The sequence below is a fragment of the Megalobrama amblycephala genome, linkage group LG21 (genome assembly GCF_018812025.1).
Source record: "Megalobrama amblycephala isolate DHTTF-2021 linkage group LG21, ASM1881202v1, whole genome shotgun sequence".
Classification (NCBI taxonomy): Eukaryota; Metazoa; Chordata; class Actinopteri; order Cypriniformes; family Xenocyprididae; genus Megalobrama; species Megalobrama amblycephala.
The window spans coordinates 6,590,143-6,657,950 of NC_063064.1; the positions used below are offsets into that span (position 1 = coordinate 6,590,143).

The 67,808-nt window shown below is 40.4% G+C and overlaps 1 protein-coding gene across 2 annotated transcripts; it reads right to left on the minus strand.

Annotated features, from left to right (window-relative positions):
• Positions 1-25,951: 25,951 nt before the first annotated feature.
• On the minus strand, positions 25,952-60,483 carry LOC125256687. 2 transcript variants are annotated; one of them, XM_048172878.1, is made up of 2 exons: positions 60,374-60,483; positions 25,952-27,322 (listed from the first exon to the last, which is right to left on the minus strand). In XM_048172878.1, exon 2 carries the CDS (start codon positions 27,315-27,317, stop codon positions 26,076-26,078), a length of 1,242 nt encoding a protein of 413 aa, XP_048028835.1. In that variant the 5' UTR covers positions 27,318-27,322; positions 60,374-60,483; the 3' UTR covers positions 25,952-26,075. The 2 variants fall into 2 exon arrangements, with proteins under 2 accessions (XP_048028835.1, XP_048028834.1); XM_048172877.1 differs by lacking the exon at positions 60,374-60,483 and adding an exon at positions 46,557-46,914.
• Between the last annotated feature and the right edge of the window lie 7,325 nt (positions 60,484-67,808).

Sequence of the window (67,808 nt, forward strand, 5' to 3'; positions counted from 1 at the left end):
GTATTAGATCAAAAGGGTGCTTCTACTAAATACTGAGCAAAGGGTCTGAATACTTAGGACCATGTGATATTTCAGTTTTTCTTTTTTAATAAATCTGCAAAAATGTCAACAATTCTGTGTTTTTCTGTCAATATGGGGTGCTGTGTGTACATTAATGAGGGAAAAAAAAATGAACTTAAATGATTTTAGCAAATGGCTGCAATATAACAAAGAGTGAAAAATTAAAGGGGGTCTGAATATTTTCACTGTATATGCATAGAAATGTGTTGGTGTCATTTATTCTTCCTGCAGGGTAAAAGAAATCCAATTTAAAAATATCTATTCATGATAAAATAAATTTACTTGTGTTATGAGCATCAAATATGTTACAATATACAGTAGGTTCAAAACCTGTTTATTTATGTCCATCAACAAATTTTCCATGAAAATGAATATTTTAAGTGAAAATTATTGCACTCCCTCTACAATTTGCTCTCCATCTTGATTACATGCATTTTCAGTCATTTAAATAATTAACAATTAAAATGGTTTGTTTTTATTATTGATTTTATAATTTGTTTCCCGAAGCCCATGTTACACACAAAGAAAAAAAGGCCATTAACTTACTGTAAAATAGTCAAACTCATTTTCATAGTAACTTACACATTAGGAAATCCTCTCTTGTCTGATATTCAGGAGCACCAATGACCTGGATGGATTTCACTATGGTAGAAAAACATCTGCAGTTTAATTCTCATGAAGAATATAATATACATTTCTGAGAATAGATTAGTCTTTACCTATTCTATATGTCTTTTCTATCTCCTCACTGTAGAACTGCTGCAGTTTATCTGTGAGTTGAGATATGGATTTCACTATGTTGTCAAAAGACAGATGAGAACTGATACTGAAGCCATCTATGGATCCAGAGAGATGAACATGATCCTGTGTTTGTGAAAGCTGCTTCATCTCAGCGTCTCTCCTCCTCAGATCATTGATCTCCTGCTCCAGTCGTTCTTCAGCTCGACTCACTGCAGCTCGTTCCTGATCTCTGATCAGCTGCGTCACCTCAGAGCGACGTCTCTCAATGGAGCGGATGAGCTCAGTGAAGATCCTCTCACTGTCCTCCACTGCGGTCTGTGCAGAGCGCTGTTACACACATCACAATCACACAGTGACTTCAGTGGGACTAGAAGAGCTCCAGCACTGGGGGAAAGTCCAAACTGAGACTCAAACTTCTCTTCTTCTCCAAACTCACCTTATGAGACGCCACAGCCTCTCTCAGCTGCTGAAGATCTTTCTCTCTCTGCTGGATTCTCTGCTGGATGTTTCTCTGTATCTCCTCAAAATGTCTCTGCAGAAAACAAAACTATGATTAAATCAACACTAAAAATAAATAAATCAAAAGATTGGAGTCGGTTCGATTTTTTTATGTTTTTGAAAAAAGTATTTCATGCTCACAAAGGCTGCATTTATTTGATCAAAAATTTAGTAAAAACAGCAATATTGTGAACAGTGTTGGGTGTAATTCATTACTGTAATTTAATTACTTTTGAAAAGTGTTGAAAAGGAAAGTGCAAGTCCAGCAGAGGGCGCTAAAAGACTGTATTATCATATGACTGCCTGACTGTTCCTGTGCAGAAGTCATTTTAGTTCACTCTAAAAAAATGCTGGGTTAAATATGGACAAACCCAGGGATTGGGTTGTTTTCACCCAGCCATTTTTTTAACCAAATTTTGGATTTATTTTTTATCCAGCAATATAGTAATATAGTAAAAGGCATGTTTTTGCTCACCCCCAAATAGGGGCAAATTTGTGGGGTATTTTAAGCTGAAACTTGACCATACCAGAGACTTATATTACATCTTGTAAAAGAGGGGCATAATAGGTGCCCTTTAACCCAACCTGCTGAGTTTGTCCATATTTAACCCAACTTTGGTTGTTTTTAACCCAGCATTTTTTAGAGTGTTTGTAGTGAAGTGACAGGCAGAAGGAAATCATACGAAATTGCATACGAAAACTTAAGCAGCTGACTTGTTGCCTCGCTGTCCTATCAGGCAGTGACTTTGCAGGCAGCATTTGTGCACAAAAGCACCTCACAAAACTGATTTCGGACAGACTTCTGAGGCAGCATAATGGTTTAATGATCTACAGTAAAATAGTGCGAGCTTTGGTGATAACTAAGCAAATATTTAAGAACTACAATAGTAATTTCGAGCCAGAAATCATCACCACCTTCTTGGATTAGTAGCTCATACTCCAACCACTCTGCAAAGTCCAAAAGGTAGGGAACTCGTCTCTTTAATTGATGAAGGTATTGCCTTAAAGTTGGCTCTGATATCCTGGGGAAACTTACTGCTTTGTCTGGCCACATGCAATCCGCACTGAAGTTCAGTGAGTCCTTCCTCCTTTAGCGGTTTTCTAGCATTCCAACCAGTGCCCTAACTCTTAGTACAAATTTACAGAATCCCACAGAATCCTGTTTGGATAGTGAGTCCCTCCATCAACTCTGCAATTCTACGCAAGACCAGTTAGTGAGGCTGGTCATAGTGCTGGATGAGAGAGGCCATAGTGTCTGAGTAAGGGTACAGAGAGTTACTGTATGAGTCTGCAATTAAAAGGGTTTCTTCAAATTTGAGATGGTCCAGCAGAATTTTGTATTTGAACCTTTCAGTTTCATCTGGGGGAGGATATTTTCTAGGGATATTCGTAGTCTTTCAGATTCTCTGGGGTCATCAAACGTGAAGTCTGGGATTGAAGGCTTGGCACCCTTATACGATTTCTCCTGGTTATGTGGTTGTGCATCAGTGAAGCTGTAGTCTCTCTGAGGTGGCAATGGATGGACAACAGTAATACTAGGATTTGATCATGTTCATCATCTGGCTGTTGATATTTTGATGTGGATGGGGAAGATGACCCCTTCAGTTCTAGTTTGATAATGCATTCCTTTAGCTCTTCAAGGACATCTATGACTCAGTGATGAGGATTGGGGTGTTTTGGTCTCTCATCAGATGTCACTGGGGGAGGTGGTGGTGCCCAGTCTTCCTCCTCTTCTTCAATAGCTGATTGATGGACAGACTGAGGTACAGTTACAGCTTGATGCTTCTTTCTGACACTGAATGTTCATGTACTAATTGCAGAGAATGATGACATCCACTTCTGTTCTGATTTTGTCTATAGTGTAAATATTCAAATAATGCTGGACGGTTTGAGCAAAAATGTATTTAGATACTACTTATAGTACATTTGAACTCATAGTGTACAACAAGTGGTAACTAATTATATTTTTTAAATACAGAGATAGTATATTAAAAGCACATTTTAGTTTATATTTCATGCTGTCTCAAAATAGCACAGTTGAGTACACTTAGATGTTCTTAAGTTGATCTTAAGAAGTACTAAAGCAGAATTTTTAGTATATTAAGTACAAAATTAGTGCACACAAATAGAGCACTTTAAGTATATTATAGAAATGTACTTTTTTTTCACCTGGGATTACTTGGTCATTTCGACCACATGAGCATCTACACTATGAAACCAATCCAAATGCATTTTCAACTACCTCTGGAAGTGGTTGAAAGTGGACAAGCTCAAAACCTTTTAGATCTCATTTACACCTGTATTTAGCATTGTAATAGAAAACAATAACTATTTTTAGGCTTAGCCTTGAGGAGTTTTGTTGTGTACATAGATAGATGGCAAATACCATTCCTCAATAATTGTAATGTTTTGTAAACTTGTGTTCTGTTTATTTTTCTCTCTTAAGCCATCTCCTAGAAATGCGCAGACGAATGCAAGTTGGCAAAAAGGCACCACGGTGATTGAGTCAGTGTGTGTAAACCAGACTGATTTCTGGAACATTGTATTTCACAGTTACTGCTTTATAGTTAATTGTTTTTTTGTTTTTGTTTTTTTTGTTTTTGTTTGTTTGTTTGTTTGTTTTTGTCTGTAATGAAGCCTGTAATTAATATAATCTGAACAGAGTAAAAAAAAGGTAATAAATTCAATATAATTCAAGTTTTGAAAGTGTCACGGTTCATGGGTTCACTGACTCGCCCTCGTGTGGTGTGTAAGAGTGTGTGCGTGAGTATCAGTGTGGGCGTTACCTTGTTGACGACTGATTGTGATCTGCGTCAGCTGTGTCTTGTTTCAGCACTCTATTTAATGTGTGTGCCAACGTGTCCTGTTTGTCAGATCGTTGCAGGCTGTCCTGGGGTGTGGTCGCTCCTTTTCCCATGTGTCTTCTTGGATTTTGGATTCTCTGGACTGTTCGTGCTTTACCCTGTTTTCTGGGCTGGATTATTCTTCAGACTCTGGTACCCATTGCAGCCCTGCGTCACCCAGCCCACCACCTTCGGTTACCTGCCTGCCTAACGTTCTTTGCCTATTGTTCTGTGGAACTTGAGTTAATAAACCAGTGTTTACTCGCATTTGGATCTTCTGTATTTCTTTATCACAGAGGCTGACAGAAAGAAGACTAAATGAAATAAAATACTAATGAAAATAAAACAATAGAGCATGCATTTATTGATTTGTCTTTTATTTCATCAAACTCCTTAGAAATGTGCGCACTAATGCTGTGTGCACAAATCACGTCTGATATTTATAATGCGACTGCAGGTTATGCAACATGTATTGAACATGAAAAGTGTCTACATCGAGGTGAGTTTAAGTAAACTCAATCAAAAACTACCATTGGTTAGTTAAGGATACAGTGGAAAAGTGCAACTTTAGAATACTTTAAAGATTCTTTTAAGATTAAAAATAAATAAATAAATCATTAAATGCAAATTTCCATATAGACCTGAATAGAACCCACTGCCTCGCGGTTTCTTCCGCCCAGGGAGAGGGCTCATTGCATCAGCACTCTAGTTCTGAGGAATTAGACGTGCTGAGCGTCGAAATGGGGGAAGATGAATCGCAATCATTTTCCCCAGAGTACGAGGAGCTGGTGGATGTGCTCTCTCGTGCTGTGTCTAAATTAAACATTGATTGGCCAGCCGAGAGTTTTGGCGCTCGTCCAAAAAGCAAACTAGACAAGCGCTTTTTATCAACCAATAAAGCACTTCCACCACGGGGCCTTCCCTTTTTCCCTGATTTACATGATGAATTATCTAGAACTTGAAAAAAGCTATATTCATCACGTCTTTTCAGCCCTCATGTAAAGCATTATTCCAACATAAGGGGGCTGAAAGAATATGGTTATGGGGCGATGCCCCGGGTTGAACAGACGCTTGCGGGCTATCTGTCCCCGGGTTCAGCATCGTCCCTGAAGGCCCCCACGCTTCCCACAAAACCACTAAAAGCTACATCAGGGTTAGTGGGAAAAGCGTACACGGCAGCAGGTCAGGCTGGTGGATGCTTGCATACTATGGCTGTTTTGCAAGCATACCAAGCAGACCTGTTGAAGGATTTGGATGGCGGGGAGGGGATTGGCCCGGACGCAGTTCGAGAACTGCGTTGAGCCACAGATTTGTCTCTAAGAGCCACCAAGGACAGAGAGGCGACAGAGAGGCACCTGTGGCTCAATCTGTCTGATTTAAAAGATAAAGACAGGGCCTTTCTCCTCGACGCCCCGCTTGCACCATCTGGCCTGTTTGGCGATGCAGTCACATCTGTCGTCGACAGGTTCCAGGAATCTAAAAAGCAGGCGGAGGTGTTCAAAAAGTACCTACCACGCCGCCATCCACCTTCTGGGGCTGCTGGGCGTGAGCAGCCCCAGCCGTATAGCTCCTCGTACCGAGCGCAGCAGAAAGAGAGTGTCGCCTCTCGTGCTCCACCTCAAAGACATGGTGGGCCGGGACGGCACTCTCAGCCCAAGCCTTCCAAGCCGAAGACAGACCTGAGGTTTTGCTTCAGGCGAGGAAGGCTGGGCAGAAGAAGTCCTGACGCCAGTGGTGTCAGACTTCTGAGGGCAGCCCCACGCGGGGTGGTGCGGTACACACCTCAGTATACGGTGCCCGTTCCACCTCGTGGCCCTCAGGGGGCCGTTCTGCCAACTCCGCCACCTTTGGTGCTTCGGGGCACAGCGGTTCCCACCGAATTAGTGACGCAGTGTTCAGAACAACACGACACTGCGTCATATCCTCTGAGGAGGATAAATTTACATCAAAAATGTGCTGTGAACAAAACATCAGAGGCCAGCCTCGAGAGGCTGGTTCCCTTAGTAGATTTTCTGGTAGAGTGGAAATCTCTTTGAAATATCTCACGTTGGGTCCTGCAAATTATAGAGAAAGGTTACAAAATCCAGTTTTGGTGCCGTCCACCTCTATTCAAAGGAGTGCTGCAGACGTCAGTGCTTCCTCAGCAGGCTTTGGTGTTGGAACAAGAAATAAAAACCTTATTAGCAAAGGAGGCTATAGAGAGGGTTCCGGTTGCCGACAGGGAGTCGGGGTTTTACAGCCGGTATTTCTTGGTTCCAAAAAAGGATGGGGGGTTGCGCCCTATTTTAGATCTACGTCATCTGAATCGAGCAGTACAAAGGCTAAAATTAAAGATGCTGACGATAAGTCAAATCGTGACTCAAATCAAATCCGAGGATTGGTTTGTCACAATAGATCTCAAGAACGCATACTTCCATATCTCCATCCTTCCACAGCACAGGAAGTTCCTGAGGTTCGCTTTCGGGGGCGAAGTGTACCAATTTCGGGTTCTTCCATTCGGCCTAGCTCTCTCACCCCGCACATTCACGAAATGCGTAGATGCAGCGCTGGCCTCGCTCAGGCTGCAGGGCATACGCATCCTGAATTATATCGACGATTGGCTGATTTTAGCACAGTCAGAGGAAATGGCGGTTCGGCATCGAGATGTCGTTCTAGCACATATTCAGAAATTGGGGTTGAGACTGAATGCCAAGAAAAGTGTGCTTACTCCACAACAGAGGACCACTTTTCTTGGTGTGGTGTGGGATTTGGTGACAATGCGAGCATGTCTATCTCCAGCTCGCATCACTGCTATTCTACTAGCCATGAAAAAATTGAAGCTAGGCCAGTCATGCACTGTAAAACAGTTCCAGAGACTGTTGGGTCTGATGGCAGCAGCGTCCAACATGATACCTTTCGGCCTGCTGTACATGAGACCCTTACAGTGGTGGCTCAGGGTTTTCCCCGAGGGGCAACCCATTTCGTATGATCAAGATCACGCGGCGCTGTCTCCATGCCTTGATCGTATGGAAGAAAAATTGGTTCCTGTCCCAGGGCCCTGTGTTAGGAGCTTGATGTCGTCGTATCATTCTGACGACGGACGCTTCTCTCACAGGCTGGGGAGCGGTAATGGAAGGCCGCTCAGCTCAGGGTCTGTGGAAGAGTCATCAGCTCTCGTGGCACATAAATTGCCTGGAGATGATGGCAGTCTTCAATGCATTGAAGTTCTTCCTTCCAGACCTGAAGGGCCATCATGTGCTAGTCAGAACAGACAATACATCGGTGGTCTCGTATATAAATCGGCAGGGGGGTCTGAGGTCGCGCCCATTATACAAACTGTCGCAACAGATCCTCCTGTGGTCTCTGGGGAAGTTGCTCTCCTTGAGAGCTATCTATATTCCAGGGACTCACAATATTGGAGCAGACATTCTGTCGAGGCAGGGGCTGAGGCCAGGGGAATGGAGACTTCACCCAGGGGTGGTGAAGCTCATATGGGAGATTTATGGCCAAGCAGAAGTGGATCTGTTCGCGTCTCAGGATACGACGCACTGTCCACTTTGGTTCTCCCTCACTCATCCAGCTCCTCTGGGACTGGATGCCATGGTACAGACGTGGCCGAGGCTGCGTCTGTACACATTTCCCCAGTTGCTCTGCTCCCAGGAGTTCTGGAGAGAATTCGCCAGGAAGGGAGAAGTCTACTGCTAGTAGCACCTCACTGGCCGAGCCACATATGGTTCTCGGACCTAATAGCTCTTCTCGATGGCTCACCTTGGAAGATTCCGATCAGGAGGGACCTCCTGTTTCAGGCAGGGGGCACGATTCTTCATCCCCGTCCAGAAATGTGGAATCTGTGGGTTTGGCCTCTGAGGGGGCCAAACTTATAGAGGCTGGTCTCTCAACTGAGGTTGTAGAGACCATTCTTCAATACAGAGCTCCTTCCACGAGGAAACTATACGCCTTGAAGTGGAAACTGTTCACTTCCTGGTGACAAGAACGACAGTTGGATCCAGTCTACTGCCCGATAGGTTCAGTACTTGAGTTCCTACAGTGCCGTTTCTCATCTGGGTTAACCCCGTCTACTCTAAAAGTTTATGTTATCTGCTTACCATGCCCATGTGGATGGTACTACTGTGGGGAAGAACCCATTAGTCATTCGTTTCCTCCGTGGCACCCAGAGGCTGAGGCCTGCGGTGCACACAAGGGTCCCTGCGTGGGATTTGGCTATTCTATTAGAAGGCCTATCTACAGCTCCTTTTGAGCCTATTGAGTCAGTCTCTGATAAATTCCTGACACTTAAGACTGTCTTCCTTCTTGCCATATCATCCCTTAAAAGAGTAGGAGACCTTCAGGCCCTTTCAGTGTCCCCGACCTGTCTTGAGTTTGCTCCGGGGATGGTCAAAGCCTTCCTTTACCCCAAACCTGGATATATTCCAAAGGTTTTGACTAATGTTCCAAGGCCTATTGTGTAAGCAAGTGGATAGTCGAGGCTATTTCACTTGCTTACGAGGTCTCTGGCCAGCAGTGTCCATTAGCTGTCAGAGCACATTCGACTAGGAGTATGGCGGCCTCCAAGGCCTTAATTTCGGGGGTTTCCCTCAAAGAGATATGCGATGCGGCCGGTTGGTCCTCGCCACTCACTTTTGTGAGGTATTATAACCTTGACCTGGACGCAGCTCCAGGATCATCGGTTTTGCTGTCTTAAGTGTGCCAGAGTTTCACACAGACAGGTATTTGTGATTATGGCGTTTTGGTATATCGTTCCCAAAGTGTTCCTATCGGACGCAGCGCGAGTTCCCTCGAAAGGGAACGTCTCAGGTTACGTATGTAACCATAGTTCCCTGAGATAGGGAACGAGACGTTGCGTCGCATTGCCATACTCCCTGCATCCCTGTGATTGTTTCGCCTCGGCAGTTTTAGCTGAAGCCGGTTGCACCGGATGTGTATTTATCCTTTCCTGGTCGTGACGTCACCCGCCCGTGACGTTCACTCTCACCATTGGACTAGTTGACAGTTGTGCATCAGACGCTATCATGATGGAGGCATTCCCAAAGCGTTCCTATCGGACGCAGCGTCTCGTTCCCTATCTGAGGGAACTATGGTTACATACGTAACCTGAGACGTTATTTATTGTTTTATAAGACAATTCTCACAGAATCCTATAGGAATCCAGTCAGAATCTTTTAGGAAAAGACATAAACATCCTATAAGACAATTCCTATAAGAACGGAATCCTATAGGAACAGATCCAAAATATGATAGAAATTCTAATTGGAATCCTGTACAGGTTTCTTATTGGAATCCTTTAAGATTTTTTGACAAGGGCAAACAGGTTGTTGAAGGTGGGAAGGAGAAAGTCTGATAATGGATTGTAGCGAAATCGTACAGTTATTTAATCAATTTATGAGTGAAATATATGAATATAATAAATCATAAAGCTTTATGATTAATTATGATACATATATTGACCCAAGGGGAAATTAAACATATATTGTGAATTAACTACAACGAATTATAATCACTTACATATATAATTAGTTCTGGTTTAATAATTATTTAGAGAAACCATATCAGTTTGTCCAGCAAACCGTTAGCTTCTCACAGACAATTATAAAAAGAAAGATTCTTCTCTGGCCGTGACAAGAAACTTCCTATTCTAGCATCAAAACGTAAAGCAATTGGTGCTGGATCGAAAAAACGTTAAAGTGACCTGGTCTTTGTTGAATGAGCAAAAGAACAATCGAGCATGGATCTAATGCAGTGGCGATTTCTTTAAGACTGCAAAGGAAGCTCGGCTTCCCTTATAATGTCACAAAATTAATGGTCAAATATGTACTATTGTATTAACATTTTATTGACTAAAAATGCGTTAGAAAACGTTCATCTCAAAGACGAGTTCGTTCAGAATCAGTTACATATAGCAGGTCGGCTGACTCGATTTCCTTCTCATACATTCCCGCAGCGTCACAGTGCATTTCCCTATTGAAGCCCAGCGTCCATTGACTTCAATGGGGCTGCCTTGAACGTTTTTTTTCAGCGCTTCGAAACTAGACGGTCATTGGATAAACGCTGCGATTATGTCCCGCCCACGGACGCTCAGCGTCTCTGGGGGTGAATGGGGAGTGGGCTGGCCCGGACTCCGAGCTTCTGCATGATGATTGGAGGGTCTGTCGAAAGACTGCATCTCCTTTTGACTGACAGCGATTCTGTACTATAAGGAATCACTGAAGCTATTCGCGCTCAGTCCCATTGCGGATTTCTCAAGTTCAGTCGAAATAAAAACTGCTGCAACCTATTTCTTTGATATTTGCTTGGCGAAATTGCTTGATTTTCATCATACATTTCACACAATTATACACCACATTCCTTGTTTCAGTTTTACAGAGTTTAATTTTTTTTTTTAGATCGTTCATTCATTCATTCCTTCATTCATTCATTCATTCATTCATTCATATAACGTTAGTAGGCTAGGCTAGCGTCGTGGGTGAAACTGCGCACGATGGCAGACGGTGCTAATATTGTCGACCTGATTTTGGACGAAGCCATTTGAAAGTGTTCCTTACGAGGAAAAACTTAGAATTAAACAGCAGGGCAGATCAACACCTAAGATTGATTTAGTGCAAAAGATAGGGAAAAATAACAGGTCTTTTCAGCTCTCCTGGTATGACAAAGTTAGCTGGCTGACTGGAAGTGCTGTGACAAATAAAATGTACTGCTGGCCATGCCTCTTGATGAAACCATCTCACGGATGTGTTGTTTGGTCAAAGGTGGGGTTTGGAGATCTGTCTAACTTTGACAGGGCATATAAAAGACATGAAAAGAGCAATGAACATGTGAGTGCATGTTTAAGCAGCCTAGCTCTGCTGGCCATTGAGAGGACACTGGTCAAGTCACTTGAAAAGACTCCTAGTTGGTACGACAGGGTCACAGACCATTTTCTTGAAAAGGAACGTAGGGCAGAATTTACTTTTAAATAAATAGACAATTTTATGATGTAGGCCGAAAATGAGCTTCCCCTCTCTGACAGACCAGTAGCCGCCACTGATCTAATGTATTTAATATATGAAAACTACTACTACAGAGGTTATACATCTAAATACAGGATATACACATATATACAAGAGTGAAAGTAAAGAAAGGGAAAAAGAGAAGGAAATAGCAAAACTTACTAAAAGTCCTTGAGAGCCAGCACAGAAATCAGTTCTCTTTCAAGGGAACTCACGTTGCGTCGAGAATGACGCTGCGGGAACGCTTTGCGTGATTGCGTTGTGAAACACCTATGAAATCAGTCCAATGGCGTGACGGAAGGTGGGTGACGTCATGACCAGGAAACTATAAAGCAAACCCAGACCAAACAATGTCAGCTTCTGTGCCTTCAGCAAGCGCTCTATGTGAAATTGTCTCTGTCTATTTATTGTTGTTTGTCCACAAGCTTAAATTTATCTAGACAGGAGTATAATGGCGAGCAAACAGCAGTTTGAATCATGTGTTCCTCCCTGCACTCGCTGGGGATACACGTGATGTATGTGTTGTTTGTATGGGAGTGGAGCATGCACGTCAGCTCTCTTTTGGGCTGACAGAATTAAAAGCATTCTTAAAAGTGTAAGAAAAGCATGCACATCAGGAGTTTTTTTCAGCTCCGCTCCCGTTGGCTTTGTTCTCGAGGGAATAAAAGTCTAATGCAAGGCTCAGATCTCACGTTTGCAGAGGCAGCGCGTGGATTACGGTCTGCAATAAAGATCAATGGCTCGGATCTCGCGTTTGCCGAGGCAGCACGCAGATTTCTGGTCTGCAATAAGAATATAGTGGCTCGGATCTCGCGTTTGCTGAGGCAGCGAGCAGATTACTGGTCTGCAATGAAGAATGGCTCGGATCTCACATTGCCGAGGCAGCGCGTAGATTACTGGACTAGCAGATGCATTAAAGAGTTAGTTCACCCAAAAAATGATAAATAATGTCATTTATTACTCACCCTCATGCCGTTCCACACCCATAAGACCTTCGTTCATCTACAGAACACAAAATATTTTAGGTGAAATCCGATGGCTCCGTGAGGCCTTCATAGGGAACAATGACATTTCCTCTCTCAAGATCCATAAAGGTACTAAAAACATATTTAAATCAGTTCATGTGAGTACAGTGGTTCAATATTAATATTATAAAGTGACAAGAATATTTTTGGTGCGCCAAAAAAACAAAATAACGACTTATATAGTATGTATTCAGACACCTTGGACATTTCATTCAATAATACAGTTTATTCACTATAAAACAATGTTAATAAAATATGACAAGATCTCAGAGTTAAACTGTGTCAGAAAAAAATTAATCTTAATTATGTCAGATAACACTTAAGCAAAACATGGTCAGGTCAAAGTGTCTGAATAATTTTTGGTTCCAAATATTTATCAATTTTACTGGTGGTCCACTGTATAAAGAATTTTTGGGTATAATATGTCACAGTTTACTTTATTTTGCTATTCTCATTGGTGTACAGGACACCCCCGCAGCCCCAAATGCTGAGACGGATGTCGGACATTTGACCTAGTATCCACTCCACAATGTCCGAGCCATAAGGGGAGGCAGAGAAACTCGACAGGGTTTGCTAGGCGGGTAACTCACTGGAGCAATGAATACACGTATCCTGAGCTCGTCAGCTGCACGGTTGAGCACGCCTGGGATGTGAATGACATGAAGCAACCTCAGATGCTTCTTACTCCATAGCAAGAGATGGTGGGTGTAGACCACTGTAGCATATGCACACGTATCAGGATAATCAATAAACTTTGGAATGTTCAGAACACTTTTAGCATGCTGGACTGGGTTGTAAATCTCAGCTCGGCCCCGAAGAGACTGGAGAAGATGAGCCCACTTGACACCTTTGTTACCCTCCGAAGTAAAACAGAAAACTCCAACTTCCCGACTGTGGAGACTTCAAAAGGAGCACCCCCCCAGAGACTGTCCAGAACACATTCCAACACACACACACAAACACATACAGAAACACACAAACATACATTTTTGACTGTATATGTAAAATACGACTATGCCAAAATATACCCATCCTGTATTTTGAAGCGTATGCATGTTTCCTAGTGTTTAAATGAGTGTATTTGTGCTAGTGTTAGTTGTAACAGAGCCGGCCCGTTATATAGGCAGTATAGCAAATGCTAAGGGCGCAATCTCGCTAGGGGGGCGCCAAAGAGGCCGGATGCGTGGACAAGGGGGGTTCTACCGGGGTGGCATCTGCCCTAAGAAAAAGCTTTGCCACCCCAAAATTATCACAGAATAAAATAAGCAGTGTTTCAAGTACTGCCTTTCAGGCAGTGGCGGAGCCAGGATTTTTTCATGGGGTGGCCAAGCAGGGGCCAGCAACCAGTCCGGGGTGGCACCGAAATATCTATAATTTCAACATAAAAATGAGTCTGACTATAATGTACTGGACTGTGCCTATACAACACAACTGAATACAGTTAATTTGTACTTAATTGTAATTGAGATAGTGAATTAGATCATGGAATGCTGAGTGAATTTGACCTTTTTTTGTTGTTGTTGTAATCTTTCCTCACTTGCAGGCATACAGGGGGCTCACATTATAGCTAAATTTCAACTTGTTCAGTCAGTTCTGGTTCTCAAAACCCCCAATAGCTTGTTCTCCATTATTGCATCTCCATGGATGAGACAGATAACTACATACTGTAGTTTAAAGATTATTCAACCTTCATTGAATGCTATGTATAATCAATGAACTTCTGCGTTTGTCTATTTCAAAAAGTAACCAAAATGTAAACACTAAATGTTTAACTTTCTATATTGTCAAAATAAATAATTGCAACAGTTCTATCATACCTAAATTAAACTCAGTACAAAGAGAAAAAAAAAAGTGTTCTCTTTTGAATTTCCATTTGCTGACAAGGAAGTAGAAGTCAACAGCACATAAATGCCATAATGTAAAATTAATTGTGCATTTAAATGTGATATTTTTGTTTGTACTTTATAAATTAACAAAATTAGCATCTTCTAATGCAGTTCTCACATTTATTTATGCATTAAAAAAAATACATATCAGCTTGTGCCTTATATTGTGATCTCACATATATTAGAATATTTTAGTCCAGAGACATGTGACGCATATATATCTCAAATAGGCCTACATACATGCATGCACAGTTTTAACGCAGCTTTAATCGCCTTTTTGGTTATGTTGTGACTTAATAGACGACAGAACTACGACGTTGCATGCTCGTAGTTTCTTTTGCGCTTTATTTATAGTGAGTAATATACAGCGCGCCATCCCAGCTAACACACGACGTAACAGTTACGTAATGTATTCGTACTTTTTGGAAATGTCATGACTTACTAACTGACAACGTAACTACGACGTCGCATGCCAGTAATTTCATTACCTTCAGATTACCATCTCACAACGTCGTCAGTGTTCTCCTAACGTTATAAGATTACCAAGAACCCCATACGGTAAAAAAATATATTTTCAAATATATTTCAAAATATACAAAAATTGGCCAAAAAATATATTCGCTATAAATATATTTTCACATATAAATATATTTTCTAAAAATATATTTTTTGGCCATTTTTTGTATATTTTTAAAAAATATATTTTCAAATATATTTATATAAATATATTTCCTAAAATGTATTTTTTGGCCATTTTTTGTATATTTTTTAAAAATATATTTTTCAAAATATATTTTACAAAAGCATTTAAAAATATATTTTGCCCTACGTATATTTCAACCCAAGAAAATACATTCACATGTCACATTTGAAAAACTTTTATTTGTTGTCTATAACACATGAACATTTGAATAATAATCAGCAAGGAACATACTTTACAATGTTAAAAAAATTACAATATTCAAACAAATATAACTTTTTTGCTTTCAAGAAGTCTCAGTTTCCCCACGTCAAATCCTCAAAGCCTCTTTGGACACATTTGGAAATCTCTTCTTGACTGTGAGACAAAAATCAGTTATTTTTTTAACTTAATGTTTCTAGTAAATTTTCCTTTCACCAAGTATTGACTTACCATATATATGGCTGCCATGGTTTCCTCGTCAAGGGCACTTCTTCTGTCTCTACCACTGTACTCCTACAAAAGACAAAACACAATAACTGAACATCAGTACAGGTACAGAGGGCATGCACTTTGTCCTCTAACTAGTTTTGGATTTCCTGATATTTTTGTTTACATTGGAACTAAAACAATTACAGGTATACTGGATTTTAAAGATATTTAATGGGCATAGTTTTAGACAGTACAGTAAAGAAACTGATGATTGAGGAGAGGTCGAATTAGCCTTTCTTTACACTTCTGCATTGCATTTTCACTTTTACAAATGAAGGGATAGTGGAATATCACAAAGTCACTCAGTTAAGCTAACTTAACAAAGGGATACTTACCCTCATGCTGTTCCAGTTGATTATGACATTCTCTTTTTCTGTGGAATACAAACAGAGATATTTAGAAAAATAATCCATCTCTGTGTGTTCACGCAAGAAGGTCAAAAACCAAAGTGAACATGACGGTAATCCAAATGACCTCAGTTGATTAATCAACTTCTTCTGAAGTGAAACAATAGGTGTGTTTTTGGAAAAATACTGTTATGTTAAATTTGTTACATTACAGATTTGCCAACTGTCCAATATGGGCTCAAAGTCAACATGTTGTAATTTGTGATGTGTTTTAAAGCTTGAGGAATCATTTGGATGTACAGACTTTAAAATATTAGTATTTTTCTAACACACACCTAGTGTTTCACTTCAACTAGGGTCATGTTGACTATTTCATGTTTATTACTGTGAAGCTGTTTTGTATAAAGTGCCACAGAAATGAAGATGACTTGACTATGAACATTATCCTGTACCTGTGACTTGTGGTTCTCCAGCACAATCGTTGGGATGGTGGGGCGGACAGCAAGTGGACAAACGTCTTGACAGATGGGTTTGGACCCGCACCTGTTCCAGACAGAAACAGATATTAACACAAGTGCAGAGAACATATCAATTCATAAATTACACAAATAAAATAATATAATTTGCTTAACAGTGCTTAATTAAAAAGTGTCTCATCATTCTCACCTTGTTGCTGTTGCACAAACCGTCTCTGCTTCTGCTACTGAAAATAAAAAGTAGATTTTTTTTACAGTAACGAATGACACATGTAAACCTGTAAGTCGTGACAAATAAGCATCTTCTGTTACAAGCAACTTACTGAATCACTGGCTCAACTGGATAATCGAAAACAGCTTCATTCAGCAGAAAGTGAATAAAAATTATATTATAGTAAGGCTATATTAATAATGATAATAATAATAGTAGAAAAATTGAGCGTATGAAATGCCATTAATGCCAAACCAGCATATGCCTGAACTTTAATAACGAGCAAATAACGTGTACCTAATTAACAAGTTTAGTAAAACATTAAATTTAGCAAAAAAAAAAAAAAACACTTACGTTACAGGCCACTATCAGTGACAGGAGCATCATAGATCGACAGCAGCAGGCAGCACGGTCTCCCAAACACTCTACAGCTGAAATTTAAAAAAAAAACATTTTTTGTGTGTAACGTTAGTTTTCACTAGTGTCCAAATTAAAAACAACTAACTTTAAAACGGAAATCTGAAAATATCAAATGCGTCTCATGTGAGCAAATAAACAAACGGGGCATTAATTTGACAAATAAAGTTAAAAAAAAACTTGACAATAAAACATTATACATTCACAGTAGCAATGAACATTACATATGTGAAAAATGACGACTAAAAATAAAGTTATAACGTTAGCTCTTACCTTTTACTCCGAGAACTCCCGGTTGACTGACGACCGTTACAGTTCAAAATGACGCGCATGCGCAGTACTCCAAAAGTCCGTGAGCGCTGCTAGTGGTTTCCCATTCAAATTACGTCACAGTTAACATCGTACATCTAGCGATTTTATTAATCTATTTATTTGTATTGATGTAGATCTAAACGCTATATTACACTGACAATAAATTACAATTAAATTAATAAATAAATGAATTAATTAATAAGTAATAGACTAAAACACACATTTGTGAGGTGCCATGATCACTATTACACAGATCTGTATTTTTTGGGAAGATATGTGAACAAAGTGTCAATGTGGAAAATATGTGGAAATTCATGTTTTTCTGTAAGTGTTTAAAATTCTTCAAACATAATGGATAGTTTTGTTCGCAAGGCTTTCTTCCACGCACATTTGCATTGTCGACTGTAAGATTGGAAATGTATTTTCTTGCGCCCTGAAATATATTTTTATATATAAATATATTTTTCCTGCCCCTGAAATACATGTTTAAATATATTTTAAGTATATGAAGGTTGAAACAAAATATATTTCCAGTTTCAAAAATATATTTCATTGAACTTCACTGTTTGTTACATATATTTACCATATATTTAAAATATATTTTGGCCAGATAAAATATATTTTTTTACCGTATTCCAGATACGTCCTCTGTTCGTAATATATTGGTAATTCCATGACTTACTAGTAACGTAACTACAACGTTGGTATGCCCGTAATATTATTACCATCAAATTACCATCTCAGAACGTCGTCAGTACGTTCTCCTAACGTTATTAGAAAACCAAGGACGTTCCAGATACGTCCTCTATTCGTAATATATTGGTCATTCCATGACTTACTGGCAACGTAACAGCAACGTCATGTGCTCGTAATTTCATTACCATCATTTACACATTCTTTATATGTTATTATTACCAGAATTTGCAATTTAAAATGTGTAAAACGTCAGACACAAGACTGAAATGTCCCTTAAGAAAAATGTTTTTTTTTTCTTTTCACCAAGTCAGAGTATGGATGACTGCTTTTTATATATAGTGACGTGACATACAGTCACTAACGTGCCCACAGTATGTTGACAAGAGAGTAAAGTTAATTTTTCTGAGAGAAGAATTTATTTTTCCGAGGTGACAACGAATAAATGGCTTTTATAAAAATGTATAAAGTTAACTTTAGAAAGACGCAAAACCTTTTTTATTGTTATGTTTACGTTAGTGCAGGTGGCCGTTAGAGTTGCCATAGCAACCGGGAAAACATTCAAGCCGCTGGAGAGGACAGCGTCGACATTTCTCATATGTATATGTTCAATTCTAAACATATTTCAGACGATCAAGGAAAGATACCATATAATCACAGAGGTAAAAATATTAACAAATGTACTTAAAGTAGACTGTGGGAAATGTTACTTAACCAATCTGACGCAGTTGTTGAACTTTATTGCTATAAAACTGACGATAAACACGGAGAAATGTCGATGCGGTCCTCTCCAGCGGCTTGAATGGCCAAGCTTAGGCCAAGGGGCCACCCCCCTGGCTCCGCCCCTGTTTTTCAGGAGCGGCACTTCAATATGATGACTAAAAAAATTGCGTAACGCAAAGTAATGGCAAGAAAGCACGTCTTTCAGTAAACCAGGGGTCTCAAACTCAAATTGGCGGGGGGCCATTTCTGTGATTGACACCTCATAGGAGGGCCATATTAACATTCAAGTGCAAGAAAGGGCAACATTTAAGAAAATTTACTTTCCTTTGCATTATTTCTCATTTACTTTCATTAGGCCTACTAAAATGTTTTTATACCTATACTATAAATATTTTATTTACCATACTAAATGTAAACAGCAGTGTCTCTCTCATTGTTACAGAGTGTAATATAATTATATAATATTACTAATATAATACTACTAATATAGCCTACTAATATAATACTAATAATTGCAATAGTCTGGTGCAACTTCTCACATCCAACAAGGTGCATGGAATAAAAAAATGTGTAATTTAGGAACAAAACCAGCAAAACTTGTGGCGTGGAGGGGTCAGAAATAAACAAAAAACTGGAGCTATATATCAACTTTATTTTGCCAAAAAATAAAAGCTCTCATTGTTACATACATTATTAGTTTTTAACATTTAGTGGAAGTATTTTCCCTTACTTTATGTTAGCTTAAATAACATTAAAATCTTGCACTAAACAACACTGTACTGAACAAATACAATCCCTGAATACATTTGTACACTCCTCTGTTTCTTGACAGACACTTGGCAGCGGTTGCGCTCACACAGCTGACACACATTTGTCCAAGATGCCGTTTGAACATCTGTAACTTTTAATGGTTGCATCGGACGCGTTTCGGTGGTTTAAATCGACGCTCGTGACTTAAAGTCGAGTGCTTTTACTGTGATTAGGCAAGCGCGCTCATATAGAAGCGACGCGGTTGAGAGCGCGGCTCATGGTTGCATAGCAACGACAGACGCCACTGGAGCGAAAGCCCATTGGAAAGGAGAATGCGGCGCGGCCGCTTATGTGACGCGATATGTGAATGCCCCCATAGAACGGCGACTTTGCATATCAGTCAGGTAGCAACTAGGGAATAATAATAATTTAGCGGGCCGGATTATGTTTTATTTTTCAGATTAGTTGCGGGCCGGCAGTTTGAGACCACTGCCATAAGTGATAACAAAATAAAACAAAAGTTTCAGAATAACTCGCGGGCCGCACTAACACTAAACTTTGATGTCAGGTGGGGGGCCACAAAATATCATAGGCCCGCGGGCCGCGAGGTTGAGACCATAGACTGTAAAAAAAGATGGACGACGCGACGCCGCTTCCTTCCATTGTATTGAACTGAAGCCAAAATGGGCTGATGAATGGGCGCTGACACGTTACGCAATACGTCAAAAAAAAAAAGTTTGGAGCCTGGGCATGCGCAGAAGGAATCGTCAGTGGAGCCGGAGGCGGAGTCGCGATATCTTCCGCCCAGACGACTGCGTCATCATTCATGTATTTTAAATAGACTATAAAAATTATAGACAATTTAAAATTCTACCTATAAAATAATAGGCTATTCTGTTTCTAGAGCAATAATATTTTGAAACAGCAAATTCAGTAGATAAACTCAATATAATATGCCACTAGAAACAACTCTAAATCGTCAGAAACGGTCCTGCCATTTTAAATCAAGTTCAACTAACGTTACAGGAGATCGATTGCTGTAATTAGAGTAAGCTATCATTAGTTTTGTCCTGCTAATTATTATTTTATACCCATAAAAATAATAAGTAACTGCCAGATAACGATCACCTGCTTTTTCCCGACATGGTTAACATTAGGTGTGTTATCTTAACTAATAACATTTATTAATTAGCTTATAACGCCACATTTGATGTTACAGAAAAAAGTTCAGTGATCCGTCAGATCCTGTAGGTCGGTTAGTACAGTTTACTGCTGAACAACTCATTTTGTTGGTGTTAAATAACAAAGAAATCGAAAATTAACAGTTAGTTAATACATCTTCAATCTCCCCTCGAAGCTCCGACAGTCCTCAGACAAGCTGTCAATCAACTTCGAATCATGACGACACGCCCCGTTTTTATAGCATCAAATTGCTAGCTAAAATCTAAATCATCACAAAAACGAACAATTGAATATATCAGTGTGATAACAACTACCTTAAATGACCAAAGCCATCTTTCAGAAAGTTTTATTTGAAGCAGAATTTATTTTAAGTTTTCACTGAAGTCTCATTCGACTGCATTGAGAGGGCGGGGTTTATGACCTGTACTGCATCCAGCCTCCAGGGGGCGATCAAAGAGCCCGTGGCTTCACTTTTCAGAACGTATGAGACACACCCGGTTGAGACCCCTGCAGTAAACTGTGCATGATGGTTGCACGCAGCGCGCCCAGTGTGATTCATTAACAAATGACTCTTATGAACCGATTCTTTGAGAGTCAAAAACACAGCGCAGCCAAGTTGATTTTTTTTCCATATTTGTACGTGAATCAGAAATGACTGCTTCCCGGCTAACTCAGAAGTCCTGTGAGAAATGTAGTCCCATCCGAATATGTCTGAGATTAATTTTCGTAATTTTTGGCGAACTGATTCAGCGACCGCCCGCTCCACTTTCATCATGGATAAAGGTATTTTTGCCATCCGACGAACCAATAACATGAAATCAATACGGAGATCCGATCACAGAAACTAATAGCAGAGGTAAGAATCTATATGTATTTAGCTTTTCTCGATTGCTAACACATTAAGTGATTCAGTTGGCCCAGTTTCTCAAACCATTCCTTCAGTTATCAAAACGTTTAACAATGACAACATTAGGGAGAAAAACTGATGACACAAACCAGTAAAAATCTGAGAGAGCTGAATGAATAATTTACAGGGGTTTTAAACTTACACAGTACCAGTAGTCTACTTTAGATGAGGGACATTTCACGTTGTACACCCTCAATGTTGTGATTGTCAACTTTCTTTGTAGCCATTTGTTTTATGTATACTGTATTTTTTTTTGCAGCACTGAGAAATGATTGCCTTGGGATATAGTCTTGTGTCAGAAGACCAATACACTGCTATAGTACTGTATGTACTGTAATGAAATTTAGCCAAATGTGCAGAGAATGCTGAATTTACTTTGACAGTATACTGTATTGTGGTGCATACCAAGTTCATACTTATTTTTCTCATGCTTTTCATCTACTGCAAGATCAATTTATAATAGTAAAATGAAAAAGAGGTATTTTTGTTACAGTGTTATATGAACTGATCTCACTAGTGTTCACTGGGCAGTGCAGTAGTCTGTTTATTTGTTAAGTTTTGTGTGTCATCTGATGCCAAAGTTTGATTTTGTCAGACAAGAATACATTTTTGACTAGAACATTTTATTTTGACCTGACGTTTGAAGTTTGTGCAAGTTGGTGTATAGTTTTGATATTGTGTTTAGTTGTGAGAAAATGTTGAATTGTTTCATGAATTGTGCATTAGCAATCAAGAAAAACAATATGACTGAAAAGTTTGAAGGACAAATTTATGTTGGCTTGTCATAAACCCAACTTCAAGTCTTTGGTCAGTTAGTCCAGAATATAGATGTTCTGGTGATTGCTAAAGTGTTGCTAGGTGGTTGCTAAGAGATTCTGGGTGGTTGCTAGGCTCTTGCTATGCAGTTGCTGGGTGTTGCTAGAGTATGTGGTTGATAGGGTGTTCTGGGTGAACACACACAGACATTCCCACCTCTTTAAACAGATACTTTCTGGTAATGCAATGTTTGTGAACACAATTGTGTAAGGCTATAAATCTCCAAAAACTATGCATGAGCGCTTGTTTTGGTGTTGCCACCCCTCATAGACCTCATGCCACCCTATAAATAATTTTCTAGATTCGCCCCTTTGGATAAATTGCAATATGAGGGGGTGCCAAAAAAAAATCTTGCCTAGGGCGCCAAAGACGCTAGGGCCGGCACTGAGCTGTAATAAGGGAATTTTGTCTGTAAACCATAACTTCTTGTGTATGCCTTTCTGATCTATCGAGTTTGATCTCGTTTTAAAGCTCCGGACTCGAGCTATTCACTGAGAGATGTCACATAGCTGACAAATGCATTTTTCTATGTGTTTAATGATATTGTGAAGAAAGCACTCCATCTCGAAATCCGATCTGATAGTCGTAAAGTATGCAAATTCATCTAGGAGACCAAACAAAGAAAGAGCTTGCCCGCCAACTTTGCATCAATGTCATTGGCCATTCCACCTCAAGGAGGTGTGTCTGTCATAAAAAGGAACACCAGGATTCTCCTGTGTGTTCTCCGATTGTCTCACGAGCATCTCGTGCACGTCTCTCTCGGACGTCTCCGGTGACCACGCGCTGCCATCGCGCTCAGCTTCGGGACTGCCATCTTCCAGCGAAACTCACTCTCAAGTCCTCAATTCAAACCTTCCCGCGGAACGGAGGAAGCCAACGAACTGCACCAGCGCTAAACTGAAATTCGACACGCACAACCAATGCAAGTATACTGCCGTTTCTCAATCTTAGATGATGAAACTGATTTCCGTGCTGGCTTAGGACTGTTTGTCAGTTTGCTACTTGCCTTCTCTCTTTCCTTTGTACAATATATGATATAGGCAGAGGGTGGTGGGGGCCCACATCAATATTTTTTCAGGGGGCCCCAAATCCTCGAGCTACAGCTCTGCTTAGGACTGTTTGTAAGTTTGCTACTTGCCTTCTTCTCTTTCCTTCTCTACTTCCACTCTTGTAAATATGTGTGTATATTCTTGTATATATATTCAGACATATAACCTCTGTATTCGTAGTTTGCATATATTAAACACTTAATTCATGCTTGATTGTTCTGTTTGTTCTTTCAACTGAAGACCAAGTCACTTTAACGTTTTCGATCGTTTTATGCTTTTATAATATTCTGTGAGGGGCTTAGTTTGCTGGACAAACGAACGTTTCTCTAAATAATTATTAAACCAGAACTAATCATATGTAATTGATTATAATTCGTTGTAATTGATTCACAATATATGTTTAATTCCCCGTTATATGAAATAATAATATTATTCATAAAGCTTTATGAATTATTATATTCATATTTCATCCATAAATTGATTAATAACTGTACAAACCGCCACATCGTTACATTTACACTGTCTGAATTGTTCGCTATCCCCATATAGTGCATTATGTGCAATTCACCGTGTAGAAAATAGTATATGTGAGAACAAGCGACCGATTTTACTTATAATGTAGGGGGCGGGACTCTATGGATTCTAGAAAGCATTTGATTGGACAGAAAATCTGCTGAAGTGCAGAGTGATCAAAATCATTTTTCCATATATGTGAGAGACTGTAAGTTTTGAATGCTTGTTTCTCCTAAATGTAAATTTTGTCATTGTTTTGGAGAACAAAAAAGTCAAACTGGATTGTAGTGAAAACACTGAGATCTTGAGAGATCTGTTAGTGTTTAATGTTCTGTTGCTGCCAGTCATTTGAATTAATTCAGAAAATACATGTAAAATATTTCTGTTAAAGTTTTTTGCACTTTATTTAAATTAGGATATTTTACTTTAATTTTCCGTTTTGTTTGGCAGCCGTTTTTTCTTTTCTTTTCTTTTCTTTTCTTTTCTTTTCTTTTCTTTTCTTTTCTTTTCTTTTCTTTTCTTTTCTTTTCTTTTCTTTTCTTTTCTTTTTTTTTTTTTTTTTTCTTTTCTACAATCAGTAGTGAGGAATGAGATAAATATAAAAGTTTGGATTTGGATTTGTTCCTATAATAACTTAAGAGAGATAGGACTGAGAATTAAAGATCATCACAGGAGGATCCACATGAACAAACAACAGCTTCTTCTTTGCTGCTTTATAGGCTAAGTTTAAATGCATTTGATTGTCATAAATATTCACATACAACTTTTAAATCTCACTCTAACAGTTCTTCACAAAGCATCACATCCCGAAGATCTGGAATACAGCAGGAATATAGTAATAAAATGCAGTGTGTTTTGTTTTAAATTTTAATCAATTCAATATTGTAAACTGTAGTACTCTTTAAAATTAATCTTTGAAATGCCATGTCATAACAGCTAAAACATTATTTACAGATAAAACATCATTTCAAATGAAGTAAATTGTAAATCAGTCAAGTCAACTGCAGTAAAGTGCACTTAATTGGTCCAAGATCACAATCCTGGTTTGAAGTAGATGATCACTGGATTGATCTGAGTCACATTATATAATTATAAAATATAAATATAAAATATTTATAAATGAAGACAAAATAGCATTACATTCATAAAGTTTTATCCTTTATTGTCTACATATATTGCACATATATTTACACACAGATTCATGGAATGAGTTACAATCAGCCGTTACAACAGACTTCCCAGCATGCTTTGCTTCTGATTGTTAAAGGAGAGTAAATGTTATTTTTTTCATATGTCATATTTTTCAATATATGAAAAGCGGCGATTCCTTATGTATTATTCAATATATTGTAATATATTTACGCAGTATATTTTTCTGTATATTTTCAAATATACTGCTAAATCATGTAATATATTAATCATTCATATATATATATATATATATATATATATATATATATATATATATATATATATATATATATATATAGGGACATATATTTTCTTCCCATAAGGGTTCTCTCACCAACAATCAACCCTCATGTTGTTTGCATTGATCATGCTGTATCATCATTTCCACACATGGCCCAGATCAGACTGACAGGATACATGTCCAAGATCACTTGCTATGTGGAGTAATTTGAGAGTATACATATTATACATATTATTATTATTATTATTATAGTTATTTACCATATAATTATTTTAAAGAAGAACATGCAATACCAAATGTCTGATCAAAATAAAAATCATGAACAGAATGTTTAATTTGCAGCACTGAATGAAATGGCAGATATCAGGTGAATAAACAAGGTTAAAGATTGAAATGGATGGAAATGGAGATATAACAGAATTAGTCCTTTCTTTTAGATGAGGAAAATCGTGGATGGCTGAAGCACACACCTCCATGACTGGTAAGATATACACACACAGGAACGACAGGGAAACATAATGGGAAACAGACGCTGGAGAATAGCGCTGGAGACAGATTAGTCTTAGTCTAAACAAGACTGGACAATGAGGGAAGATGAGGTGTGTTATTTCTCTTGGAAACATTTGGGATAATGTAAGTACACAAGTCAACAAAATATAGAACATTGTTCTAGTGATTTTAATAAAAATATATTTGTGCCTTTAAAAAAATGTATGCCATTATTAATGAATTATTTCTGTTTTGAAGTTTTTTTTTTTTTTTTTGTCAATTGAGCAAATTTTCTGTTTTAATTATCAGCATTTATAATAGTAATCGTTCATTCCAGAATTGCATCATTGCCATTGAAAGACCCTTATCTTTCAATCTCTAGTTGTAAAGTGAACCTTAAATATGGAAACTCATACAGATGAAGACATTTTTCATGAACAAATTGTTTGTTTATTCTGCTCAGTATTTGTGTTGTACATCAAAAAGCTTAAAGATTTATATCTGTAGTAGGTCTACTATACTTTGCACATTTCCAAACCAAAGCTCTAATGCTAATTTTGAATTGAAACGTCAACAAAAACTCGAGCTCGGTGCCTGAAGCTCTCCAGGAAGGCTCTGCGCATGTAGCGATCAGGAATTCCAGGAGGCACGATGATCTGAGACACAGTGGGGCTTCTACCAGGCCCCTGTTTCAAATGGATCCGCAGGTCATAGTAGGACTGATTGTTGCGCTTGATATTGTCCTTCATATCGATATGGACATTATAAGAGTGGATCAGATTTGAGTGGCCGTGGCCCACCAGGTACTCATTGTCCCAGCGCTTGATTAAGATTTCTGCCTCCCTTTTCCATTGACTGCCATCAGCGATGTCATTAGGAGCTGGCTCCACATTAAAGGTGGTAATAATCGTTTTAGCTCTGTCCACCTGTGTGCATATCAGTTTTCTGTTTTTTAGGTCTCCTCTGTTGCGGTTTTGAGAGGTGTCATAAGTGCACTCTCCAGATACAACAGGCCCACAGTAATCATAATCTGACTCTGAGGTCCAGCACCAGTTGTAACTTTCACCGTGTAAACCACAGGAGTGATCTGAGCGACACGGCTTGTTTTTATAGGTTACATCCACATCTGGAGAGCAGTAGTCCCAGCTACTGTCAGTGTGGCACCAGTAGTAATCACCACTCTCATGATATTGGCATTCGTCTACGCAAAGATGATCTTTCTTAGACCGATGGAGAAACATCTTTGGTTCCACGGGCCCACAGTGTCCCCAGCTTCCCTCCTTCAGCCAGCACCAGTAGTAATTTTGACCCCGCTTCCTACATGGACTGTCTTCTTTACAGTGCCTGTTCATGTTATCTTTGTTTAGAAATTGTGAGCAGAGATCTTGTCCCTTTGCAGTATTGCACAAATAGTTTTTATCTTGGTCACATTTATCATGACACATCACGCCTGTCCTAGATCCATAATAGATATTCTTATCCGTCACCAGCCCACAATATCCCCATGGTAAATAAAGCGAAAATAAAGAACCAGTTTTGCAATAATAGTAGCCTTTTCCACCCGTCCCACACTCACCGCATTCAAAACCCCTGTAGTCTGTTTTTGTTTTAGGTGAACAGTACATTGACTGGACATTTCCATCTTTATCAGTAGACTCACACTTGTACTCATGACCCACACGCTTGCAGGGTTCTTCACACTTTGTTCCCAGGTGAGTAAAGTGAAACATCACATCAGGCCACACTGAACAAAGAAAACAGAGCAACACGAGAGAGGTGTATAGATGTGCCATTCTTTCTGTAAAGAGGAAAAAAATAAAGAGTAAGATGATGTACACTGTAAAAAATAAATAAATAAATAAATAAATAAAAATAATAATAATAATAATAATAATAATACACTATATCTACTCAATAAAATTGTGGCAACAGATTACAAGCAATTTTATTAATTAAATTAAACAACATTTCTAATTGAGTTAGAATTAATCAAATGACCTCCTTCCAAATTAACCATTCAAATGAGTAACTGCAAACAGTACACACACACACAAAAGTTACATTTAAACAAAATTATCGGTTCTGTTTGCAGCTGAATAACAAGCTGCTTATCCCTTTAAGACCAGAAGGCATTTTTAGGCCTTTTTTTAGGCCAGGAGAGAAATGGTAGGTATCATTTGATAGATTTTTTTTTTTTTCAATTCATTTTCATGCTGAGAAACTGCTGATAAAAGACAAAAAATATATATAATTTGTATTATATTTTTTTCTTTTTATTTGACATGCAATCACTCAGGAAGGAAATAAAATCAGAGAAAAATCCTTTTTTTGGTGAAGCTGTCCTACATGTAAGCTGCATCTGGATCAGATTTTGTGGTGATGGCGTAAAGTAAATAAAGGTTACAGCATTTGAAACCAAGATTAAAATGATCCAATATCTCATTATCAGTGCAATGGATTATGTTGATTTTAGGCTCATTTAAATCATGAGAATCTGCTGCAAATAAAAATGTGATCTGTGCATGTTTCATGAAGTTCTGAGTGAAAATGCTATGTGATATCTACATATTTGTTTTTAGTTAAATTATTATAACATTTTTTTTTCTATTGTAGTGAACAGCACAGACCCTCTTTGTCCATAACAATGGATAAAGGTTTGCTACATTTTAAATGGATCCTGGTGGACTAACACAAACAAACTGTCCAACGCCATCAGATAAAGATGTAAGGACAACATCCAGACCTCTCTTAGAGGGCAAGAAGTACCAAGCCTGGGAAGGACAGGACTTCTCATTGGTCCACAGGCAGTTTCTGCCCTTCACCCATCTAAAGACTACTTCCTAAGGTTGGCCACAGACCACCATAAAAATTCCTTGGGACCATAGCAGCAATGGGTGAAACAAAGAGAGATCACAAAGATCCATCCAAATCCATTCAAAACTATGTTTGGAAACCTTAAAACTGATGTAAACTACACATCCATTTCATACTTATTCACGGAAATAAGTATTCTCAGTGACAGCTATTTGTAGTGCAACATCTGATACAAATTCAGCTGTTAATGTACAGTTGAATGACAGTTCAATCTTTTTCCATCATGTTTAGTCTCTATTTGTTTAGTCTCTATTTTTGTTTTGTCTATTTGGTAAACTTTAAAGACACTGTAAAGACTTCAAACTTTGTGCTTTATGCAAATGAGTTCCACAGGGGAAAGAAAGGTGGGCCACACTGTGTGTGTCCCCTCTGATGCCAGCAGCCAATCACAGCACTCGAATGGAGAAGCGCCAAATTGCAATCTCCTCTTCATCGGAAAGGGATAATGGTACCCTTTCAACAGACACTCCTTGTTCTGAGTCCCGGCTTGCGAAGCTGCGACATAACAGATATACCGTTCTGAGTCTGCCCTTCAATGGGGACAGACATTAAAGGTGCCCTAGAATCAAAAATTGAATTTACCTTGGCATAGTTGAATAACAAGAGTTCATTACAAGGAAAAGACATACATTGAGTTTGAGAATCTCATTTGTTTAAAAGACTTTTCGGAAAACAAGCGAATCTCAACATAACACTGACTGTTACGTAACAGTCGGGATCATTAATATGTATGACCCCAATATTTGCATATTGTCGCTGTCCGATGTAAACCACGTATGTCCATTTTGCCGATTTTGAGATTTTTCGACGGATTGAATGTCCAGGTTCATTTCCGTATACAGTATGCTTCACATATCTAAATGGCCAATGAAAAGTTGTGAAATCATGTCATCTGATTTTCACGTATATCCATTTGGTGTTAAAGCTGTCAATCACGCCGCGTATCTCCCGCCCTGTGGAAGCATCTCGCCGGTCTCCTGAAGTTTCATCGAAGCTCAGCACTGGATAGCCGAATAACACTGTGAGGTTACATTGCCAAATAAACATAGCCTGGTGAGACAATGACTTTCCTTTATCGAGGTAAACGTTTCCCCCCTGACGCCAGACGTACGTCTAGGAGTGACAAAATTACGGTAGGACTGTGCAAACAAAGTATCTGTCTAGCATTACCATGTCAGTGTATTGATTCATTGTCCCTTCATAGTTTGCAAGAGACATTTAATACATTTATAATTAATATTAAATAAACTAAGCGTATTTAATAAACTAAGACGTAGGCTATTTAATAAACTGAGCGTATTCATCTGTCAATATGAAACGCGACTTGGCCATTCTAATTAATGATCGGAAGAACGCGTATCGACCACCGTTATTGTAAAATATGCACGTATGTCCATTTAAACTCAATTTTGGTCAAATGTGGATTATATCATTACACTGGCAAGAATATGGTTACATGTAAAGATGCCGTACCAAGTATGACAATGCTACATTCAACTGCTTTTGAAATACGGTGTCTTTTTCACTTCCTGAAAAGTAACCGTTTTGGACATACGTGATTTTCATCGGGCAGCGACGATATGCCAGCTCATGTTCAAGGCATTACACAAGGGCAGCCAGTATTAACGTCTGGATGTGCACAGCTGAATCATCAGACTAGGTAAGCAAGCAAGGACAATAGCGAAAAATGGCAGATGGAGCAATAATAACTGACATGATCCATGATATCATGATATTTTTAGTGATATTTGTAAACTGTCTTTTTAAATGTTTTGTTAGCATGTTGCTAATGTACTGTTAAATGTAGTTAAAGTTACCATTGTTTCTTACTGTATTCACGGAGACAAGAGCCGTCGCTATTTTAATTTTTAAACACTTGCAGTCTGTGTAATTCATAAACACAACTTCAATCTTTATAAATCTCTCCAACAGTGTGTAATCAAACTCATTCAGAATCAAATGTAAACATCCAAATAAATACTATACTCACATGATCCGAAGCATGCATGCAGTATGCATGAGAAACACTTTGTAAAGATCCATTTTGAGGGTTATATTAGCTGTGTAAATGCACTGTTTTATAGTTGAGAACTTGTGGGGCAGGGGGCTCACGATTTAAAAGGGCCGCGGCGCCTGAATCGGTACATAGTTAATGATACCTCAAAATAGGCAGTTAAAAAAATTTATAAAAAAAAATCTATGGGGTATTTTGAGCTGAAACTTCACAGACATATTCAGGAGACACCTTAGACTTATATTACATCTTGTGAAAGAACGCTTTAGGGCACCTTTAACAGATACAACACCGTTCTGAGCCTCTGGTCCATCCAGAGAGACAACAACAGGCCCCACAATCTGAGTCTACAGCTTGTGAGGCAACAACAGAGATGACCACTTGTAAGCCTTTAACCTTTGAGGAAAGAGACATCAACAAACACTACGTTCAGAGTTTCCGTCCAGCGAGACAGTAATGACATCTGCAACAAGGTTAAGCTCAGGAGAGCAAACCTTCAATCCAAGGTACCTTCGTCTGCGTGTTCCAGATTGTTAAGGACCTTCTGCACCTACACCAGGGCCTCATCTGTGTGTTCCAGATTTTAGGACCCTTTGGTGCTCCAGGAGATCAGCATCCAACAGAGCTTCGTGTTCAAGACTGTTGAAACAGATTCTGGCTCCTCTGCCCACTGCATCGTCACCCAGCACAACCAGTGGAAGACGTTACCGTCACTGGACTCAACCACGTGGAACATAAATATCACTTAACCAAACCTCTTTCCAGAGACCTTGGCATTGTTGTATATTATCAGTATATAATTTCCTAATTCCCATTAGATGTAATATAGCTGATGTAAGTTAATAATAATCTCTCGTTTATTTGTTTGGTGCATAATAAGGTTCTCCACCTTATTATTTTCAGAGAAACCGTTTATCTTTCCATAAGATAACGTAACTCTTCCATAGCCACACCCAACTCAATCACTTGTATGCATTGTTCTGCCACCCCAATGCGCCTTGCATACGTTGACAGACAGATAACTCCTCTACCAATCACCACGCTGAAGCAGATAACCAGTTTACTTCTTTAATGGTTGACTGGGAGTAGGGTAAAACTAGAAAATATAACATGAGACATAAACGTATGAACATTTTACAAAAAAAGGGAATTTAGCACGCATTGCCAGTATAATGGGAATATATGGAACAACAGTGGAACACATCAGTATGACAAATCAAATAAAATCTTGTACTAAACACAAAATGCAAACAAATATTGTTAAACCATAACTTAACACAAATTTACGTTGGAAAATGCAAGGTCTTCCCTTCCCTGGGTTCTCACTGACTTCCAGTTCAACGCTGCTGCCTGCCTGCTGTCTGACCTACGTTTGGAGCTTCGTGGAGTTTATCCTAAATCCTTCTCTTTATTCCTATTCACATAATATAACTTTCTTATTTTTCACTAGATTACTTAACCTATTGCATAGTATTACTAAACGGAACGATTTATTACTAGCAATCCACCAGCGTAATCACCTAGTGTTAGCCATAGCCCGCTAGCCTGCTAGCTACCGTCTACTTTCTTTTTTCCTCTAAACCAACCTTCCTTGTCGATTTAATGGCGAATTTATCCGATGTATGTTATTCTGATCTGTCCTCGCCAGATCGGGAAGCGGTGGAGACGTTGCTGCCCGGCATTCATCGATCCACCGCGAGGTACAGCGTCCCGCACATCACCCTTGCCCCAGGCACCGGCAAGCGACCGAGACATCCAGCCAGCGAGTCCCGTGTGCGTTGCAGTTTTTCGGACGGTGTTCATCAAACACACGGTCAGTCATGTCCGACGATTATCATGTGTATTAAATGCAACATGTACAGCTTAGCTCTTTCTGTCAGCAGTGAGACTTACACATGTGATAAATGCAGGGATATTGTCAGGCTGACAGAGAGAATCTCAGAATTAGAGACACGCATCCAAACTTTAATTGAGGATAGTGAGAATGAAAGGGCCTTAGATACTGCTTTGGATGCGACTAGCCTAGTAAACACTGCACATTCGGTTCCGGTTGTAGAAGCCACGCAGCAGGCTAACTGGGTGACTGTGAGGCGGCATAATGGCAAGAACAAACACCACTCTTCCGTTCCGATTAGAACATCAAACAGGTTCTCCCCACTCAGTGACGCACCCACTGAGAATCCTGTTGAAAGTGCCCTAGTTATTGGCGATTCTATTACACGGAACGTGAAAATAGAGACACCAGCCACCATAGTCACATGTTTGCCGGGGGCCAGAGCACCTGACATCAAAGCAAATTTAAAAGTGCTGGCTAATGCTAAACATAAATATTCTAAAATCATTATCCACGTCGGCACAAATGATGTTCGACTTCGCCAGTCGGAGATCACTAAAATTAACATTAAAGAGGTGTGTGAACTCGCAAATTCAATGTCAGCAGAAGTAATTTGTTCTGGCCCTCTTCCTGTTCGTCGGAGTGATGAGATAGTTAGCAGGTTATCATCACTCAATGGCTGGCTGTCTAAGTGGTGTCCGCAGAATAATATAGGTTTCATAGACAATTGGAAAAGCTTTTGGGGCAGACCTGATCTGTTGAAAAGAGATGGTATTCATCCCTCCCGGGATGGTGCTGCTCTTCTATCTAGAAATTTGGCAAATAGTCTTAGAGCTAAACCATGACAAACCAGGGCCCAGATCAGGACGCAGACAAACTGGCTAAACCGACCGTCTGCTAGCCGCCTCACGTCACAGAACTCAAATAATTCACAGCACATATAAACTCTTTCACCTAGATATTATCACATAGAGACTGTGTCTGTACCTCGAACTAGTAAATACAAAAAACTTCCGAAACCTTTTAAGGGTAAAAATTTAATTGATGTTCACAAAATGAAAATCACAGATAAATCAGATAAACAAATGATAAAGCTTGGGTTACTGAATATTAGATCTATTTCTTCAAAAGCACTTATTGTAAATGAAATTATCACAGACAATAAACTAGACTTGCTGTGTTTGACAGAAACCTGGCTAAAACCGGACGATTACATTACTTTAAATGAATCTAGTCCTCAAGGTTATGATTATCGACACAATCCTCGACAGAAAGGCAAAGGGGGAGGTGTTGCTGTAATTTATAGTAATATATTCAGAATCATTCAAAAGAATTTCAAATATAATTCCTTTGAAGTGATGGTGCTGTATGTAACATTATGTAAGTTGACATTTGTGCTGGCTACTGTATACAGGCCACCAGGGCACCATACTGACTTTATCAAAGAATTTGCTGATTTTCTATCAGAGTTAGTACTGGCTACGGATAAAGTCCTTGTTGTTGGTGATTTTAATATCCATGTAGATAATAATAAAGACGCATTTGGATTGGCATTTGTAGACATTTTAAACTCTATTGGAGTTAGACAACACGTGTCAGGACCCACTCATTGTCGTAATCATACCCTAGATCTAATACTGTCGCATGGAATTGATATTGATGCTGTTGAAATCCTACCGCAGAGCGATGATATATCAGATCATTATTTAGTCTCGTGTATAATACAATTAGCCAAGGCTACAAAACCACCACCCAGCCATAAATATTGTAGAACCATCACGTCTACCACTAAAGATTGCTTTACAAATAATCTCCCCAAGCAGTTTCATCGCCTTAGTATACCTGACAACTTAGAAGAACTCGATGCTGCAACAGAAACTATTGGCTCTCTCTTTTCCAGCACATTAGATGCAGTCGCTCCTTTACGTCTAAAGAAGATTAAGGAAACTAATCCAACGCCATGGTATGATGAGCACACTCGGGCTCTAAAACAAGCTGTTAGAAAAGCTGAACGTAGTTGGAAGAAAACAAAACTAGAAGTTTTTCGCCTTTCGTGGAAAGAAAAAATGATTGAGTACAGAACGGCTATAAGAAATGCTAGATCTACTTATTTTTCAAATCTCTTAATAGAAAACAAACATAATCCTAGGTATTTATTTGACACAGTGGCTAAATTAACTAGAAACAGAGATTCAACTGCTGACGTTTCCATAGAGCACAGCAGTAATGACTTTATGAACTTCTTTACTTGCAAGATTGATAATATTAGAGAGAAAATTAAAAACATGCAACCGTCTACAGTTTCGCTTCAGACAGTGCACTGTAATGTCCCTGAGGTAAAACTAGAATCATTCGCCGCTATAGGAGAGGAAGAATTATCTAAACTTATCAAATCATCAAAATCAACGACATGTATGTTAGACCCAATGCCGACTAAACTACTGAAAGAAATGCTTCCAGAGGTCGTAGGTCCACTTCTTGATATAATTAATTCATCGTTAACACTAGGATACGTGCCAAAAACCTTTAAGCAGGCTATTATTAAACCTCTTATTAAAAAACCTCAACTAGATCCGAGAGATTTAGTAAATTACAGGCCAATCTCGAATCTACCTTTTCTGTCAAAGATACTAGAAAAGGCAGTTTCATCACAGCTGTGCTCCTTTTTAGAAAGAAATGGAATCTGTGAGGATTTCCAGTCAGGATTTAGACCATACCATAGTACTGAGACTGCTCTCGTTAGAGTTACAAACGATCTACTCCTATCATCCGATCGTGGCTGTATTTCTCTATTAGTGTTATTGGATCTCAGTGCTGCTTTTGACACTATCGATCACAACATTCTTTTAAAAAGACTTGAAAACTATATTGGCATTAGTGGAATTGCTTTGGCATGGTTCAAATCGTACTTATCTGACCGTTATCAGTCTGTAGTAGTTAATGAAGAGATGTCGTATCGATCACAGGTTCAATATGGAGTACCACAAGGCTCAGTACTGGGACCGTTGCTTTTCACTCTGTACATGCTGCCCTTAGGAGAGATAATTAGGAAGCATGGTGTTAGTTTTCACTGCTACGCTGACGATACTCAGCTCTATATTTCCTCGCGCCATGACGAAACCTACAAATTCACAAAACTAACAGAATGCATAGCTGACATTAAAAACTGGATGACAAGAAATTTCTTATTATTAAATTCAGAAAAAAACTGATATCCTAATCTTTGGACCAAAAACTTCCTCACGAAAAAACATTGAATACTCTCTAACACTTGACGGGTGCTCCATTAAATCTTCGTCCTCAGTTAGGAACTTGGGTGTGCTCTTCGATACCAATCTTTCATTTGAAAGTCATGTTTCTAGTATCTGTAAAACCGCCTTCTTCCATCTAAAAAATATATCTAAATTACGACATATGCTCTCAATGACAAATGCGGAACAGTTGGTTCATGCATTCATGACCTCAAGACTAGATTATTGTAACGCTCTACTGGGTGGTTGTTCTGCTCGGCTTTTAAACAGACTACAGTTGGTCCAAAATGCGGCAGCTAGAGTTCTTACTAGAACCAGAAAGTATGACCATATTAGCCCAGTTCTGTCAACATTACATTGGCTCCCTATTAAACATCGTATAGATTTTAAAATCTTGCTACTTACTTATAAAGCTCTAAATGGTTTAGCTCCCCAGTACCTAAGTGAGCTCTTAATGCATTATAGTCCTTCACGTTTATTGCGATCTCAGAATTCAGGCCAGTTGATAATACCCAGAATATCAAAATCAACTGAAGGCGGCAGATCCTTTTCCTATTTAGCACCTAAACTCTGAAACAATCTTCCTAGCATTGTTCGGGAAGCAGACACACTCTGTCAGTTTAAATCTAGTCTAAAAACACATCTCTTTGCTCTTGCATACACATAACACATTATCAATACATTAACATTTTTCAAATCCGTTAAAGGATTGTTACGCTGCAATAATTAGGTCGGCCGGAACCGAGAACATTTCCTATAACACTAGATATACCTGTACATCAGAATAAGAATGGCATCTACGCTAATATCTGTCTCTCTGCTTATCCCGAGGTTTGCCGGGTGCTGGATCCAGGCCGTATCCAGATCAGATGGAGAACCTGTGTCTGGACCTGACTACAACGCAGCCCAGGAGACAATGGGCCTACAGATCCAGTTCTGGCTGCATCTATAATTTAGATTTTTAATCCTCGTAATAATTTAGATTTTTAATCCTTAATCCTTACTTAATATGTAAGCGTAATCCCCGCTTACATATATTCATATATAATCTATTTTTAATCTCTATAATAAAAATGTATAATTCAGATTTTGATCTCCATATCCATTTACATATATTATATATATCTTCCAAGGGGTTTTTTCCCTCCTAGGACTTTTTTCCCACGCTGGGTTTTCTCCTAGGGGGTTTTTTCCACCCCTGGGAGTCAGCCGACATTGGCTTAATGTAGCACCATCTTGTATATGTTACATATTACCACGCTTGTTTGTACAGTTTATTTTTAACCACTTACCCTTTTTTCTGTGCTTCTAATATGTAAAGCTGCTTTGAAACAATTACCAATTGTAAAAGCGCTATATAAATAAATTTGACTTGACTTGACTTGACTTGACTTGAAATTTACATACCAACGGTGACTCCTGAAAGACGAGAAATGTAGCAGATGGCTTGGGACGCTACCACAATAAAGATTAGCTATCTACCTCATCTAGCAGACTGAGGCTGGTCCATAGACTGTAAAAAAATATGGACGTAGCGTCCGTGACGTCACCCATAGATTTCTGAACAGCAGTTTTGAAGCGAAAATGAGGCCGCTGCCATCTTAGCTGCGCATCACCGCACGTCACTCCCGGATAACTGAAAATGGGCAAAGAGGTGGGGAGGTGGTTTGAGCTGATATGACTGGTTGCTGAAACCACGCCCGTCTAGCTTGACGTGACCATGTTAGCAGGCAAAGGAGCTATCTATCTATCTTAGATAAAATATTAATTATGATAAGTTTTATCATCAGAACGTTCTAAAGGTTAACTGTCAATCTACAGTGTTTTTTTAAGATATAGATCCTCCAACACCAGTAACGTCTGGATCTGCACAGGTGAATTATCAGACTAGGTAAGCAAGCAAGAACAACAGCGAAAATGGCAGATGGAGCAATAACAAACTGACGTGATCCATGATAGCATGATATTTTTAGTGATATTTGTAAATTGTCTATCTAAATGTTTCGTTAACATGTTGCTAATGTACTGTTAAATGTGGTTAAAGTTACCATCGCATCACCTTTAACATCACATATGACAACACACTCCCCGTCTGGTATCACGAGATACCAAACCTACCATTAATAACAAAGGAAGAAATAAATCAGTCTCTTAATTAGTCTGAGGGGATAAGCATCACTATTTCTGCTATAGGTCTGATGAACAATTTTGAACCTTCCTTGTCCACAACCTTGATCTCCACCTTTCGAACTCTTTCATCTTTGCTTGGTAAGACTTTAGTGATGTGCCCTAGAGGCCACTGGTTACGTTTCGACTGACTGTCTCTTATGAGAACTATACTACCCTTTGTGACATCTTGCCTCTTTGATTGCCACTTCTTTCTAGGTTGCAATGTGGAGAGATATTGCTTTTGCCATCTGTCCCAGAAAGTAGACGCTAGATTTTGGACCTGTTTCCATTTTTTGCTGTAGAGGTCAACACAGTCAAACTCGCCAGGCGGAACAGGACAAGGACCATACTTGTGAGTGAGCAAGGTTGAAGGAGTAAGTATGAAGGGATCCTCAGGGTCCATAGAAACTGGCACCAATGGTCTGGAATTTATTATAGCCGTCACCTCTGCATGAACATTGTGAGAACCTTGTGAGTGATTCTGGATCGTCCCAACTGCAGCATCATTGAGTCTAAAATCTTTCAAGTTATTCCAATCATCCGTTCCCACACCCCACCCATGTGGGAGGCATGGGGAGGGTTGAAGATCCAGGAACATCCTTGTTCCGCAAGAAACCTTGTCACTTTATCTTCATCCAAATTGGAGGGGATGTTCAGTTCTCTGCACGCTCCTACAAAATTCGTTCCCCGATCAGAGCGTATCTGCTTTACAGGACAACGAATGGCAATGAAGTGTCTCAAGGCGTTTATGAAACAAGATGTATCCATTGTCTCTATTACCTCGATATGGACAGCTCTGATGGTCAAACAGGTGAACATCACAGCCCATCTCTTGTCGTTTGCAAGTCCGCCTCTTGTGCAACGAGCACAAATCGACCAAGGACCGAATACATCTGTCCCTACGTATGTAAAGGGGGGCTCAGTGTTGACCCTGTCCATGGGTAGACTGGCCATCTTCTGTACTTCGGTTCGTCCACGCAACTTTCGGCAAATCACACACGCAAAGATAAGGGAACAAATGCACCTTTTGGCTCCCACAATCCAAAAGCCTGCCATACGGATGGTGCCTTCAGTGAAATGTCTCCCTTGATGTTTAGATTGCTCGTGATAATGTCTTATTATCAAGGTCGCGATGTGATGCCGTTGTGGAATAATGATGGGATTGCTCTTACTGAATCCAATGTTCCCTTGAGACACGCGTCCCCCAACTCTCATAAGTCCATTCTCATCAATGAGAGGATTCAGTGTAAAGAGAGGACTGTACTTTGGGATATACCTGTTATCTTCAATGCATCGGAACTCCTCAGGGAAAGCTTCCCGTTGCACTGCACGAATTATGGTATTTTTGGCTTGACTTAATTCACTCACGCTATATGGTTTAGAGCAGTGATGCCATCCTTTACAATTTGCTGCGACTTTGGTCGGTTCTCTTTTGTAAGTCTTTACAATGTGTATTAGACATGTGATGGCCCAGAGAAGTACCTTCCAATTGGAGAATCGCTTGAAACGCTCGGAGCCCAGCTTTGTTGTGGTAATGAATGTGGTTACCTCAGCACTACAGAGCTCGAGGCGTGGGATGGTCAGCTCTGGACGGGGCGCTAACTTGGATTTCCACAAGACAAAGCTCATCTTGCAGTTCCCATCAGGCTTCAGACACCTGAGATAAGCTACTGCGGCTATAGCTACAACATCAGCAAGGCATCAGAAAAAATACAAAGCTCTCTTTGAGAAGCTTCTGAAAAGGAATCTTCAGTATAATGCCTAGATATCTGGAGATGTTGAAGCTCTTGAAGGGAATCCTTCCATTGTTGCCAAGGTCCCAACTTCTAAAGAGGCAAAGGTGCATCCCAGTCATGTGACTCAATTGTAAGTTCCCTTATCAGAGCTTTGCCTCGGATAATAACTGGGGCTGCAAACCCAAAGGGGTCGTATAATCCATTCACAGTAGAAAGAACTCCACGGCGAGTAAATGGTTTTGTCTCACTTGACAATTTTGTGCAGCTTCAAATTGGAACATGCCAAGGCTGCTTGGGTCCTCTTGAGGAGGTCAATAGCAGCTGCCCCAGACGGTAGTGATTTTAAACCGCCATCAACGTAGAAATCCCTTTCTACAAACTTTATAACATCTGCTCCGAAGTCTGCCTCCGCCTCTTTTGCTGCTTGTCTGAGGCCATGAAACGCTACAGCGGGAGAAGGACTGTTACCGAAGATATAAACCTTCATCCTATACTCAATGTTCTTCTCTGGGTCATTATCTTTATACCAGAAGAATCTGAGAAAGTTCCTGTCTGCTGGCTTGACTAGGAAACAATGAAACATCTGTTGTATATCCGTAGTGATAGCTACTGCTTCCTTTCTAAAGCGTAAGAGCACACCCAGGAGCCCATTGTTGGGCTTTATTGGAAATTTATTGGAAAAATTTTATTGGAAAAATACCGCTGTAGAGATCTGAAACGATCTAGAGCTTTTGTCTTGTTATTTGGTAGACGTCGCCTCAGAGGTTTGAATGGAAGAGGGGCAACCCAGCTATTAATTTCGTCTTTGTAGAAGCCCTCCATTATACGAAGAAAAGTCAAATCTTCAACGGACAGAGCTATCTTCTCATCATGCTTTGTTCTCTCAAAGACATTTGATTCTTCATGATGTCCATTTTCTTCCCATACAGGCCTCTTCACAACACCCATAGCTTGAAGACCTGGAAGCTCTTCACAAACATGCTCCTTGATGTGATAAACATTAGGACATGGCTTGAAAAGTGATTGACGACCATTATCCAAGGTGTTGGTTAAGAGAACGTTGACTCTATCTGGCTTATGCACCTTGCCTAAGGAGACATTGCCCACTATGACCCAACCAAGGTCTAACTTCAGAGCATATGGGGCTTCGTGGGGTCCATTGATGTACTTCATAACTTTATGTACCTTTATGATGTCTCTTCCCAACAGCATCATGACTGGAGCTTCCGGGTCAATTTCCGGGATCTGTCCTGCAATACCCTTAAGATGTGGATGATGAAGATCAACTTGTGGGGTGGGTATCTCGGAGCGATCATCTGGAAGGTTATCACACTCTATTAAGGTAGGTAGAGAATGAATGACTCGACCATCGATGGAAGCGACTTGAAACTCATGTGCTCTCCTCCCGCTCCTTTGGGAGACCCCAGCACAGGTCTTGCGATAGTAGGAAGAACTGTCACAATCTACATCAAAAACATCAAAGAATTTCGACCTCACCAACGATCGGTTACTTTGATCATCAATGATGACATACACTCTAATGGCTTTCTCCTGCTGGCCAGTAGGAAACACTGAGACAAGACAAATCTTGGAACACGTTTTGTCACCCAAATTGCTACCGCACACTTCTGTGCACTTCTGACACATCATCCTCGGAAGAATCCTTTTTCTCCCCGCCATGATCTTTAGTGGTTGTTTGACCTTTAGCAGACCTATCGACAGGTTTTGGGTGCAGGACAGAATGGTGTGTTTCACTGCCACATTCGATGCCTTTGACAAGCTTCTCACAGTTCCTTGCAAAATGTGATGTAGATGCTACACATTTGAAACAAATCCCATTTTGTTTCAAAAAGGCCTTCTGATCTTCGATAGATTTATCTCTAAACCCACAACATTTGTTGAAAGGAGGAGGTTTCTTATGAATAGGACAGAATTTAGACAAATCCATCTTAGTTTCTCGAGCCTCTCCAATTGTAGACCTCTCAGGAGAGATGTCTGTTTTCTGAACTGAAATGGATGCTCTGTTAGAGTTCCTGGAATGATCTGGCTTCGAATGTTCAGTTTGAGAGGGAAAAGCAAAGCTAGAATCATTCCGCATTCTAGCTTGTTCTACAACAAAATTAACGAGGACAGAAAAGGCGGGAAAAGGAACTCTGTGTTGTTGCTTGAACGTATAGCCCAGCATCATCCACTTATCCTGTAAGCTGAATGGTAGTTTTTGCACTATGCTGGCTATACCACGTGCGGTATCCAAGCAAGCGAGACCCAGAAGCCTCCCTCAGATTTTGCTACTAGAAGCTCCATGAGTAGGTCTCCTAATTCTCTGAGTTTCTTCCACTCTTTATTCGAAATCTTTGGGAAAGTCTCTAGCCTTCTGAGTAGTGAGCTTTCGACGACTTCAGGTGCCCCAAAACAATCGTCTAACTGCTCCCAAATCATCAAACGACCTCTGTCAGGATTCACCACATGCACCGCTCTGATGCGTTTTGCTTGCTCTCTGGAATCTGCTCCTAACCACTTGACCAAAAGATCCATCTCTTCCTTAGCTGTGAGATTGAGATCCTTAGTAGCAGTGAAGAATGATGCTTTCCATGCTCTGTAATTCTCAGGGCAATCATCGAATTGTAAAAGTCCTGTGGAAACAATTTCTCTCCTCACCATGAATCTGATGAGGTTAGATACATCTTGATTCTCATCACTGTTTGCCCATGGAGTGATGTTTCCAAGCGGAACATGAAGAGGCGGAGTTGGAGCACATGACTTGACCCTCAGATAGCTGTATCCGTTGGCTGCATATTCGAGTGCCAATAAGTATGTGTTGGTAAGTGGCTGAGATTGTCAGGTGGTCTTACACATGCAAAGTAAGGATTCTGTCTGTTCCTAACGGAGGGAGAAAGCTTTACTCTCTGCGATAGCTTGGATTCATATCCATCTGGGAAAGGGGCATATCTGATAGCCTCCTCAGATTGCTCATTTGGGTTAAGCGTTTCAGGGTCATCAACATTCATTCCGACTTCATAATTTCTAAAGCCTTTGTTCACATCGTGAGCTTCAATCTCATATGGCGACAGTTGTGGAATATTTTCTTGAAACTGTTTGGTCGGTGGGGGTGGTGGCCATGAGTCTTCTACAATGGCGGGTGGACAAAGCTGTGTGTTGGCTTGCAGTCTAGCTTGATCTTGTACATACTCTTTAGTTCTTTGAGTAGTGGCCTCAGAATCAGTTCTGAGTTGACTGTCTGATTTATGGCTTGATGCTTTGTCACTGCTTAATGCTGTTGATAAAGCTTCAGCTTTGGCTACCGCCATAGCAGCTTCCCGTTCAACATCCAGCACTGCTAATTGTGACCCGTCACGGAAACCAGGGACACAAGTCGGCAGCACAACTATCGAGCAAAATGAGAAAGAAGCGGGTTTTTTTTCAAAATTGGTGATTTTCGTTTTTTTGCAGAATCTGTTAGTTGAGATCACGAAGAAGCCTCTCCGTGTTTGAGATAGCAGTATTGGTTTATTTAAAAGCATACATTTTGAGGTTGAAATCAGCTTGTTTTTCTGGGATTCTATCTCGCAGTCATTGTCTGTGTGTATTTCCATACTGGAATCGGATACGCCAGCTTTTGTTTCTTTTGTTTCTTCCCGCCCTCCAAGGGAAGCGTGGCTACTTATTTATTCAGCGCTCTGACTGGCTCTGATATCAAAATTCAGTGAAGATGGACGCTGCAAAGAATAATCGCAGACGAGCTGAACCATGGCCGTTACACCGAAAATTTTTTGAAGTACTTCTTCGAAAAGCCGGATGATTATGAACAAGCGCTCACTGATTCTGAAGACGATCTGAGCGACGATGAAAGCAGCATAATAAGACTTAATAATATCCCTAATCTGCAACTGAGCGAAGATGAAGACGAGGAAGAATGTATCGGACTGGCGTCAGACGAGTTGGACCGTAAGAGATCAGAGGCTATATCGATAGTAACATTTGATGGGGATAAAGACAGAGAAATGGTGAAAATCCGTAACTTTGACTGTAAATGCTGCACGAGGAGAAAAGAGAACTCTCTGCATGGGAGACAGTCATGTAGCCAGAAGCTTTCTCCAGATATTATGTACAACATACGGCTGGATTCTGCGGAAAAAGAGTGGCAGGACATGCAAATTATTGGACATTTAGAGGCAAACAAACGCACAGTGCAAACTTCGTAGATGGTTACATCCACAAAGAAGACACCGACAAAGAGAAAATGTGCCCGAACGACTTATTTCATTGGAGGCAACGAGATCTGCAAGAATACTTTTCTGTTTCTTATGGGGTGAGTTTCCATTAACATCAAAGTTTGTCGTTTTGTGTTCATTCTAAGAACACGTACACGTTTTCTCATGTGTCTATTGTTATTAGCTAGCTCAGGACTGTCGTTTTAATTGTAATCGTTAGCATCGTATCACTTGCCAAAAAGCCCCATTACTATAATGGGCTTTTAGATGGTAATGTTAGTGTGACGAGCAGGGCGGGCGAGAGCCGTGAGGGAACGGCGCGAGGCCGGTGACGCGAGTGATAATGAGCGTCACCTGCGAGGCGTGCCGGCCTCGAGTCTCTCACGGAGGAGCTCCGGAGGCATAAAAGGAGGAGCGACTACAGTGAAGGACGAGAGAGGACCAGGCCTGGACTTTATGTTATGTTTGTGTGGCCGGCAGACGTCCGTGAGGGTCTGCCGGCATTACTTTCGTTTTGTTCTTTGTTTATTTTATATTAAAGTTTGTTGAATGTTCGCCGGTTCCCGCCTCCTTCTTCCCACATCTACTAACCTCGTTACATTGGTGCCGAAACCCGGGAGGAAGGAGGGACATGCTGTCGGAGAGCCCTCGCTGCTGAGGGGGATCGCGGTGCTGCGGAGTTCGGGCAGCGCGGAAGTGAAGACCGCGAGAGGCTGCCCGAGGCGGTGGTACTGGAGCCTAGTGAAAGGTGGGACGGAGACCCGGATGCCGTGCTCCTGGGACGAGGTGGGGTGGCTGCCGTCCAGGAGGGAGCGGAGGAGTCGCCGCCGTCCGCCGTGGGCCGGAGCCTGCTGCCGTCCGCCATGAAGGGGAGGAGCAGGGGACGGGGGACTCGCTGCCGGCTGCCCTCAGCCGGAGGAGCCATCGCCGGCCGCCAGGAGGCGGTCGAGGTTCGGGCCGTCCACCACGCGTCCAGTGCCATCGCATGTGGCACCGCGAGGAAGAGCCTCTTGGCAGGCTGAGGACCGAGCCGCAGTGTGTCGGGGAACCGGACCAAAATTTTTTTTTTTTCTCTCTCTTTCTTTTTCCTCTCTCCCCTCTCTCGTCCTGTCGCTTCCCTTGCTTCCGTCTCCTTTCTCTCGTCTCATCTGTCCTTAACCCCAGGTGCTGCGGCCGCCGAGACAGGCCCCGGGGGGGAGTAAGCGCAGTCGTGGGAGTATGTGACGAGCAGGGCGGGCGAGAGCCGTGAGGGAACGGCGCGAGTCTCTCACGGAGGAGCTCCGGAGGCATAAAAGGAGGAGCGACTACAGTGAAGGACGAAAGAGGACCAGGCCTGGACTTTATGTTATGTTTGTGTGGCCGGCAGACGTCCGCGAGGGTCTGCCGGCATTACTTTCGTTTTGTTCTTTGTTTATTTTATATTAAAGTTTGTTGAATGTTCGCCGGTTCCCGCCTCCTTCTTCCCACATCTACTAACCTCGTTACAGTTAGCATCTGCTATTAATTTGAATAATGCTTCAATTGCTTGAATTGACTGGTGTGAATGACTTAGCCCACGTAAACCTGCCAGTTAGCATTCTTGAATTGAATGTGATGCTAATCATTTTAGCTAGTGGTGGAGGAAGTGCTACATTCTTAACAAGGATTTTCTAACGTAATGGTAAATGTATCAGATTAAATTCCTACTTAAGTAAAAGTAAAAGTATCCGTAGCCGTAAAATGTGCGTTATAAGTCAAAAGTAAAAGTATTTATGAAGAGTTTAATGTACAGGATTTTTTTTTAATCCTTTGACTCAATAATTTGACCTATAATTTGTACAATGCATTCTGATATAGGTGACAAGATGCCTGTTAGCATGATGTTAAACATTTTTTCCTTGTTTTTTCTCCTTTTTTCAGCATTGGCAAAGACACCCTGGCTGATATAGTCAAACACTATGAGGAGAATGGCGCAAGACCACGTTTGAGGAAGAAGCACTCACTGCCACGTCCGCCAGCCAGGTTCATCAGGCCTGAGGATATCAACAGAGTTGTGGACTTCATAAAAAACTATGCAGAAGACAATGCCATCATGCTGCTTGGCCGACAGCCTGGGCATAAGGATTGGCATGTGAAGTTGCTGCCAACTCATGTGTCCAAGGCCTCAGCGTGGCGTCTCTACGTGAAGTCTGCTAAGGAGCTTGGTATGTGTAAACATTGATTTAGAATTGAGTGCTTATAATGTGAAATAATGCGAAGCACTATTAGCAATTACAATACAATTAACCATAAGCCATATCTGTTTTTCAGGTGAGCGTGCAGTTTGTAAACCAGCTTCAAAGCACTGTGGGACCGACTTCTCCCACACATCAAAAAGTTGCCGGCCACGCACAGATCTCTGCTGGCAGTGCCAAAGCAATAATGAGCAGCTGATACGAAGTGCAAACCTCCCAGATGACAGAAAGTCTGAAGCAGTAAAGAAGCAACAAGATCATCTTTCCCTTGTGCAGAAAGAGAGGGCTGTGTACAACGACATGACTGCTGCCTGCAGAAAGATTTGCTCTGGCTCTAACCTGTCTTTTGGACCATCCCTACCAGCAAGCAAGAAGATTAGGATGCATTTCAGTTTTGATTTTGCTCAGCAGGTAATACTTCACACACATTTACTTTACTTTATTAATGTCCCTTAAAGGGCGATTTGGTGCATGAGAATAAGCAGCCTGATAAATGCAGATAAATGATAAATGCAGAATAGCATCAATATAGTAATTTTATCTTTATTAGACAGTTATGAATATACACAAATTTTATTTAATCTAATCCAAGTTCCCTCTCTCCCTCTGTCTCCAACAGTTACACTTTCCCTCAAACCCTCTCCAGCCAGGACCAATGTACTTCCTGACCCCACGGAAATGTGGCCTATTTGGTGTTCCCTGTGAAGGGCTGCAGAAACAGGTGGATTACCTGATTGATGAAGGCATGTCATCTACTAAGGGAAGCAATGAAGTCATCAGCTACATGCATCATTTCTTCGGCAACTTTGGAGTTGGAGAAACAGAGGTGGATCTTCATTGTGACAACTGTAGTGGGCAGAACAAGAACAACTTCATGCTCTGGTACCTTGCCTGGCGGGTTGGACACAAGCTTCACGATAAAATTGAAATCCACTTCCTTATTGCTGGCCACACCAAGTTTTCCCCTGACTGTGGCTTTGGACTCATCAAGCAAGCCTACATGAAGACAAGAGTCAACACTTTGGCAGACATCGCTGAGGTACTTTAACTTTACTTTGCTTTAATGACTTCAGTGCTGTTTTCTGGTCTGCTTCAATGAAACATTTAACTGAAATTTTTTTTTCCCTCGCTTCTCTTTTTTGTCATCAGGTTGTGGAAAACAGCTCTCCTGTGAGTCACCTCAATATCCACAGCTTGTTGGAACGGCAGAGGGCAAAGTTTTAGTCCAGACCTTCGACTGGCAGCAGCATCTGACTCACCACTTCCATAGACTCCCACAGATCAAGAGTTATCAGCACTTCAGGTACTTATATTGAAACTTTCACATTGTGTACATACAATATAACATAGTAACAACATACACATGACAGTATTTTATGAGAAAATACTTTGCCATGTTTAAATTGTCGTATGTGCTTATTCTGTCACAGCTTTGATGCCAAGAGACCAGGTGTGGTGCTTTCAAAAAACTCACTGTGATGCACAACCTGTCGAATATCAGCTACTGCGCGACGGAGCAGATCTGCCCTCTAACGACGGTCTTTCTGTCCTGGCCCCACCTGGACTGAACATTGACAGGCAGACCTATCTGTATGAAAAAATTAGGCCATTCTGTGCTGATGAGGCAAGATACATCACATGCCCAGCGCCAAGGGTAACAACACAGAAGAGACCGCGAATGTAATATCATTGGACTGTGTCACAAAGACCTTTGTCTTATGCTGCTATTACCAAGTAAAAGTGTTACTTTTGGTACATACTTGGATTCATACTCATGCCCTGGAAAGTTTTTGAAAATAAACATACATTGATACAGATCCTACAGTGCTTGAATTTATTTTGTGCAAGAAGTTTTCTGGAAGAAATTCCATATTATTCTCTCCGGTCCAATAATGTGTTATTTCACCAACACTTCGTGGACTATGCTTGATTTACGTTAGTTACTTGCATTTACGCATTATGTTAAGTGTTTACCACGTGAGTTACTTTGTGTTGTACGTTGCCATGATGTTCACGCGCGCACAAAACTACTACGGTACCTCAGAGTTTCACAGACACACTGTGAAATGACTGGTTACATGAGCCTAAGCTCTTTTCAATAAAATCCATGAAAAAGTTAATATCAGATCATTTTAGAATACAGTATAGGATGTACCGAATATTCTTTAGTTTTATGCAGAACAGAAATATGACAAATAGAATCAGACCTCTGTCATATGGCCAAAAATAAATGCAAAAAAAAAAAAAAGCTTTTTGCACAGTTGTGTTTGACACATGAAAACTGTAACAGTGTATTTTACAAGGTAACACGATGTAACCTTGCTCTCACTTGAAATGTGTCCCCACATTAACAGGGGGGAGCTTTACAGGGGGTATGGCTTATCTAAATGAGATGTAAATGAGCCCTATTGTCACTCCCAGCAGGTGAGAACAGGCGAGAACTGCAACTTTAGAGGCGTTTTTCTCCCTATAGAGCTTTCTTAAGTGCCTACTTTCAAATGGCTACAACTTCTCCAAATATTATCAGATTTCCATGTGTTACACATCGTTGGAAAGCTTGGAGACTACACTTTCAGAATCTGTGAATAACTCAAAATGCCCCAGAACCGACTTGTGTCCCTACTTTCCGTGACTGGTCACAATTGTGCTTCTAAACATGCCCTCTCTGCATCCAAACGCGCCATTTGCATCTTTATCTGCATTTCCTTCTCTGCATATTTAACCTTAGCTTTGGCTTCTTCAGCTTCGGTGAGAGCTAAAGCAATGGCAGGGCTAAGACTTGAGGTCTTTGATTGTTTAGAGGATGTTGACTGATTAGACCAAGTCACTAGGGTGCTGTGGGTTGGCAGATTTGGATTTTCCATGATGCCGAGGAAGCCTACATTCAAGTCGTTTAATTCTTTGACTTATTCACACCATAAGGGACACTCTGACCTTCGCTGCTGTAGATCTGTCCGCAAGGAAGTCGTTGTTTTACTGTTGTGCCACCCCAATGCGCCTTGCATACGTTGACAGACAGATAACTCCTCTACCAATCACCACGCTGAAGCAGATAACCAGTTTACTTCTTTAATGGTTAACTGGGAGTAGGGTAAAACTAGAAAATATAACATGAGACATAAACGTATGAATATTTTACAAAAAAATGGAATTTAGCATGCATTGCCAGTATAATGGGAATATATGGAACAACAGTGGAACACATCAGTATGACAAATCAAATAAAATCTTGTACTAAACACAAAATGCAAACAAATATTGTTAAACTATAACTTGACATAAATTTACATACCAACGGTGACTCCTAAAAGACGAGACATGTAGAAGATGGCTTGGGATGCTACCACAATAAGGAATAGCTATCTACCTCATCTAGCAGACTGAGGCTGGTCTAACATTGATGACATCATCAAGTTGCAGCTGTTCTTAAAGGAGCCAACGCATATTTATTTTAACATCACATATGACAACACATGCATCTTATGCACTTTATTCCTTTATCATTCATGGTATTCATTCAATAGTTGTGTTAGCTATTCTTGTTTATCTTTTTGTTAATAAAATGTATGTTATTACACTTGTGTCTTCCTTGTGCTGACAACACAGAAGAGGCTCTAGAAGTTAGCAATCTCACCAATCCTTTAGATAAATCAACTGACCACTTTACATTAATTCTAAATTAATGAAAGCCCCTGTTGGGAGTGTTCTCATACTGCCAAGGTAAAAGACCTTGACTGGTGCCCTGAACTAGGGAAAGGGGGGGAAGTGGTCATCTGATGTACTCATAACCACACCTTAAGAGACGTGTGATCCAAAATCACAACGTCAACGGTGACGTGAGTACCAATCCCTATTTTACTTCACGTCCTTGGATGGACAAAGTAAAAATCACTACACTATTTATCAACAAATAGCTCAGCATTACTTAGGTTCATATTTTATGTTTATTAACACTAGAACCGCCGGGAGTCGCTGTATACCTAAAACTGCCATGCGGGTAAATTTTACCCACGCACATTAGACCCGTTTTTATATAGCTAAATAACATTATTTCACTGTATTATGTCACTGTCTTCCCAAAGAAGTGTCTAGAGTCATGAAATGATTATGTTTTGTCATCAACTATATTTTTGTCCTGTTGTTTTATGTTCAAAGCTTTTTTTATGCAGGCTACACTAATCACTTTTCATAACGGTCAAGCTAAACAAGTCTGCACTGACAACGATAATTAGAAGGAAGTAAATACATATTTGGGTGGTGTAATATTATAATTAATCATATATTTGTCACAAACACGTCAGGTTCCAACGTCACCCAATCACAGCGCGCACCTTCTCCAGAATACTGATCACCGCCACCTGCACCTCATCACTCTCCTCATCAGCAGCACTATAAACCACTCACGCACACAGCACTCCACGTCCGGTCTCGTTTGCATACCCTACATGCTTATGCTTACCTCAAGGACTCCTTCTCGCATACCTACCTGTCTCCATTGTGTCGTTTCCCTTCGTGTGCCTCGTCTGCCTCGTGAGTTCCTGTTCCTGTCAGCTTCCAAGTGCTCCAACGATCTCCAGTCTCCAACATCAAACCTCCTGCAAAGATAAGGACAGTTACCATTCCAAGTATTATCAGTTCAAGTCTAACTTCTACCAGTTCTCTCACCTGTTTCATCCATCTTGCTCTCCTGTGGTCAAAATAAAGACTGTATTACCTTATACCTGTGTCTGTCCTCCGTCTACTGTAACAGAAGACCGGACCAACACCGCTGACCCAGGATGAGCCAACCCTATCCCTTTCAGGAGTTGGTGGATGCGCTCCGGCGCACGCTGACCATCCATCCACCGCCACCATCTCCAGTTCCTCCATTATCACCTGCACCAGCACCAGCTAGCCCCACAGAGCACGTCAACACACCTCCTTCTCTGCCACCGTACGCCAGTCCCATGGCCAAACCGGCGCCCTACTCAGGATCGGCGGAGGATTGCAGCGGATTCCTGCTGCAACGCACACTGGTCCTGGAGATGCAGCCGCACCTGTACCCGAGTGACACAGCCAAAATAGCGTTCATTATCTCTCAGCTCAGCGGCAAAGCATTGAAGTGGGCCGATTCCATCTGGTCCCAGCAGGGCGCAGTAACCCAATCCTATTCGTCGTTTATTTCCCACTTCCGGGAGGTATTCGGGAAACCCATCACAGACTCTTCAGCTGGTGAGAAACTCTATAATTTGAGACAAGGATCCATGTCCATTTATGATTATGCTTTGCAATTCAGAACGCTTGCAGCCCTCAGCGGATGGAACGAACAAGCCCTGATAACGAACTACCGGCAAGGATTGGAACCTCGGGTGCGGCTGCAACTCGCTGCATGCGAGGACAACATCGGCCTAGAAAAGTTCATCCAGCTCTCCATCCGCTGCGCCACTCGCATGCAGACGTGCCTCCAAGAGCACCAGGACCAGTTCTTCTCCACCGTGCCACTCTGCCGATCCGAACCCGTCAGCACTCCAGAACCAGCGCAAGAACCCATGGATGTAGAAAACTCTCGTCTATCCTATAAAGAGCGCCGATAGCCGCCTAACCCTTCGTCTATGTCTTTACTGTGGTGAACCGGGGCATGTGATTGCAGCATGCCCCACACGACCGCCGCGACCCCTGGTGAGTGCCATTATTCCTGCTACTCGTAAAATGAAACCACTCACTGCTGCCGTCAATCTTACTGCCGCCAATGTTTCTCTTACAGTGGTCGCGCTCATCGACTCAGGGTCCGCCGGCAACTTCATCTCTGGTGGCCTCTGTCGTCAACTCCGTATCAAGACCTCTCCGACTCCGACCATCTACAAGATCTGCTTCATAACCGGCCGACCCCTGAGCCGTAAGCGCGTCACATTCAAGTTGGACTTCTACATAAAGAAGAGGCGCATCTGCTGGTTCTGGAGGACTCCACCGCTGACGTGGTTCTAGGGCGTCCCTGGTTGGAGCAGCATAACCCGACCATATCCTGGAAGACGGGCGAAGTCCTGAAGTGGGGCGACACTTGCTTCAAGCACTGTTTGACGGATCTGCCAGTTCCACCAATCTCCTCACCTGATCTCTCTCTCTGCGCCACGTCCATCGAAAGTCCTGTTGAACAACGTTCTGTGGATATCCCTGAGTGTTACGCCCCCTTCAGCGACGTATTTTGCCCTCAACGGGCTTCCAAGCTGCCTCCACACCTGCCATGGGATTGTGCCATCGACCTGCTTCCGGGTGAACCAGTGCCCAAGGGAAATATCTACCCTCTTTCCATCCCGGAGGAGAAGGCCATGGAGGATTACATCAAGGAAGCCCTCGCCCAAGGTTACATCAGGCCGTCTACTTCCCCTGCTGCTTCCAGTTTCTTCTTTGTGGCAAAAAAGGATGGAGGCTTGCGGCCCTGTATTGACTACCGTGCACTCAACAAGATAACAGTAAAGTTCCGCTACCCCCTTCCTCTCGTCCCAGCTGCCCTAGAACATCTCCGTGGTGCCACTGTGTTCACGAAGTTGGACCTCCGCAGCGCGTACAACCTCATCCGGATACGTGAGGGGGACGAGTGGAAGACCGCCTTCATCACCCCTACTGGCCACTACGAGTACTTGGTTATGCCATATGGACTAGTCAACGCCCCCTCCGTATTCCAGGATTTCATTCACGAGGTGCTCCGGGAGTTTCTCCATCGGTTTGTCCTGGTCTACATAGACGACATTCTCATCTACTCCCGGAGCCAGGCCGAACATCGCCAACACGTTGCGGAGGTCCTCACCCGCCTTCGTCAATACCATCTGTTCCTCAAGGCTGAAAAATGTACTTTCCATCAACCTGCCGTTTCATTCCTGGGATACAACATCGACCACAGTGGCATCCGGATGGACGAGAGGAAGGTGGAATCCATCATCAACTGGCCAGAACCCACCACCATAAAAGAACTCCAGCATTTCCTCGGTTTCTCAACCTTCTACAGACAATTCATCAAAGGTTACAGTTCAATCGCCCATCCACTCACCAGTTTACTCCGCAACCAGCCCAAGTCTCTGTCCTGGACCCCGGCAGCCACCAACGCCTTCAACCAGCTCAAAGAAGCCTTTACCACCGCTCCCTTACTCGTACATCCTGATCCAGAAAAACAGTTCATTGTAGAAGTGGATGCATCTACAACAGGAGTGGGAGCGGTGTTATCGCAGCAGCAGGGGACCCCAAGTAGACTCCATCCATGCGCCTTCTTCTCCCGCAAGCTCAGCCCGGCGGAAGTCAACTATTCCATCGGAGACAGGGAACTTCTAGCGGTCAAGCTTGCCTTAGAAGAGTGGAGGCATTGGCTGGAGGGCGCCAAACACGCATTTCTAGTATTAACAGACCACAAGAACTTGGAGTACCTTCGCTCTCCGAAAAGATTGAACCCTAGACAAGCTCGCTGGGCCTTGTTTTTCTCCCGCTTTAACTATACTATCTCCTTCCGCCCTGGTACTAAGAATGTGAAAGCGGATGCTCTCTCCCGTCTGCATGCCCCAGAAGAAAAGACGGAGGAGCCAGAACCCATCATTCCTAGCTCCCTCATCGTGAGTCCCATAACATGGTCAGAAGAGACCATACTCTCCTCCAATGCCTCCACTAACCCTCCGCCGGGCTGCCCACCAGGCTTGCTTTACCTTCCACGGGCACGACGCACTGCCACCATTCACTCAGCCCACACGTCACTTGGCACTGGTCACCTGGGGGCCAATGAGACCCTCTCGTTGCTGAAAGAACGCTTCTGGTGGCCAGGAATGGCAGCCGACGTCAGAAGGTACGTGCAGGGCTGCAGGGAGTGCGCCATCTCCAAGTCTCCTCGTCATCTGCCAGCTGGGAAACTCCTTCCGCTGCCCGTTCCAGATCGCCCCTGGTCACACCTAGGAGTGGACTTCATATCTGATCTCCCTGTCTCAGACGGATACACCACCATCCTAGCTGTTGTGGACCGGTTCTCAAAGTCATGTCGTTTAATTCCACTTCCTGGATTACCTACTGCTATGGAGACCGCCGAAATACTCTTCAACCAAGTCTTCAGATACTTCGGAATTCCAGAGGATATCGTCTCCGACCGAGGGCCTCAATTCATATCCCGTGTATGGAAGTCCTTCTATTCACTCCTAGGTGTGGCCGTCAGCCTAACATCTGGATATCACCCCCAGTCGAACGGGCAGACGGAAAGGAAGGTTCAGGAGATTGGCCGCTTCCTCCGTTCCTTCTGTCATGACCACCAGGACTCTTGGAACCAGTTCCTGGGTTGGGCCGAGTATGCCCAAAACTCTCTCCGACAGTCAACCACTGGGCTTACACCGTTTCAATGCGTACTCGGTTACCAACCCCCACTGTTCCCCTGGGATGGGGAACCCTCCAACATTCCGGCAGTGGATTACTGGTTCCGAGAGAGCGAGAGGGTCTGGGACTCAGCACACCACCAGCTGCAACGAGCCCTGCGCAGACGCAGGATGGTAGCCGACCTCCGATGTTCCAACACCCCGGTCTTCCAGCCTGGTCAGATGGTTTGGCTATCCACCCGTGACATCAGACTGCGTCTGCCCTGCAGAAAGCTGAGTCCCAGGTTCATTGGCCCATTCCCATCGTAAAGCAGGTAAACCCAGTCACCTATCAACTCCGACTTCCACAAGGGTACCGTATACATCCCACTTTCCATGTGTCACTCCTCAAAGCTCACCATCCCTCTGTTCTTCCCACAGGACCTGACGTGGCTCCCGCCGAACCCCCCCTTCCACTCATCCTGGAGGACGGAGCTGTGTACGAGGTTAGAGAGATCTTGAACTCCCGGCGTCGTGGTGGTCAGCTTGAATACTTGGTGGATTGGGAAGGATATGGCCCCAAAGAACGCTCCTGGGTCCCAAGGGACGACATCTTAGATCCCAGTTTACTCCAAACCTTCCACGACAGTCACCCTGAGAAACCGGCACCACGGGGAAGAGGACGACCACCACGGCGTCGGGGTTCTCGGCCCTCTGGAGCGGGCCGTGGAGGGGGGGTACTGTCACAGACACGTCAGGTTCCAACGTCACCCAATCACAGTGCGCACCTTCTCCAGAATACTGATCACCGCCACCTGCACCTCATCACTCTCCTCATCAGCAGCACTATAAAGCACTCACGCACACAGCACTCCACGTCCGGTCTCGTTTGCATACCCTACATGCTTATGCTTACCTCAAGGACTCCTTCTCGCATACCTACCTGTCTCCATTGTGTCGTTTCTTTTCGTGTGCCTCGTCTGCTCGTGAGTGTGTTCCTGTCAGCTTCCAAGTGCTCCAACGATCTCCAGTCTCCAACGTCAAACCTCCTGCAAAGATAAGGACAGTTACCATTCCAAGTATTATCAGTTCAAGTCTAACTTCTACCAGTTCTCTCACCTGTTTCATCCATCTTGCTCTCCTGTGGTCAAAATAAAGACTGTATTACCTTATACCTGTGTCTGTCCTCCGTCTACTGTAACAATATTAAGATAACCCATGTTATTTATCGTCGCTGTCCGATGTAAACCACGTATGTCCATTTTGCCGATTTTGAGATTTTTCGACGGATTGAATGTCCAGGTTCATTTCCGTATACAGTATGCTTCACATATCTAAATGGCCAATGAAAAGTTGTGAAATCATGTCATCTGATTTTCACGTATATCCATTTGGTGTCAAAGCTGTCAATCACGCCGCGTATCTCCCGCCCTGTGGAAGCATCTCGCCGGTCTCCTGAAGTTTCATCGAAGCTCAGCACTGGATAGCCGAATAACACTGTGAGGTTACATTGCCAAATAAACATAGCTTGGTGAGACAATGACTTTCCTTTATTGAGGTAAACGTTTCCCCCCTGACGCCAGACGTACGTCTAGGAGTGACAAAATTACGGTAGGACTGTGCAAACAAAGTATCTGTCTAGCATTACCATGTCAGTGTATTGATTCATTGTCCCTTCATAGTTTGCAAGAGACATTTAATACATTTATAATTAATATTAAATAAACTAAGCGTATTTAATAAACTAAGACGTAGGCTATTTAATAAACTGAGCGTATTCATCTGTCAATATGAAACGCGACTTGGCCATTCTAATTAATGATCGGAAGAACGCGTATCGACCACCGTTATTGTAAAATATGCACGTATGTCCATTTAAACTCAATTTTGGTCAAATGTGGATTATATCATTACACTGGCAAGAATATGGTTACATGTAAAGATGCCGTACCAAGTATGACAACGCTACATTCAACTGCTTTTGAAATACGGTGTCTTTTTCACTTCCTGAAAAGTAACCGTTTTGGACATATGTGAGTTTCATCGGGCAGCGACGTTATATTACTAAAATAGCCTATAGACAATAATTGTCACCGAAACGGTCTCTGTGGCTCCCTCCGATCGCCACCGGAGGGCGCCATCACCGGAGTACTGATCATTTCATGGACTACATTTCCCACACCACTCACCTGGACTGATTACACACCGCCCACTCACACACCTGCTGCCTATCCCATGGACTATAAATGACTCTCTGTTCCCTTCATGCTTTGCGAAGTCTTGTTTTGACATGCATACAATTCTGAGCGTTTACCCCTGTGTTTGGATTACCCTGTGTATGACCCTGGACTGTTCTGACTCTGTACTTTCTGCCTGCCGCCTGCCTTGTGATTATTCTGCCTGGACTCTGACCACTCTTGCATTGCTTGCCGCCTGTCCTGATCTACTGCCTGGTACTGTCTCTGTTTCTGTCTTGCCTGATACATCCCTGTTACTGTTAACTGACCCCTGCCTGTACAACCACGATTTTGTAATAAAGCTGCAAATGGATCTCTCTGAGTCTGCCGCCTCGTTACAATAATGAACAATAATAATTCACCACACTGCATAGGATGTATGATGCAATGACAAATTCAAGCACGCAGCTTCACCTTAATTATTTATATCCAAAGTTTATTGATGCTGTCTCTCTGTAACTATTAGCAATCCTGTCCTGAAGAACAGACTCAGTCTAATTTTTCTCAGCGGCTCTGGATCGCTGTCAGATGAGCCGTCAGATGCTGAGCCGACCCAGGACGCGTCACTGATTTCATCAGACTCTCATTCAATCATGGCATTTAGGGATTCTACCTCTTCTGCATCCATAAATCGCCGACTTTTACTCCATTGACGTTATTTATGAAACCGATGACAGCTAATACAGTGAGTGAAAGGCATTGCCTAGCAATGTACAATGTTTAAACATAAGGGGACGCGAAAATGACAGCGCGAAAATACAGGCGTTATATAGCGGGTAAATTTGACCCGCGCGGCGCTTATAGGTATAAATGCCCTGTTTTTTGATCTGGTTTTATCTAAACAATTTTTAACACCAAGGGACTGTAAATTACACAATTTTAGTAAAAGTCAATGAGTGGAAGACTTGAATGTTTTATTGAAAACCTGTTATGTACATTTGAAAAACAGCCATGGGTAAAATTTACCCCGTGCCGGTTCTAGTGTTAAATCAGTAGTTTTGAAAAATATGAATATGTGTTTGTTTGTTTTTTCGCAGCTAGATGGAGCTCACTTGCGATAAACTCCAGATTAGAGGTACTTCTCAGCACTTTTTAGGAGTTTATCGAAATGGATAGATGCAATAAAAAGCTGAGTTTCCAACCTTAAAAATGAAACAAGTCAAGTCACCTTTTTTTATATAGCGCTTTTTACAATGCATACTGTGTCAAAGCAGCTTTACAGTGATAACTGGTATATAATTTTGGCTGCACAGCAGCTCTTATAGAAAATGGTTTCATTATTCATCTTAACTAAATTCAGTATTGAATCATTCCGTTGTAAAAATCAATAGTTATTAATTTAGTTAATTTATCTGCATGTTAGCACTGGAGTAAACAGTAATGTCACCATCCAGCTCAGTTCAGTTTGCATACAGTACCTATTTTATTTTACCTAAATGGGTTCAGTTTATATTGGCTTTTAAACAGGGACAAAGAAATGGGAGTCCACACTTTAGAGTGTTAAAATTAACACTGAAGTGATGTTCAAGTTAATAAGAACCAACCCTGCACCCCAATGTGCATACTATCCACCCTAAATAGTATTGAACATTACTAATGTGACATACTATTTAGGATGGATAGTATGCACATTGAAACACAGGCAAAGTGAATAATTGAGTGATGGCTTACCATTGTTGAAGACATCTGATTTTAACAAGCAGAATCATTAAAGGAGGAAATCGCAAAATTAAGTTACCATTATGGAGATCAGTGTTTACTTTAGTTGTGTGATCAGGTGTTGTTGGTTATGTTTTAACCCTTTAACACGTACGATCACACCGGTGTGATCAGTCTTGGCTGGCCCCAGGAGCGTACGATCACACCGTGTGATTAGAACGTTCAGTGCATTACGTGATCAACTGCCAAATTCAAATGTGCGTGCGCGCTTTAACTGGCGCTAAACCAGAGACGGACGCGCAGCGCTTTTCATATATCACATAAATGCAGTGTTTTCAACCAAATAATGTTCATTTCAGGTTTCAGACATTTAAATACACATGAGTACTAACAAAACAATATATTTAGAGTTTGTAAAATACACAATAATGTCTATAGAAGCGGAAATAACAACCCTTTCCATTATAACTTGACAACACGTTTAATTCATATCAGATACACATTGTGAAAGTAACTTAAAAGCTTACTCTATTCTTCCCCAGTTCACCGGCACACTTACTTCCATGTATTTCGGGAGAAGTGGATAAATTCACGGGTTGTAAATCCAACAGATCCGATTCTCTGTGCGGTGCAAACTAACATGGCGGCGCCCATCGCTCATATGGCTCAACTAACGCGATCGTTATAAAGGTGTTTAAACAGCAAAACACCTCCACTTGCACATATTTGGCAATCAGAATATTAGATATTTCATGCTATAGTTAACAAATTTGTGAATATTTTGAATAAAAAAAGGAAAAATTAAATGAAAGCAGATCATCATTCATACAGTGCTGCGGTGTGTCACGTAACAAGCAATGACGCGTCACCATGGAAACCATAAAGTGATACGTTCTAAATAACGGTTGCCTTAAAAAACTCACGCTGGGATTCAGACAGAATATTTGAAACTTACGTGCGAAAGGGTTAATACAATCATCATTTGACCTGAATCAATGAACTCATTTAAAGCCTAATCTCTAAGTTAGATTTACCTTATTGAACACAGTGCTGAGTCTTTTACTGTTTAGTCAGTGAGAAAAAAAAGATAATATGAACATACAAAAACAAGCTACTCAAAAGTCACAAACACAGCAAAAATGAAAGAGAATAGGAATAATAAAATAAATTAGTAACACAATTGAGCTCATAATTATTCCTGCAACATTTGCAACATAACTTTTTAATTGCCACCATTGTTGATTCATGAAGGTTTTCTCATTAGAACAACTTTATAAAAGCTATCTGATTGTATTTATTTACACATCAGAGTTCACTCTTACACTTGCACACATCTGTTTTGTTAGTTATTATCAGGGGGTGTGGACTTGAGTCACAAATTTGATGACTTCAAATGCAATCAATAACTTGTTTCTACTTTCATTTATTTTGTTCCTGTTGCGCCAGGTCAGAAATCAACAAAATTGTCACCAAAATGAATTCATATGCACAAAATTACATATACGATTGCAAAAAAGTACTTGTTTAAGATCTTGATGTTAATATCATAATATATGATATAATTAAGCAATATCACAAGAAAGAGGGCTGTTATCATAACTATATGCACAATTGCAAATGTGATACTGATTTTTTTTACAAATGTTCAATAAGAAACTTTTTATTTTTAAAACATTAATCTCAACATTATTTGTGCATTTGTAATTGTACCAATTGAGAACTTTTGTTCCACCTCTGCAGTTTAAAGATGAATTTTGTTGTTAGTGATTTCAATTGATTGGTAACAGCTCTATATAGTGTCTTATTATTCTAATTTACATGGATCACAGAACTGGCAACGTGTAATATTTTAAAACAACGTGTACTGTTCAGCCTGTAGGTGACGAATATGAAATTCTTTCAAAAACCAATCCAAACAAGTCTTCATTCATTAATTTCATTAAACTTTTTTTTTTTTTTTTCGCATCATGAATGAATTTAAATGAATACATATTTTAATAGACACATTTATAACATTAAATAGAACATTGTGTCAGAACCTAGGCCTATTATTTAGTTTGGTAGTCATGGGAGAACCGTGATCTCTATATCTATCTCTAAAAAAAAAAAAAAAAAAAAAAAAAAACTGATTATCTAGAGTCATAAATTAAGCCTAAAAAAATATATATATTGTATCTGGCATCTAACTTAGCACATTAAATTGTACAGACTAGGATGTAAAATGTACAATCTTAAGATGAAGTCTTAAGGACAGTGCCTCCTGACAGTGCTCCCAATCATACTCCAGTAGACTTAACATTGCTAAAATGTCCCTAAATTGCTAAAATAAATGTAAAATATAAAAAAAATCAAACCTGTGTAAATCAATGGTCCAAACTGTTTTTCTGCTGGATATCATATAAAAGATGTGTCTTGTTTTATTCAATTATTTTGCTGTATTATTTTGCCACTACATTGAGTGCTTAAATAAGTGTACTTGTGTTACGCATGATGCATATCAGCCAATCAGAAAGAATATGTACGTTATATGAACTCTCTGAACTCTCTTTCCAAAACATCACATGACTTTCTGGAAAAATATCACAGTCTGGTGGTACACACAGGTCTTTGCATTGGGACCTTGATTAGCTGGTCAGGTGTATTTGTTTAGGGTTGGTCAGCTAAACTCAGTGGGCCTCCTGGAGCAGGATTAAAGACCTAGGATTTATATGAAGAATACATTTTTACATTTTAAAATGCATTAATCTGCTTTCTGTTGGCTTATTGAAGTGGATACTTACCGTGGATTTAAGCACATCCAGAGAGAACAAACGTTTTGCAGCAAAGGAGGAGGGAATACATCGCAAACTCAGACTCTTTCTTGACCCAAAGAATTATAAAAATGTGTTCTCATCTCATCCTGGCTAACGGGCAACGTTCTCATAACTTTGGCTAACATTCTGTCAAGCTTCTTTCAAATTTGTGAACAAATGTTCTTCCAATAATGTTAATAGATGTTATCAATGTCCTCAAACGGTTAGCACTTAAACATTATTTATACATTATTTTAGAGGGGTTTTTAAATATTCTCATAATGTTGGCAGAAAACATTCTTTAAACATCATTCTTAGAATGTCCTTTAAATATTAAGGATCACACTAACTTTTTGGCTTAAAAAAGGCTTAAGGTTGGATGATACACAGCAAAAACCGCTCACTTAAGCAGTGCTGGAGTTTATTAGATAATAAAGTGACGATTGAACGTTAGTGACGACACTGAAGGAAAGGTGAACAAAGATTTGAAGTCACCATTATGTTGATCAGTGTTATGTTGAAGTTAGGCTCTTGACTCTTGACTCTTGATTGTTTTGTTTTTGTGATTAACAGTTTTATTGATTTCAGGCACTTTTCAGAATACAACATGATGCATCTGAACAAAATTAAAATTTTCACCCAAATATCAACACCCAGCCACACAAGAAATCCCCAACTACAGCTTGAGGTCACAACTTGGCTATACAATTCAATACAATAAGTATAACTTCCAGCATATTTGTGAGAAAAGGAGAATAAATAAATAAATAAATAAATAAATAGATAAGTAAATAAACAAATAAACATGAACATGTAAACATGTTTCTCTCACAAAATTATTACTGCCCCTTTTCCAGATAACATAAATATCTGGACCATTTCTTATAAAATAAATTTAATTTATCCATCTGTCTATAAGACATATTTTCAAATGCAGTCACTCTACCTAGTTCTACTATCCATTCCTGAAAGGAAGGGCCTCCTCTGACTTCCAGCTCTTAAGAATTATTTATCTGCCAATCATTAAACTGGTTTGTACCCTGTATCTTATCTGTTTGTTTCTTATGTAACTGTCTATCCTCCCACCTAATATAAACAATTGAGGACATAGTCAAACCTGAGTATAAACAGTGCAAATGTGTTCATGAACCCTTTTCCAGAAATCCAGAATTTTATTGCTATTTTCAGTCTTACATCTTCAGCAATATAGAGTATCTTTTAACCCAAGCCTGAACAGTCTGGAAGGGGTCCAGTAAAAATGATGCACTATCTTAAACTGTATAAGGCGTATTTTTACATCCCTAGATGCTGTTTTGACATTTTTTAAAACTCTATGCCACTCCTTGTCATCAAATGCTAAATTCAAATCTCTTTCCCATATTTTCTTAAGAGCTAATAACGCTCCATCACCGTTATTCTGAATCAACCAGGAGTAGTATGTTGATGCTTTGTGACCCTTCCCATGCTGAATTTATCATTCAATGAATATCTGCTGTCTTAAGAGGCTGTGTACTAGAGCCAAAAGTAGTACAAAGTAAATGTCGTATCTGTAAATGTCGCAAAAACTGAGATCTAATATACCATACTGCTGACATAAGTGTTCAAATGACTTCAGACTACCATTTTAATAAAGGTCAATTAATATAATAACTCCTTTCTTCTTAATCCATTCCCTCCATAGAAAGGCGGCTTTATTAATACACAGTTTAGGGTTCAACCATATACTTGAACAAGCATTCAGGTAAGGGTCAGAGCTATGCAGACGGGAAATCTTTAACCAAATTTTATGCAAATGTGAAATAATCAGATGTTTTTTCACCTCACTATCCAGTTTAATAAAGAGACTCTGCAATAATGAGATTGAAGGCAAGACAGATTGTTCAATCGTATACCAAGGGGGAGCTCGCTCAGGCAGAAGTGACCAATGAGCCAGGTGTCTGAGAGTGAAAGCATAATAATAACATAAAACATTAGGCAGGTCTAAACCACCTTGCTCAACAGGTCTCTGTAGCTTATTAAAATGCATCCAAGGACGCATACCATTCCAAATAAAAACCTTACATATTCTATCAAACTGTTTAAAGTACGAAAGCAGTATTTGTATTAGGAGAGACTGTAATAAATAATTTAATTTTGGCAACCAAATCATTTTAATTACATTGGCTTTTCCAGCCATTGACATGTGGAGTGGAGCCCATCTATCCATATCGCAGGAAATCTTCTTCATTAAGGGGTCGAAATTAGCTCTCACTAAGTCATTTAAATTTGGGGAAAATAGAATTCCTTATGTAGCACTCGTCCCCGTGTTTAGAGTGCCCTGCCACAGACTTCTAGAATTTTAAAAAGCTACCTCCACTCCATCATGTCAAATGCCTTTTCTGCATCTAATTAGATAGCTGCAATTGGGGTCTGTTCCTCTCTTACTGACCACATGATGTTCGATTCTTCGAGTTAATTCTCGAAGACCACTAGGTGTCACCTGACGTTTTATCTTTGTTTCAGCCCTTTTAATGCTATTTTCCAACTCCAAAAGTTCTTGTTCTTTAGGTTTCTTGGAATGCGCTGCAAATTGAATGAGAAGTCCCCTAATAACTGCCTTAAAAGCATCCCAAGTCACTCGGATACTGATGACTAGTTTGTTTCTATGTACCCATTAATTTCTTGGTTTTGTAAGAGAGATGTATTAAGACGCCATCTATATGATTTTTTTCCTCTCTATATAAGGCTTCAACTCTAAACATACCCAAGCATGGTCCGAAATTAAGATATTTCCAATTCTGCATGCAATGACAGAAGGGATGATTGATTTTGATAAAATGAAAAAGTCAATTCTAGAGAAAATGTTATGTGCATTCAAAAAAAAAAGCTGTAGTCCCTTCCATGTGGATTCAGGAGTCTCCAAATATTTATGAGGCAGAGAGATTGACACATCCTAAGTAATGACAAGTTTGCTTTAGGCGTGTTATACACTTTTGGGCTGCTATGGTGGATCCATTAACAAATTAAAATCTCCACCCAACACAATCTCATAATTCACAGCAGCTCGCAACTTCACTTCTAAATCTATATAAAAAAAAAGTTTATTCGTTAATAGTAAGCGCATAGATATTGGCCAATAATAAATTCTGCCCCTGTATTTCAGCCCAAACCATAATAACTCTTCCGGACTTATCTTTCATTTGTTTAATACATCTAAATTGTAAATTTTATTAATATTATAACTCCCCTACTATTACTTGACCCTTCTCTGCAAAACATGTAACTGCCAAATGCCCTGCCAAGTTTTTCAGCTTCCTGCATTGCAAGATGTGTCTCTTGGAGAAATATCCAATTTATTACGCTTAAGAGAAGCCACCACCTTCTTCCTTTTAATAGGGTGCCCCAACCCATTCACATTCCACGTGGAAAAAGATAATTTACCTAAGTCAAGGAGTGGCATTCTTGAGATGTAAAGACATATGTAGCCAAGTTCACATTCTCTAAACCATATTCAAGCAAGCGAGGGGAGGGGTTTGTGTGCTTGCGGGAGCCTCAAAAGAGGGCTTACAATGAGTTACAAAGATACATAACAGCTACGACTGTACCTTCACTATAGGGGTCAAACAACTAAAAATCAAGTCAGGAATCTTGGTGTGATTTTGGAGTCAGACCTTAGTTTCAGTTGTCATGTAAAAGGAATAACTAAATCAGTATATTATCATCTAAAAACACTTTTAAAAATTAGATGTTTTGTCTCCAATCAAGACTTAGAGAAACTTGTTCATGCTTTCATCACCAGCAGGGTGAATTATTGTAATGGGCTCCTCACTGGCCTTCCCAAAGGATTCTGAGCAGAACCAGAAAACATGAACACATCACACCAGTCCTTGGGTTAACTGTTAATTTTTTTTTTTTTTTTTTTAATCAATCCTTTATGCATAATCTTTTTATTTCTGACTGTTTTAATGTATTTTAAATCTTCAAATTTCTCTGGTAAGAGACAAAAATTAATGTTGAGTGGGATGGTTGAAACTCTGTGGTGACTAATGTGGGATATTAGTAATCCATTGTAAACTACAGAGAGTAGTGGGTTTAAGTGAACACAAAGTCAGGGACCAAGCCATTGTGTATGAAATGTGCTTTTTTAAATAAACTTTAAATAAATAAACACACCTTTCCTAAGGTAATTCAGCTCATAATTTATTCATGCCACAATGCATGCTGGGAGCTATAGATGAGTTTTGATTGGTGCACCCAGAATGCACTGCAGCATACTTTTTGATAGTCACCATTATTGTGATGCATACACTGATTCTTGATGTTTGTGTATTAGTTTTAACCTTTTTGAATAGAACAGCTTTTGAAAATTTAGGTTTAGGCTCACAAGGTTGTTATAATCAACAAGGTAAAATTAACTTACCACTATTGGGCACTGAAAGAGATTTAATCAGGTTACTACATAATGATAATATCAAAACATGCTTGAACCAACAATAACAGAGAATTATGACAAAATGCTGTTTTGTCGAGTATCCTCATAAGAGCAGTGTAACACAGTTCGTATGAACGGGAAGAAGGAGGCGGGAACCAGCGAACATTCAAATAAATTTTAATACCAAAATAAACAAAACACAAAACGAAAGTAACGCCGGCAGACCCTCGCGGACGTCTGCCGGCCACACAAACATAATAAAACATAAAATAATATCCAGGCCTGGTCCTCTCTCGTCCTTCACTGACGTCGCTCCTCCTTTTATGCTCCCAGATCTCCTCCGTGAGATACTCAAGGCCGGTGCGCCTCCCAGGTGGAGCTCATTAACCCCACCGGCCTCGCGCCATTCTCTCACGGCTCTCGCCCGCCCTGGTCGCCACAAGCAGTCTTAAATGAACTTAAAGAGTTGTGAGGAAATGAGATGTGCATCAGATCCACGTTATGTTCGGCAGCCAGAGATCTTAAAGTCACAGTAGCCTAATAAACCAGTTGCTGTGATGTCTGTCATTAATGTTAATTAAAGAAGGTAACAGAGAAAATTGTAACTTTAATAAGGATTAATGTACAGTTAAATTCATTTATAATGTATGCAGTGAAGACTGTAAAGTGATTGATAACTTTATTCAGTTTCTGTATATTTCCTACCTGTTAGACAGAAAGGCCACAGGAAAATAGGACATTTAATATAGTGGGTTTATGTGCACTCTGTAAAAATTGGGCACAATGTACTGTATTAATTTAACATAATTTTCTGTATTTATTTTTTACAGGTGCTTTACCAGTATTTCGAATTTTGCTCTTCATTGAGTTGTGTTTTAGGGTTGATGGAAATGTCTGTAAAATTACTGGATAATGTCCAGGTAATGAGCTGCCAGTTCTTTTTCCATTATTTTATAGATTTATTTTTACAGTGCGAAGATTGTTTTAAGTTCACTTAAATTAAAAGTTATTTTTATTTTTTAAGCCTAATAAATGTTGAAATTGATAGGTTTTAGTTATACTGTAATGTTGAATGTCTATAATTAATGTTTAAAAAAATCAATTTCATAGGCATTCATAAAAAGATGCCATTAAACTTATTTAAAATATGCTGTCTTTAAGTTGTTTCTACATTAATTTGAAGAGTAACTGTGAAAATATTAAAATAAATATTGAAATAAAATATAAAAATATTACTATAATATAATATTACTAACTATAAAAATATTATATATCATAAAATATAAAAATATTAAAAACTACTGTTATAATCATGATTTATTAAAGAAAAATATGCAATTAATTAGTTTTTTTAATCAATTGACAGCACTTCTTTGTACACAAAACATTGAAACCTTACCATTTTTAGACACAGATATCAAGAATCAGCTATGAATCTCAACAACGGTGACATGTTTCAAACTGAAATGCATTCTGGGAGCTACCATAATATAAAACTCATCCATGGTTTCCAGCATGAATTGCAGCATGTCACCATTGTTGAGATTCATATGCTTATTCCTGGCATCAAATTGTGTCCAAATGATAATAAATTTAGCTCTCTGAAATAAAAAATGAGTCAGTGAACATTCATGTATCATCTGGCATCTATTTTACTCACATATGCATGGTTGTTTACAGTGAAATACACTTTGTATACTCACCACCATATCCAACTACACTAAAGTGCAAAGCCTTATTTGAATTGTTTATTGCACTCAGACTGGTTAGGGTAAAAGTTCAAACTGCATCTCATGTGATTTCTCCCAATTCGCCTTTCTGATTGCCAATGTACACACTGGCAAATGTGTACAAGTGTGTGGGAAAAGAAGAAAACAGGAAGAAAACAACATAAAAGGATTGAGATTAGTGAATTTACTGTATTATTTTGGTATTTCTGTTAGAATTATGAAAAAGCAATTTTTCAAATATTAAACTGAGAGTATTGATGTGTTAAATTAGAAAAGTTTCAAGAACTGTATGTCTGTAGAATTTTAATCTTAAATTTTAGGGGCGGTTTCCCGGACAGGGTTTAAATTAAACCAGGATGGTCCTTAATCTAGAATAGTTTGTCGTGACTTAAAAAATGAAACACAGATTAATTACAGATTACTAAAACCTTCACTATGGAGTCCTGACTTAAAATAAACTAGATTAATTTAAAACCAACTGTGCTAATCTGAATTAGCATGAGAGAGATTGCCTAGAAAACATGGAATGATCCAAGAAAATCTTAAAATTGCATGGAACTGGGAAGCAAATCGAAGGAAAACTATAGCAGCAGAAAGACTGCAATAAAAAACAAAAAAAACAAAAAACAAACAAACAACAACAACAAACAAAACTTTACTAAGCAAGAGACAGTTCTTTTAAAGCAAGCAAAATACATCAGCTGTGAAAAAAGAAATGCCTGGAAATCTGTTTATAATGAATTATATATAATAATCTGATGATCATTAATTATTTTGTTTTGTCTTTACATAACAAGAAACTAAACATAACTATTTACACATGTGACAATCAGTGTTGGCAGTCAAGAAATGATAT

Excerpts from the sequence above, each read along its gene's own strand:
- LOC125256687 (XM_048172877.1), bottom strand. The coding sequence starts at position 46,578 with ATGACATGCCTTCATCAATCAG. Across the intron at positions 27,323-46,556 it reads GACATGCCTTCATCAATCAG|AAAGAATGGCACATCTATAC; the intron begins GTAATCCACCTG and ends TCCTCTTTACAG.